Consider the following 72089-nt stretch of genomic DNA (forward strand, 5'->3'; position numbering starts at 1 on the left):
CTGTCCCAAGGGTCGTGCCTAATGAAATATTTGACTTACATTACTGAAGATGAACAGAAAACTGAAGAGTCAAACGTACCCAAGAGAGAATGTTTCCATTAGAAAAAGAAACATTTATACAACTTTTGGACCCATTCACACCCCTTCTCATATGGGATAACTCACACACTACAACCTGTTTTCACACAACCAACTTCATTACAATGGGCATCCCACCCCTCTACACTCCACAACTCCACCCTCCATCTCTGGCACGAATGAACTATCTCCTCATCACGTGAAATAGATGATGAAGGATCCAATGGTCGAAGTCTGGATGTCCCAAATGTATGCGCAAAGTCAGCAAAAGTGATGTATAATTTGATCATGTCCGGTAACCCATGATACTATGTACGAAGCATCCTGACTAAGAATCTAGCATCACCCTACGTCCCCAATCATCAAGAGTCACAAGATGATGTCGTCGCCAAAGAAAATAAGGACCATGTCGAGTAGCAGAAGGGTAATAGTAATAAACCATGGCTACGTGTGAACACTACCCAATGCTCGAATGGCCAAAAATGTAAGTTGGAACGTGCAAAAATAAACCAAATGGCCAAAAGTGTGTACGTAAACACCCAAAATACCACACGACACACAAACCACCTCGACGAAACTCAAACCATGTGAACAAGCCCCCCAAAAATATGAAGCGTGTGAATAACACTCACAATATGCTAATGCACGTGACCACGCCCCATAAAGGCCCAAAGCATGTGAACACCTCCCAAATGCACCAAATCTATACCACAACACATGAACAACCTCCTCGTGGCTCAAAGCGTATAAACAAGCCCCCAAGGAAATACCCAAAATGTAGGTGTCTAGGTGTCCAATATGGATGGACAAGGAAGTGGAGATTGTGTATGAATACAAAGGCTGCCCCTTGTTTGAAACTAGAAAGTGTGGGTCAAAAAAACGTGAATATAAAAGGGCAAAATGGGAAAAGGGTTTCGAACCCTAGATCAAAATCTCAAAGAACTCTTAAGGCTCCCTTCAACAAATGACGTTTACTAAAGCTTCTCTTCAGCTGTGCTGTCGACCACCCAAATGCTGAAAGCTCTCTCTGAGCTTAGTGATGCTAGCGACCACAAGAAGCTCTCTAATTCTGCATGCAGCTTCCTGCTATGTCTCTCTCTCTCTCTCTCTCTCTCTCTCTCTCTCTCTCTCTCTCTATTTTGTCTCTACTAAATTTTATCTTTACTGCGTTTTCTTCTCTCTCTGCTACGCTTCCAAATGGTGTGTTGTAGAAGACTAGACTAGATTTGTTGTAGAGAACAAAACGGTATGTGCTGTAGATGATTCTGTGCTTGTGAAGACCTGCTTATGAGCACGCACTATGATATGCGCTTGTGTGACGACCTGTGATGTGCTCTCTTGTGAGGTATGCGACGGCTGAGGAGTGGTTTGAGTGATCATTTGTGCAGATCGGTCCTTGAGTAAAGGCTGTGTTAGGAGCTTGATGTAGAAGACAATTCAGCTCTTAGGCTTGCTTGTTTGAGCCTATAAGCATCTCCTATAGCATTATATGGTAGTGATGTGTGTGAACACACTTGGGACTGCGGAGGTACTTTTTCCCCTCACTAGAAGGTTTTTTTCCCCCGTGCATATGTACACCGTCTTATCTACTCATTTTGGGGTGTCTTATCTTTTGTATCTCACACACATTTGATTATTCTAATCTAGTGAGTTTGTGTTCTCTCAAGCTTCTCTATCTTGTGTGTGTGCATTGTTGAAACCCTAACCCTAATTTCAACAATTGGTATCAGAGCTAGCTTCTTTGATACTTGATCTAGTAGTCTGCATCCCTCCTCTCATGACCCTGTTTTTCTGTCTCCGATTGAGATACCCTCTTATTAGGAGAAGAAGGTATATACTGTAGTGTGATGTATCAGAGCTAGCTTCTTTGACACTTGATCTAGTAGTCTGCATCCCTCCTCTCATGACCCTATTTTTCTGTCTCCGATTGAGATACCCTCTTATTAGGAGAAGAAGGTATATACTGTAGTGTGATGTATACAAAGTTTTTAGGGTCTACGATGCGATTCGGGCGCATTTTGGGCATCGCAATGTTTCTAGAGACGTTTTGGAGAGGCACCATTTTGGATTGGTTTTGCTCGATTTTGGGTGTTTGGGCTATGTAGCGGCAAAGATTTGGTGTGCAGTAGCATCTACAATGTCTTCAATAACATCGACTATCATAATTTCACCAATAACACTCTATTCTCTAGTCTGTGTTATTTTTCATACACTTTGCAAGTGATTCAGTCAGTTGCTGGCAGCCATCCAGCCAAGGTTGTATTCAGTGAATACTGAGTACTTGCAATGTGTTGAAAGATTTTGCATTTGGTAGAAAGTCATGGCTGCCAGTAGTGGTGTATTCAACATGTTGTCTGCTGAGGACAAATTTGAGGGGACTAACTACCCATTGTGGTCTTATATGATGAGGCATATATTGGTTGCTAAAGTCCTTTGGAATGTGGTCAGTGGTAGTGAAACTCGTCTTGTTTCACAAATACCAATGCAATCAGGTGCTGCAGGTACATTTGAAGTAGAATATGATACAGATGTGGCTCCTCCACATGCACCACCAATACCTCCCACTGCTGCTCAAATGAGATGGGATGGAAGAGATGCACATACACATACATTGCTTGCACTTTCTATGAAGCGAAGCATTATTCCTCATATTCGGTCATGTAAGACATCAAAATAGACATGGGATAGACTTGCTGCATTATACCAGGTGCGCAATGAAGCACGTGTTGCATATCTACGCAAACAGTTGGAGTCTGAGCACATGAATGAGGGAGACTCAATGGAAAGCTTCTTGACCAATATCAAAGATTTTAAGGAGCAACTTGCTAGTGTGGATGAGATATATCGGAAGGGAAATCCAAATGCCCTTACATTTGATGAGTTGGTTTCAGTACTCTTGTAAGAAGAGCAGTCTAGGCAAAACAGATCTGTTATACGAGTTGGTGACCAAGCTTTTATTGCCAATTAGAAAGGCAAAGATAAAGCTTCTTCGCATGGTGGCTATAAGCCAAAATCAAAATCCTCAGGTAAGAATGCAGAGAAAGAAGGTGATAAGCCTAAAAAGAAGGTCAAGTGTCACCATTGCAGGAAACCAGGGCACTACATAAATGAGTGCAAGAAAGGGCTAGAGAAGGGGAAAAAGAAAGAATCGGGCATGGCTATGGTGGCTACTGCATCTTCACCAAGTGCAGAGAAGAAAAAATCTGCAAGTTTCTCTCAAGATGATTGGGCATGGACTGTACATTGCAGTTATGACCCTTTTGTTCATGTGATGTATGCATGTTAGTGGCAAAATCGGATGCTTGGTACTTTGATAGTGGTGCTAGTAAGCACATTACTTTTTACAAAAAAAAAAGTTCTCATCTCTGGAATCTGTCCCAAGTGCACGAACCATCATATGTGTAAATGGTTCCTTATATCCTATCAAAGGAGTTGGTAGAGTTGTGCTCACTGCTGCAAATGGTGGCGCATTTACTTTTTCTAAAGTTTTATATGTACCACTCATTAAGAAGAACTTGCTACTGTCAGTTTCAACCTTAGCCTTGTGAGGCTTGACGGTGAAATTTATGGATGACAGATGTATAGTTCAGGATAGAAATGATGATTATTCTATCATTGCTTCAAGTACCTTGTTTCATAGTCTATACAAGATAAATGTATTTGAGAAGTTGCAGCATGCTGCTTGCTCAGCCTCTATGACTTGTGCTATGAGTGATGCAAAATTATGGCATGCACGATTCGACCATCTAAATTATGGTAGTTTGTTATGCCTTCAAAGGCATGATATGGTGTCTAAGTTGCCAACTCTTGAAACCCCTACTAGACATGTATGTGAGGGGTGTCTTCTTGGTAAAATGCATCGGGCATCATTTCCAAAGGATGGATCTGTGAGAGCTGTTAAGAAATTATGGCTTATACATAGTGATGTATGTGGTCCTATGAGGACACTATCTATCCAGGGGGATATCTCTACTTCGTCACTTTTATTGATGATTATCCTAGATATAGATGGGTGTATCCATTAAAGTAGAAGTCAGAGGTTTTTATGTGCTTTATGCACTTTGTATCCATGGCTGAAAATGCACGTGAAGGTGAAGTTGGCACCCTTTATTCAAATCGAGGGGGGGAGTATATGTTCAAGGAATTTCATGCATATATGTCTGAAAAATGCATAAGGCATCAATGTACAGTGCCATACACACCTCAACAAAATGGTTTGGCGGCTGAGAGGAAGAATAGGTCTCTCATGGAGATGGCACGATGTATGGTGAAAGCCCAAAATTTACCTCATGGTTTTTGGTTAGAGGCAACTATGTGCGCAAACTATGTGTCGAATAAATGCCCTACCAAGGCTTTGCAATCGAAAACTCCTCATGAAGCTTGGCATGGCAAGAAGCCTTCTATGGCTCATTTGCATTTTTCTGGTTGTCTTGCTTATGCTCTTGTGCCTAAGTAACAACGCAGTAAGCTTGATGATAAGGCATTTAAATGCATAATTGTGGGATACACTTCAGAAAGCAAGGGATATAGACTCTACCATTTGGCTCAAAGCGGATTTTGGTAAGTAGAGATGTTGTTTTTGTCGAAAACTCAATTCAGCCCATGCTTTCATGCAAAAAATAGCATAATGTATGCTCACAGGACATGTTTGATTCACTCCTACCTTTGTTTAATGGAGGGAAACCATATGTAGAGCAATTGAATGCTCAACCAAGTGCTGAAATTCAGCCTTTGCAAGTGCAAAATTAGCCTTTTGATGAGGCAATTATTGAGGATGTAGTGGATGAGGAGAGAGCAGCCATAGAAGAATCTAGGTGTATGCCGAAATAGCTTGTACAAACATTGAGGAATAGGAAGTTGACAGCTCCTTTACTACCTAGTAGAACTCGTGCAAGTATCCATCATGCAGATTATTCTCATGTGGATCATGTTCTCATTTCTACTTTATGTAATGAGGAGGAACCTATTTCCTCTGAGGAAGCACAGGATGATGATCATTAGATGCATGCTATGCAGGATAAGTATAACTCTATACTCAAGAATGACACTTGGTATTTGACAGATCTACCTCGTTGGCAAGAAGGCCATTGGTACTAAGTGGGTTTACAAGTTAAAATGCAAAGAAGATGGTAGCATTGATCGCTACAAGGCCAGACTTGTTGCAAAGGGATATGCCTAGCAAAAGGGCATTGTTACGATGAGACTTTTGCACCCACATCTCGTAGGACTACCATTAGGTGTCTCATTGCTTTGGCAGCACATCATGAGTGGAATGTACATCAGTTGGACATTAAGACTACATTCTTGAATGGTGATTTACATGAGGAGGTGTATGTATCGCAGCCTCCTGGTTTTGTTGTGTGAAAGGAGAAGAGTCTAAAGTATGCAGGTTGAAAAAGGCTCTTTATGGCCTTAAGCAGGCTCCTAGAGCATGCTTTGAGAAGATTCATGCATACTTGGTTGCAAATGATTTTTGCAAACAGTCCAACAGAGAGTACTCTCTATGTGAAGAGGAGTAAGGACACATTTTTGGTCATCGTTCTATACGTTGATGACATGCTGCTCAAATCAATGCTTTGGGCTTACTGCCTTTTCAGGATTGATCGACCATACCATGTACATGTTCACATCATCACTCTAGGGGGGATTTGTAGCATTATATAGTAGTGATGTGTGTGAACACACTTAGGACCGCCGGGGCACTTTTTCCCTCACTAGGACGTTTTTTTCCCCGTACGTATGTACACCCTCTTATCTACTCATTTTGGGATGTGTACTTATCTTTTGTATCTGGCACACATTTAATTATTCTAATCTAGTGAGTTTGTGTACTCTCAAGCTTCTCTATCTTGTGTGTGTGCATTGTTGCAACCCTAGCCCTAATTCCAACATCTCCAATCTAGTTTCTTGCATTGTGGGGTACAAAACTTTCTAAAGATTTGACATTTTGCCATGCCTTCCCCAGAACCTTAACCTCGTACAATTTCTTAAGACCCCCAAATTCCACCTCCACAATCAGATAGTACAGCACCCTAGAGACTACTTGCTTTGTGCAAACACTAATTGGACAAAAGAAAGTTGTGAATTCTGGCGGGTGTTGTGCTGACGACAAAAAACTTAGCGACATCGACGAGCTACGGTGTATGTTTGACTTGTTTTTTTTCCCCTCCCAGAGTAGCCATGGCATCAAGTGGAAAGCAAGATAAAAAACTAAGTAAGAAGTGTCGCTCGTGTGCTGAATCCTGAGCCACTGTGTGCTGTGGATATACTTTTTTGTGTGCTGTGGATAACTGCTTGCATTGATGCACTGAAGAAACCAAAGTTGGCTACACGACGGCTTCTGTGTGAGTGCTAAGCAGCAAAGATTGCCCCAAGCTTCACAACGAGCCCATGGAAATGATTCTGTGAGTGCTTTAGAAATGCCTGAGTAGTGTGCATTGTAGATGAAGCACTCCTTTGAACACTAGATGGCGGAGTCCCATCAAGCAGAAGCCTAGGAGGCCGGATATAACCATGCATCAACGGCAGGACTTGAACACTCCTGCCCCCAATACATCATCACTTGAAATGGGCATGATCTCCATATGTGCTTTCATAGAGATGTAGATTCGGTGTTACAATGCAGATTTGCCCTGCTTTGCTACTAGCCACTTATGTTTGTTTTGAGTAATCTGTGCACTCTTTCTTGAAGGTTTTCACACTCAAGAATCCTTGTATGCAAGTTAGGCAAACCCTGTGGTGTATGGGGCACACTGGTTCACACGAGTGGACTGGGTTCACACCAGAGTGGACTGGGTTCAATTCCCAACATGACCATACTTGTAAACACAATGTTATCCAGCATTGTTTTTTAATTTTTGCACTCGAAATTGTAAAGCTTGTACACTTTTGTATCAACTATTCATCAATATCCTCTCTGCATAATACCAATGCTCAGATGTGTAATAGCATAACATGCTATACATTTCTTGATGAAAATGTGTTAAAATGTTGTAATCCAGGTTATGTGCTTGTAAACATTGTTTTCTCAACACTTTTCTTGCTTCCTTTACTTCTAATACATCAAGATTTATACTAATCTATGTAGATTTGTACTACTCTAATAGATTTGTAATCTTTGTCCAACTTCTTTGCAAGAAAGTATCAAGATTAGAAAGATTTGATCAAGAATCACTTATTGTTCAATTTTGTATCAAGGTTTGATTTCAGCACAAATAACTTTGCATAGTCTATAAACTGCTATGTTTTGTACTGTAGATCTGCAACATAATTGTACTCTGCACTGTTATCTTGAGCACTGTTTTTAAATCTGCACAGTAAACTTTGTTTTGTATACTTCTTGAAACTGCACCAGGCTTTTGCACCAATTCTTGAAAATTTGCTCAAAATTGCAATGAATTTGCACTCAACACAGCTCTCTACAACTCTACAACAGAAATCTAAGAACTATGCACACATAAATCTATAATACTTTGCATAGAAACCTTAATTTTCTACACAGCAAACTCTATTCTGCATAAACTCTGCAATTTGAATACTTTGCACAATAATATAAAAATCTGCAATAATAATCTACACAATTTGCACTAGTGTTTGAAAATTGCAATAATGAAATTTTTGCAAAACTGCTTCAACAACCAAACTTCTTGTAAATCTTCTCTAAGAACTCCAAGATTTGGGAAAATAGGACAGAGATAGAGGCTTAATGGATTAATAGTTGGAAATATTGGCTCTCTAATCAAGATATTGCAAGAAATTCACTAAAAACTAGTTGCTAAAATCTCTGCAGACCCTAATTTCAAAAATCAAGAAAATTTTCAAAAAAACAAAGATCAAGAAGTTCAAGAAATCAAAATAGTGAAGTGGATTAGGGTTCTAAAAATAATGATTAATATAATTTTAAAAATGATTAACACAAATTTCATTGGTAATCTTGTAAAAATAAGAAATTAGTAAATGTGAAAACTATGTAAAAGTCAATTTCAAAAATGATTAATACTAATCAAGATTAAGAAAATGCATTTCAAAAAACTAGATTAATAGTAATTCAAAAATGATTATCATTAATCAATATTAAGAAAAAGCATATTGAAAATTAGATTAAGCATAATTTAAAAATGATTATCACTAATCACTACCTAATCAAGGATCTAAGCCAAGAGCTCTGATACCAATGAGAAAGAAAGGTGTAGCTAGATTAGCCTAGGATTATTCTAATTAGCCTTAATTAGAAAAAATAAGAAAGATTAACACTAAGAAGCATGGAAAGTAAAGTGTAATGAATATCATAAGATGTCAAAAGGTATCAAGGTATAAAGAGGCATCAAAAGGTACAATACTCCTAGAGCACATGCCTTTTATAGTCCCCAAGGGCCATGTGTCCTAATCCCACATGTAAATGACCCTAAGCCCATGTGCCTAGGCCCATCCCATGTGCATGTGCATCCTAATAACACTTTGTTACATAAGGCATGAAGTATAGTAACTAGGGGGGGAGAGAGAGAGAGAGAGAGAGAGAGAGAGAGAGAGGGGGAGGTAGCACTAGGTATTTAGCTATTTAATGAGGTAATACTAAGGTTAGACAAAATTATTTTTTTATAACCAATTAAAATAAGGCATACTTTAAAAATGAACCATTAGTTGTAATGTAAAATGCCAGTAGATTTTCTATTTTTTTGTGAAAGCACGATCAATTTTGAGAGAGAGAGAGAGAGAGAGAGAGAGAGAGAGAGAGAGAGAGAGAGAGAGAGAGAGAGAGAGAGAGAGAGAGATAGAGGCAAGTTTTTAAAGGTGCGATAAAGAGAGTGTGAGAGAGAAAGGCTGGGAGAGAACCATTATATTGTAGAATATAGATAATTTTGAGTAAAATAATCATAACCAAAAATTTAAATCTCATAACAAAAGAGTATAAATAATTTTTGTATTAAAAATAGTAGTTGAGTATAAAATATAATAATAAAAGAATTTTGTATTAAAACATAGTAGGTTAGTATTAAAACATAGCAAATAAAATAGCAAGTGAAGGCATTGCTCGAAAAAAACCTAGGTTTAGTGTAATCCCACCTTTGAATTTTGAAAATTACTTTTTCGAAAGAAGAAAATACAAAAACCTATGTTTAGTGTAATCCCACCTTCTAATTTTGAAATTTATCTTTCCAAAAAAAAAGAGTTAAGAAAGCCTTCACAAAATTGGGGGATTGCAGAATAAAAATGTTCAAATTTGGCCATTTTACCTTGCAAATTTTTTATGGGAAAGTTTTGAAACTTCTGGAAAATACCATCTTTTAAAGCATTATAGGCAGGGATTCATTGCAAATATATGCAACTTGTTTTGAAAGGGCAAGGACGCACATTAAAAATCATCCTTGGTCCTCCCTATGAGCTGGCCAAAAATAAGACCAACAAAGGTAAACATCCAAGTGAGAGAAAACTTTGTCTACCAAGAGCTGAACAAGCCATGCGGCCACCAGCAACAAGGAGAAGAAAGTGTATGCACAAACACGCACACATCACACACACGTACACACAAGCACACACTTGTGCTCATCCCACACTTCATACATGCACGCGCTAATCTCACACTTCATACACTTGCGCTAATCATCACCACTTAGCACACGTACACTTATCATGCATCAATTTTATTTTATTAAAATACCACAGTTCTTGACATGGACACTTATAATCTATATTGTATAGAATTTTTGAAATGGCGACCACTAGCATGACAAGTTCAAACATTCTTTTAAACCCTTTACATTTGGCTAAAAGCATAACCATTTGAGGCTTTTTTTTCAAAAGGTCCCTAAAAGCATGCCTTCAATCTATGTGGAGAGAGAGAAAGATAAAATAGTGAGGGAGATTCCCTCGCCTAGAAAGCACGGGCGATTCTGCCAGGGAAATCATCTAAGGGAATATTTATCTAATGGGTCAAGGCCTTAACTATCCTTTCTAATTCGATCAAACCCGTAGGTCACATGGACAGATCAAGGAAGAGACTTGCACTTGGTTTATAGAAATCATCGCTTTTTCCCCCCTTAAGTAAGGCACAGCCCACCACTGATTCTTTCTCGCAGAACAAAAATCTTTCTGGGACTTATTCTAACCAGCGCAACTTGAACGTATCTAAACTATATCGTAGGAATCCACCAATCCAGCCTACCCCAACCGGCCCATGGGTTAGCCAACCGCCCAACCACTGTATTGGTGGGATCCCTTTATATAAAAATTTGGTTGAGTATTGTCCCACGTACCAGGAAAAGAGTTCCCATGCCCCCTCTCCGACACTCATGTAAAATACAATTTAGACACACCACTTACGCACCCAATATGAAATTGCCTTTTCTAGATTCAGCTGTCTTTAAAGGAGACTTAAAATGAAACCATAGTATTTGGAATCATAATCCTCCAAAATATCTAGTCCATTGTTTTACAATCAAAATATCATCCGGACTCTCCGTTGAAGACTAGCTAGTCAACCAATGAGATCCAATTTCAAGTTCTAACTCACATAGATAATTCCTTAACAGTCCATCCATATCTTCCTCGACATACGCATGGGTGTCCTAGCAACCGTGAGCCCATGCATCACCTGGTTAGAACCCTCTAGGATCCTTCTTAGGTGTCCTAGCACTTCACTCAGGGACCGCTTTGTCGATCCTCGCCCATCGTACACTGGAAGCGTACCATTTTAACCATACCGAGGCTGGTCAAGACCTTGGTAGGCTTTGCCGCCCGCCGCCGCCGCAAGCGACATCCTTTGATGACTCCCCGCGAGCTGTTACAACTACTTAGTTTAAACCATAGGCCAAACGCTTCCTCTAGCATTCTGGCGTAAGACAGTCCTTTTCAAAAAACAGAGTTTCTATGCAAGTGAGAATTTCCCTTTGAATTTGATTCCACAAGACCCTTTTTCTCAAGTCTATACTTTCTTAGTAAAAATCACGGATCTCTTAACAAGGTAATCCACCCATTAGTTCCAATGAATTTCTGACAATGATTTCAGATCTAAGGACAACTTTTCTAAATCGGCCGGTAGTCCATTCTTCTGAGAATGGTCACAAGGTTTTACTTAATTTTTGGTTCGAGAGATGGGCAAGGATCTTACTGACCCACCATTCTCACGTGGTCGTGGTCTAACCACTACTTGGATTTGATTCCTAAGGATTTTTCTTCTATTTATCTGATAAATTAACTATGATTTTCAATTGTAAGGAAAAAATCCAAAATTATGAAAATTTATTCTTTCTTGGTATCAAAATTATAAATAGTTCTATTCGAGAATAATGGAATTTTATAAAGATAACTCTCCTTCCAATTTTCCATTTGTGAATATGCATACATCATTTTAGTGATTTATTCACATAAAAATACCTTAAAATATTCTTTTCTTCATTTTGATCCTCAATATTAATATACCATAACTTTCTACATGAAATAATGGTGAAAACTTCTCTTTTAATACCGAATTTAATTATGCATTTCCTTAAAGTACGATGAAAATTACTCTTTTAAATAAATAAAAATATCCATATTTTGAAATATGCCAAAATTTCTTCTTTTAATCTTTAAAATATTTGTATCTAGAATATCGTGGGAATTCCTCTTTTTGCATCAAATTTTATGCATGAAAAAATAAATACAACAAAAATTTCTCTTTTCTCTATTTAAATAATTATGTATAAATATCATAAAAAATATTTTTCATAAATATGACAACAATCATTCTTTTTTCATAAAAATATCTATGCCTAGAATATGATGGAAATTCCTCTTTTTTGTATTATTAATTTGATGCATAAAAATAGATTTTTCTTTTTTCTAGAAAATTTTGCCATAGCTTCACGAATGGTCAATTTTCTAACTTAAATGAATACACATAATTGAAATGTGATAGGAACTCCTCTTTTAAGCTAAAATTTTATTTATGCATTCATAACATAATTATAAACAAAATTATGATTAATCCATTCATCATTTCTATATGAGAATTCCTATAAAATGTTAGCATAACACTCTTTCAACTTTAAAATGAGTTTATAGGATTTTTCTAAATCATAAACAAGCTTAAAGAATTAATCATCATTTTTACCATATTAAAATAATAAAAATAACTAATTTTTTTCTCTAGCTTGAAGCTTAAAGTTTTGATTAAGATAATGAGTTTATCATTAAGAACCATCTTTCTAACAAGGATCTAACCATAAATATGATTAATCTTTCCAAGAAAGAGAGATTTACTAATAAAAACACTATAATTAAGCATAAAGATTAGTATTAAACCATTTAAGCATTATGAATCATTAAGAAAACTTGATTTCAAGAAAAAACATTTAATTGAAAGCTTCCCAAGCATTAGAGGGGTTGGGAAGAAGAAAGTCATTGAGAAAGATAGAAAAAGCATTTAATTAGGCCTTACCTTTGATTTTGGCTTGATTCTTTTGGAGAGAAGTGAAGCCCACAAATCAAGGTTTGGCCACCACATTGGGGAGGGTAATCTCCAAGAGAGGATGGAGAATTGAGAAGCTCCAAAGCTCCCAAAAGTAGAGGCAAAATAGAGGGATAGTAGAATTACACTAAAATGAATATAATACTGGCATGTATTTACTCAAAGATGAAAATACAAAGGAATGAGAGTCTATTTATAGGTGAGGGAGGCCACTAACCAAGTCCCACTGAGTTCTAGAGGCTTCTAACTTCAGTTTGATCCATTTTGGACCAGTTTGGCTCCCTTTTTGATCCAATTTGCATGAGGAGAGATAAAAATATCTCATTTTTTTGAATTAAAAATGCCAAGTTATGATGCGAAAAAGGTGCCTACTTCATGGGGCCTCTCCCTCCTTATTGAGGTGTCAAAAATTAATTTTTTTAGTAATTAACCTTAATTTTTAACTAATAAACCCAATACTCAGTCAACTCTTCATCTTATGTGAGCATTTACTCATTTTTGGAGTATTTTCTTTTATTCTTTGCATTTTTGTCATCTCAACACTTGGATTAATCCTATTGGCCCTTTAGAATCTTATTTGGACCTTAGTCAAAAATTTATGAAAATGTAGACCCGTAGGCTGTCTTAAATACACATATTCAATTAATTTCTAATGCGCATTAGAAAATTCTTTTTGAACTTTTGTTTCACAGGAATTCATCTTAGATATTAGGAGAAACTTTGTATCGAGAAATATCTCAATTTTGAATTACCTCTCTCTAAGCCAGAACAAGGGAAAATAATATTTTCTTGCATTCTGAAATAGGGGATGATTATAGGGGATTGATGTGAGAGCTTATACATCTTTTAGGGCTGAGGAGGAATCTTACATGGAATAGCTGCATTGTTACTCTCAAATGGTTGTACAACTCTCTCATGATTCAAAATCCCATTAGTACTCAATGCTTCTAGCATATGTGGAATCAAAGCAATAGCCCATTAGCGGAGGTGTTGAAGCTTGCAAGGTTAACCATTTGGGATGAGACTCCAATGAAGCACTGGACAGGACATTAAAGGACAGTATGCAAAGTGATACAGTGTTTGGTGGAAAAGTTATGCTCTTTGGTGGTGACTTCAGGCAAATCTTACCGGTTGTGCCAAAGGGATCGCGCGAGGACATTGTTGATGCAATGTTATGCCAGTCACATATTTGGAGATATGTGAGTGTATTAAAGAACACCTAAAACATGCGGGTTAGATAGAGTGCTTATAATGGTATAGAACATGAATTTGTCAAATGAACATTACAAATCGGGGATGGCACTATAGGTCATGAAAATAAGGATGGCAAAGTGGTAATTCCACCGCAAATGTTGATCCATGGCAACTCTGTTTTGAGTTTGGTAGAATGGGTTTACAAAGATCTTCAATGAGATCAATGAACTAGCCTTGAGTTTGTTGCTGCCTGGTCTTGAAAGAGAATACCTCAATGTGCATATTCCATTGTTTCTTACAAGAATGATGCAATACTATATCCAATTGAGTATTTGAACAGCTTGAACTTAGGTGGTGGTTACCCTCCTCACCTCTTACTTCTAAAGATTAATGCCCCTATCATTCTGCTTCGCAATTTGGACCCTCGTCGGGGACTTTATAATGGTACTAGATTGATATGCAAGTAATTTAACTCAAAGGTGATAGAAGCAGAAATCATTATAGGTACGAATATTGGAGATAGAGTCTTTATTCCCAGGATAACATTTATGCCTACTATGCTTTAATTGCCTTTTAACATGAGAAGGAGGCAATTTCCTATCAGGTTAGCTTTTGGTATGCCAATAAATAAGTCAAGGACAAACATTGAGTGTATTGGGACTTTATTTGGCCACACAAGTATTCACACATGGACAACTATACGTTGCTATGTCATGTGTTAGATCATGCGATGCAGTAAAAGTGTGTGTAAAGCATATTGTGGAATATGAAAGCGGCACAAGAGATTCAAATGCAAATGAAGTCTTCACAACCAATGTTGTCTATAAAGAGGTTTTGCAAATGGCATGCCGAAGAATGTAAATGTAAATGGCAGCTTCCAAATGTTAGAGACTACATTTATACATATGTTTATACAATGAAGTAAGTATTTGAATGGAGAATGTTGCCAAAGATGTGCAAGTGCAGTCTTTGTTTGCTTTTGGATTGCTTTTATATACAGTGCTATTATATTATTCGTTGCTTGGCTCAAGCTACTAAGCGCGCACACACACACACACACACACACACACACACACACACACACACACACACACACATAGTTATGTGTGTGTGTGTGTGTGTATACATAGAGAGAGAGAGAGAGAGAGAGAGAGAGAGAGAGAGAGAGAGAGAGAGAGAGAGAGAGAGAGAGAGAGTTATATTTGATATCAGGGCTATATTGCTTAGGATGGATGTGGCAACAAGGAGATCATTTTCGTTCATTTATGGTGATGTACAAGATATTCAAGGTAAATTTTTTAGACGTTTGCTATAATATAGGTATTATTGTTCTCCAAGATCTATTTAATATTCATGGCTGAATTGTAGACCCTCCATTTTGGGAAGGACAAGCAATAGCATCTCTAATTATCGAACTATTAGAGAGCACTTGTGTTTTACAGTATATATAGAAACTTCCTTTTTATGTAGCTTTTGTGTTTTATTTGATTAATTTATATATTTATTGAAACATTCTTTTTGCCAACAGGGAATATCTTTACTGTTTAGAACCCAAATTATTGTTGGGTTTGTATGGTCGACACAGTTACGGACAAGAGCTTTGGGCTCATAGGAATTTACAATCTAAGATTGCGGAAGGTTGCAGATCAACTTCATGTACGCGTAATGATTGTGGATTATGAAAAGCTTGATAAGTTAGATTTTTGGTGTATAGACACTGGACAATACATAAATTTTTGATTTGCTGTTTACAAACCTGCTCAAACGCCGTTTGCCTCAAATTTGATCCACCAAATGAGTTCTGTAAGCTTTTATCCTTATCCTGCTTTTTTCCAACGAGAATTACACTTCAATGTTAATATTTTTTTTGGCATTCATTTTGCCAGATGGAGACGCGAGCGAGGTATAGGCTACCAAGGAGAGATAATCCAGTTGTCCAAAGATTGATTTAAAGCCGTGTTCAGGTATGTTAAGATTGTCATCATTTTATGGGTTTGTAATTGCTAAATGTATATTTATATGCCAAGTTTGGTGCTTTAGAAGCTTCTATATGGATATATATGGCAATCATGATGTGTTTATATAGAAGGTTGGCAATCATGATGTGTTTATATAGAAATCATGATGTGTTTATATAGAAGGTTGGCAATTTGAGGACGATGTATACATATATGTATGAGTGTGAACAATATCTATGGGTTTGTAATTGCTAAATGTATATTTATATGCCAAGTTTGGTGCTTTAGAAGCTTCTATATGGATATATATGGCAATCATGATGTGTTTATATAGAAATGATGATGTGTTTATATAGAAGGTTGGCAAGTTGAGGACGATGTATACATATACGTATGAGTGTGAACAATATCTATGGATATTATGGGTGCGTGCGCCTAAAATTTCTGAATACCTCAAAAGCTGGGGAGAAATCTTACATTCTACCCCACTTAAAAAAAAGTGCGAGATGTCTTCATCTCGCAAGGTAGAGGACAACTCTTTTTCTTAAGATCCAATTTATTCTGGGGTTCCTTATATTCTGGTCAACCCAACAGAATACGGGGATAAATATCCCTTATATAGAACTCATCATTAAATAACAATTCATTCAGATCATATCATCCATATTTTTAACACGATAATGGTCCATTAGACCGAAAAATTTCTTTCTGAACATTCCTCTACGGGAATTTCAGTCAAGCAAGTTCTCAATTTGTCATCCCTTAACTTGATCTACCGAGTCAAGAGTTAACAGTAGCAATTTGACAGCACAATCCACTAATCTCATAGTGATTTGCTAAAATCATTATCATCATTCTAGTTATGAATATCATCACAGGGGACTCGTCCCATTCATCCTCATTGTGGTTTCACTCAGGTTATTATATTTCAACTAAATTTCAAAAATCATCATTTTTCAATCAGAATCCAAATCAATTCATCAATTCTCAAACAGAATTAAAAATCATATCAACCACATTCGAAATCATCATCTGGATAGCATTAACGCTTATAATTTCAAGTCTTAGATTTACTCGTATATACTATCGGTAAAGAGCTGTAGTTATACCTCGGTATATACGATTAGTCATGATACTTGGAATTATAGGGTAAATACCATCATGTCTAAGCCTCAAGTAAGTCAGGGTTCCATATAATTGCGGTACTTCCATTTGAAGATCCAATTACTAATTTACGAAATTAGTTTGAATATGAATTTGCATGAATTATATCACACAATTACAACCTTTTTGTGCTACTTGATAAATCTTTGACATATTTGGCTTCTCAGTTGATCTTTAATAGCCAATTCGCTCTGATACCAACTGTGAGATCCCTGTTCCCACCGAGCAACAGATTCGGGGTACTAGTAGCAGCGAAAGTAGCACTTCTCGCGTGGGACAGGGGTCCCACATTCGGGGTCTCGTCCACGGATATCCGAACAAGAGACTAATCCGATGGTTTTTCCAAAACCAGACTCGAAAAAACTTCCCTTACCCGGAAAGCACGGGCGATTCCACCAGGATAACTTTTTACTCTAACGTAGTCAAGACCATTACTGATCAAGCTGATCCGATTGCACCTATAAAGATACTCGGTCAGATCAAGGAAGAAACTTGCACTTGGATCATTGGGATCAACGCTTTTTTCCCCATCAAGAGGCACAGCCGTTGATTCCTATCCATAGAACAATTACTATCCGGGATTTACTTTATCTATCATAATAACAAAAATTTGAGTCTCGATTTACGGATCCATCAGTCCAGCCTAACCCCATCCAATCCCATGGGTTAGCCAACCACCCAACCACTGTAATGATGGGATCCAATTTAGAATTTGATTTTTTTGTCCCGGGTACCAGGAAAAAGAGTTCCCAGGCCCCCTAGCCGGAAGTTCATGCAAAAATAAAACTAGTCACACCACTTCCACACCCAATATGAAATTGCCTTTTTCACAGATTCAACCAGTTTTAAAACAATCCTTTAATGAACCATAGTATCACTGATTACAATCTTCCAGTTTATCCGGTTGATTCTTAACTTCCCATCATTCCTTCATCAGAGTATCTATGGCATCATTGGCAACCAGAACGCGCTCACCACCTGTCCACTCAGGGGCCTTTTCAATAGTTCCTAGCCCATAATACTCGGTAATATAATCACTTATCAAGATGGACTCTTCGTTAAGATCAGCAAGATCAACCAACAGATCCATATAAAGAGCCATGGACTCATCCATTGAAGACCAGCAAGGTCAATCAACCAGATCCATGCCCGGTGTCAGAAAACAACTCTTACTCCTTGTTCCAATATCTTCCTCGACGCACGTGTGGGTATCCTAGGCGACCCAGAGCCCGAGCACCGTATGGTCAGCACCCTCTAGGATCCTTCGTAGGTGACCTAGCGCTTCACTCATAGGCCGCTTCCTTGGTCCCTCATCCAGCGTACCGGAAGCTCACCATTTTAATTGAACCGAGGCTGGTCAAGACCTCGGACGACTTTGCTACGCGAGACGTCCTCCATTGACTCTCCATCAACAGTTGCAACTTTATCAGTTAGGTCTCCACGACCTTAATCACAAGACGGTCAAAATGCTTCCCCAGCATTCTTAACATAAAACAACTATTTACAAACAGTTTACAAATACAATTTCTACATTAACTCTCATTTTTTCACATTATCCCTCATCAATCCACTTTACTTATTTCACATTCCTTTTATATGTGTACTCATCCAATCACATCATTTTCCATCTCGTCACTTTAGATTCCTTCACATCACATATCATATATTCACATCCATACATATATCCACATCCACATCCACATTCACATCCATACATCCACATCTACATCCATGCATCCATTTTCACATCCACATACATACATCCACATCCACGCATACACATCCACATCTATATGCATACATTCACATCCAATTTCATACATCCACATCTACATGTACATTCACATCCATACATCCACATTTATATGCATACATTCATATCTACATGCATACATCCACATCCACATTCATACATCCACATCCACATGCATACATCCATACATCCATACATACACATCCACATTCACATCCATACATCCACATCTACATCCACATCCACATTCACATCCGTACATCCACATCCACATTCATACATCCACATCTACATGCATACATTCATACATACACATCCACATCCACATTCACATCCATACATCCACATCCACATTCACATCCATACATCCACATTCATGCATCCACATCTACATTCTTACATCCACACATACACATCCACATTCACATCCATACCTACTCATCCACATACATACATCCACATCCACATTCCCCATTCATATAATCATATATGCCTTCACGTCTATTATTTTATCATCACATCCATTCTCACCCTATTACAACCCATATACATCTATCCCATTACATACATTTCTTACCTCATCCCATACACATCTTATCACATCTTAACTCATCTTATCACATCCTAACTCATCTCATGTGCATCTTATCACATCTTATCACACCTGATATACCTCTTATCACTTCCTATCACATCTCATACCTATTTATAGAATACAAGAGAGTTCTTATATTTGATATAAGATTCCTTTACACATCTATTTATGCATAAATTCCATTTAAGGAGACTAACACTCTCGGATTAAAAATCCATCTTTTATGCATCTTCCTATGCATAAATTCATTTTAAATGAGAATGACACTTTTGCATTAAAATCAATCTTTTATGCATCTTCCTATGCGTAAATTCAATTTAGTAGGAATTACTCTTTTAGAATAAAAGAATTTCTCTTATGCATCTAACTTATGCATAAAATCCATTTATGATAAAAATCACACTTTTAGTATAAAAATATTCTTTTATGCATACCTCTATGCATGAAACTCAAATATGATAAAAGTAACACTTTTATAATAAATAATCAACTTTTATGCATACCTCTATGCATGAATTTCAAATAATGATAAAAGTAACACTTTTTTAATAAAATAATCAACTTTTATGCAGACCTCTGTGCATGAATTTCAAATAATGATAAAAGTAACACATTTACATTAAAATAATAATCTTTTATGCATACCTCTATGCATGAAATCCAATTATGATAAAAGTAACACTTTTACATTAAAGTAATAATCTTTTATATATACCTCTATGCATGAAATCCAAATATGATAAAAGTAACACTTTTATGTTAAAATAATAATCTTTTATGCATACCTCTATGCATGAAATCCAAATATGATAAAAGTAACACTTTTATGTTAAAATAATAATCTTTTATGCATACCTCTATGCATGAAAATCAATTATGTATAATATAAAAATCAATTTCTCTATGATTACAATGAATATATTTCAATTAAACTAGGATGATAATTCCTAGAATATGGTAGGAAGTCCTCTTTTCATGCTTTGAATGAAATTATTTTATGCATAATTTTTATAAAAATTTTGCCATAGCTCCGTTGCTACGACCGATAAATCTCAAATTTTCTAAGGAATAAAGCTTATCATTAAGGAAATAAATAGAATGATCCCTAATTGGATCATTAATCCATAATGGATTGAATCATCAATATTCATGAAATACATAAACTAAAAGCATAGAAAAAAGCCATTAATTTGGCCTCAAGCATAGATTAATCTTGGATTAAGGAAAAGCTTTATGAAAAGCTTCATTTGGATTGAGAATGGGTCATGAGTATGACCATTTCTTGAGTGAGAGAGAGAAATTACATAAAAACCATTAGAATTAAGCATAAATGGAAATTTATGTAATTATTAACTATCATTAATCAATTAACTTCAATAGCATTCATCAAATTATGTAACTCTTCACTACCATTCATTAATTACTTCAATAGCATTCAAAAACCATTCCAATTAAGCTTCTCAAGCTTGAGAGGGGTTGAGAAGAGAGAAACATTGAGAAATTATAGAAAAGAATCAAAATTCACCATTTACCTTACAAATTACTTGATTCTTTGTTCACGGTAGAGGCCCCCAACCAATCAATTGGTTTAGTATGTTGATGGAGCCACCAATGGGGATTGAAGAAAGAGGGAAGTGTCAGAAACTAGTGAATTATTATTGAATTCACAGTTCTTGGCTTAGGTGGAGTAGAGTAACAATGCATTAAACATTGTTGAGTTTCAACAAAGGGGAAGGCCTCTATTTATAGGAAAAAGTGAGCTCCTAGCCAAACAAACTGATTCTAGAATCTTCCAACTCAGTTTGGTCAATTTTTGACCATTTTTAGGTCAGTTGAGCTAACTTTTTGCAACTAGACTTGAATTAGGAGAGAGGAGAGATGAAATATCTCAATTTTTATGAGTTTAAAACTCATTCAAGCATGTGAAATATGCACCTTCTTTAATGGACTCCCCTTTCTTACATAGGTGTCAAAATGGAATCATTATACCCAAAATATCTCATATTTTTAATATTGCTCATAGTTTTTTTCACTAATAAACCTTGTACATTTTCAACTCTTCATCTTATGTGAGCATTTACTCATTTTTGGATACCCAAAATATCTCATATTTTTAATATTGCTCATAGTTTTTTACTAATAAACCTTGTACATTTTCAACTCTTCATCTTATGTGAGCATTTACTCATTTTTGGATACCCAAAATATCTCATATTTTTGATATTACTCATAGTTTCTTACTAATAAACCTTGTACATAGTCAACTCTTCATCTTATGTGAGCATTTACTCATTTTTGGGTATCTTCTTTTACAAAATTGGATTTATCTCCTCCCTACACATGGATTGATCCTATTGGCCCATAAGAACCTTAATTGGACCATAATCTAAAATTTCTGAAAATCTAGGCCCTTAGGCTAAGGTCATTTATACCCATTTCCAATTAATTCCAATTGCGCATTGGAAAGTTCTTTTTGAATTTCTGTTTCAGGGGAACTTATTTTCATAGGATGAGATAATTTTCTATCCAAAATTATTAAAAATCTGAATATTCTCTCTCTAGAATATTTTCTCTCTCTATATTAAAACAGTTAGAAACAAGATCTGTTATATTCCTGAAGAGGAATTTAATTACACGGGAAGATACTAGACATCACAAAGGGGTTGGGGGAGGACTCATTCAAGCATGTGAAATATGCACCTCCTTTAATGGACTCCCCTTCCTTACATAGGTGTCAAAATGGAATCATTATACCCAAAATATCTCATATTTTTAATATTGCTCATAGTTTTTTTTTACTAATAAACCTTGTACATTTTCAACTCTTCATCTTATGTGAGCATTTACTCATTTTTGGATACCCAAAATATCTCATATTTTTAATATTGCTCATAGTTTTTTACTAATAAACCTTGTACATTTTCAACTCTTCATCTTATGTGAGCATTTACTCATTTTTGGATACCCAAAATATCTCATATTTTTGATATTACTCATAGTTTCTTACTAATAAACCTTGTACATAGTCAACTCTTCATCTTATGTGAGCATTTACTCATTTTTGGGTATCTTCTTTTACAAAACTCGATTTATCTCCTCCCTACACATGGATTGATCCTATTGGCCCATAGGAACCTTAATTGGACCATAATCTAAAATTTCTGAAAATCTAGGCCCTTAGGCTAAGGTCATTTATACCCATTTCCAATTAATTCCAATTGCGCATTGGAAAGTTCTTTTTGAATTTCTGTTTCAGGGGAACTTATTTTCATAGGATGAGATAATTTTCTATCCAAAATTATTAAAAATCTGAATATTCTCTCTCTAGAATATTTTCTCTCTCTATGTTAAAACAGTTAGAAACAAGATCTGTTATATTCCTGAAGAGGGATTTAATTACACGGGAAGATACTAGACATCAAAAAGGGGTTGGGGGAGGAATCTTACATTCTACCCCACTTAAAAAACGCGAGAAGTCCTCATCTCGCGGGTGGAGTATGATCTCTTTCATCATCTTCTTCTTCTTCAATCACTTCCAGCGTTACGCCTTGGAAGTGGACAGTCGATTTTTCCCTGGTATTCTGCTGGAGTATGGATGACTTGAGAACTATCGGTTAAGCCCCTGGTTTTCAATTGCAGTATAGATCTGCCCTTTGTTCCTCTTCTACTTCATCTGAAATTGTGACTGCTCTAGCTGCTGCAGTCTGAGGTGGAATTCTTTCTCTTTGGTTGTTCCTGTTCTGGAAAGGATTTCTGAGGTTACTCTAGATAGAGGCAAATGGTTGGGTTGGAGTTCTTCTGGGGTTACCCTAGCTTGGGTGAGACGGACCCTAATTAGACTGGTATGAAGGGATTGGTCTCTGAATTCGGGGCCCTAGACTTCCCTGTCCCCTTGACATGGCAGGCGTTGGGCAGTCTTTTAACTGATGACCAAAACCTTGGCATCCAAAACACCGGTTCTCACTTCTGAGCTCATCGTTCTGAATCCTTAAAATAGGTGGACCTCCTGAGAAAGTATTCTGGGGGAAGGGTCTTACTTCACTTTGGAATCTTCCTGCATCCTGATTCTGAATCGGCCCTTGCTGCCTCTTTGGGGGTGGAAAGTTTGAAGTACTTTCTTGGGCTTGGAATCTTTTAAAGTTAGAGGGTGCAGGCTTTGGCGGGATCTTTACTACAAAGGCTTTGGCAAAATCCTTTGCCATTTTTACTGCTTCAGCCACCATGGACACTGGTTTGGCATTTTTGACTAGTGTGTCCAAGGGTTCGTTCATTGCCCGAATGAACCTGGCCACCATGAGCTTTTCTTCATCTAGAGGTGGTGAGTATTTGAGCAGAAGAGCAAAGGCCTGGTGATATTCTTCAATGGTTTTGTTCTCCTGCTTTAGTTCTAAAAATTCGTTCATTTTGGTTTCCAAAAATCCAGGGGGACAAAATCTCTTTCTTAAATAGGTTTTTAGGTCATTCCAGGATTGAGTATTTCTGCTCAGACGATTGGTGTCACAGTGGTTCCTCCATGCTACCTTGACTGTTTCCACTATTTTCAACCGGCCAAGAGCCATTTTGCTCAGCTCATTATAACCTGTGACGTCAAAATACTCTTCCATGGCTTCCACCCATTTCTCCACAGCCTCACCCAAGTTCTTCCCTTCTCCTTTGAAGGGTCCTAAGTCCTAGCTGAGTCCTATGAAGAGCCTTGCGAACATCAGGGTTAAGTTCATCATCTTCACAGACAGGGTCTGGCTGCTAACGGCCACGGTTTCCTCGTCTCATGATTCTGTCAAAAATTTATATATTAGAGAGAGAATAGTTATAAGATTAGAAGGGAGGTTCTTATTTCTGAATACCTCAAAAGCTGGGGAGAAATCTTACATTTTGGAGGGATTCTTGATTTAGGAGAGTATTTTTGGAGAGATGCCAACACTTGACGGTATACTCTCCCAAGGTTGACATACTCAAAATGTGTATTGAGAAAAAATGGTAGATATATGATGAGAGGTAGATATTAAGTGTGTACTGACAGCTATAGACAATAAGTATGGTTAGTTTACGTGCAATATAGCATAATAAATGTGTTCTAAAATGAATATGGCAATAGCAGATGTTTTTTGCTATATAACACACGAACTACCTCACATTGCTACGCCAGGATACCACATATCTATAGGTGCTACATAGTATAAGAAGTAACTAACATTATTTTGTGGGTTACCATGTGCTTAGAATCGATTTCTTATGCTATATGCACATGCAATAACAAATGTTAGTAGCTGTACAATATAGCATCCATGTTATCCTATGAAGCATGTGCAATAACTCACACATTGATGTGAGTTAGTACCCTACGATATAGCTAGCTATGTAGTGGTGCAGGCATGTACAATTACACTATTTTCTAGATTTGCTAACCCACATAGTAATGTCCCTGTGCGATGTAGCACATGTTGTAACTAAACAAATAAATCTATGTCGGTACATGTGCAATATATATAATGTATATCCCATGTTTCTCTGAAAAGGAATGGGAGTAAGTAGGTTATATGAAAAATGACTCAATTTTGTTTCCATGCAGAGAGTTTTTTCTTAGGTTTAGAGCCAAACATTCGAAAGCGCTCATTGGGAAACACTCCATCGCTCAAGCCTCTTCTGTACGCAAATTAGAGCACTAGAACATATGTAGTTGTATCTACCACATAAAATTGATATACTTGAAGGATTCTTTCAATACTATGTGCAGGGATTCTTTTGGTTTACATGGATCTCCATGCCATTGTGCTCTAATGTCTATAAGGCTTCAATAGCAGTACAAAATTGTCTTGCATATGAACATGTATTTTTTGGGGTACCACAACTGTGGGGGTCATGTTTATGTGCCAAACAACAAGACTCAGCATACCATGAGCACAAGTGTCTTATGGGGGAGTGCTGCAATTGTGGTGTGCAAAATCTTGTTGTCTTCCCATACGAAAAATCCCAAGATACAAGGATGGTAAGTGTTTAGGTATTTAAAGACATAGAGGTTGGGATAAACAAAAATGGAGAGAAGAAAAAGTGCAAACTTCTTTCCCTCGAGAAGTTGCCTCTTAATCAGTTCATGGTAATGCTGTAGGATCACACATTAAAGTTTTTCATTCATAATTTTCCGTACATATCGCAAGCCCAATAGTTTAGGGAGGGTTTGAGATATTTTGTATGACACAATTGTGTTAGTTGTTGAATTTTTCATTTAAGGAAAAAACAATGATGTAGAGCATGCACATGGCACTCTTTTTGTTCAACATTGTTTTTTGCTACATAATCAATGGTCTGAAGACCAAGGAGTACAATTGAAGAAGCACCGGCGGGTGTGTTCTAATGGTGCAATATCCTAGTTCAAGGCTGCAAGGACATTTTATTTGATTGCCAGTTATTTTAGTTGATAGATGTTGAGATATAGTGGACTGATGGGTTAATGTTGAGCAAGTTAGCAGATATAATGCACTATTTGCCTGAGTGTTAACCCATGACGGACATTGAGACGTACTATGTTTTACATCATTTATTTAAATATTCTGAGTCATGGGCCGGGCTTGTCGGCACCATATGTTAAGGATAAAGGGATTGGGTGATCGCTGATGAGAGGCGCACCTTGAATGTCAGTAGGATAAGGGTTAGGATCGGCCGGCCATGTATGGGCGCCCAAGTGTGAACGGCCAAGTCACCTATAAGAGTCAAATGTAACCCTAAAATCCGCATTCTCATGTGTTGTGAATACAAGAGTGCTCTTGCCTTATCTCTTTGGTTTCCTTCTCCTGCGTGTGTGTGTGTGAGAGAGAGAGAGAGAGAGAGAGAGAGAGTGAGAGAGCGATCGAGCGCACTGTGTAGCGGCACGGCGGCGGCGGCGGTGAGGCGGTAGAGCGGCGACGGCGGCTCCTCCTTCATGGCTGCGACGCGGGAATCCTTCAAGGCGGCGGTTGAGCGGTGAGTGACACACCCTTTGGCATTCTGTTTGAGCTTCCTTCCCTGGTTGTATGCTTGCAGCCATTCGTGGCTCGCATACGGTGTTCGGCAAGTCCCCAGCTACGACCTGTGCGGCAAAAGCGCACATTTTTGGCGCCGCTACCGGGGAGTTGCCCTGCACCAAGCTCCAGTTTGCAGCTCGGCTGTGCTGCGTGAAGTTTAATATACACTGTAGGAAAGCGACTGTGTGTTTGTTGTTGAGTTGTTTCCGTTTTTTGCAATCTGTTTCTGTAATTTGTCTTCTGCATTTCTGTTATTTTTTCGCTCTGCGTGTGGGCGTGTGATCTGTTATCTGGTTTTCTGCGTGGGAGGGGGGATTTCTGAATCCCCAAACCTGTGCTGTGTGCGAACTGCGCCGCGGCCAAGGCTGAACCCAAAGAAACCACAGAAAACTTATCTCCAAAAAAAAAAAGAAAACATAAAAATTAAAAAAACTATAAAAAATAAAAAATAAAAAATTAAATTTTATTTTTAAAGAAAGAACCAAACGTGTGAGAGGAAAGATTTTCTAATTGGAGAAAATTTTTTTGAAAAGAAAGAACCCCAATTGACCCACGACCCACGGCCCCGGGGGTCTCGGTCTCGGTCTCGGTCTTTTGATATATATATATAGGAGAGTGAGCCTCCATAGCTTTCTTTCAAGTGAGAGCTTATGGGAAGTCGTGCCCTATATGTAGCCCACTCCCCAAGGAGTAAAGTGACCATGTGGGATAAAGCCCTCACCCTTTCCTCCACAAGCAAATAGGCTTTTGCCCCTTCCCCCCAAAGGAAACGGACTATTTTGAGGACTACAGGAGCTCTAGATAGGCGAACACGGTGCTGTAAAGCACACTAGGACCCTTAAAACGATACGCTCATTTCGAGCTATCACACGCCCTAGTCCAAGTTCGTAAGTAAGGGGGTCAAAAACGAGTTAAAAACAATCTAAAAACAAGTAAAAACGAGGTGCAAAATACCCAAGAAACCACTTGTGTGGGCTTCAAGGGTAGTTACCAACGCACGTAGGGTACCCACGTCACATGCATCTACGTTTTGGTTGGGTGCTAGAGCCTGAACCACTAGAAAGCGTTTCAGTCTGCGCAGGCTCACACCATCCCTCCACGTTAGCATCTTGGCTTCGGCTGGAACCCAAGGGAGTGCCACCCAAGATCCACGAATAGTGGATAGTGACTCATCTTCTGACTCAGAAGCCATGGAAGGACACCCTACCAAGAACCCTGAGGAGACAAGCCAAAACGTGCCAGTGTGGGTCCCACAACCTGGATCTAGCATGTTTAGTCATCTAATAGAGACCTTTAGTAGAGCTACACGCTCTGAGCATGCGACAAGCGAAGTAAATGAAGAAGGAGGGGTAGTAGATTCACCATTCACATCTTATGTAGACCCTACCCTCCCAAAGAGTGTCCATGTGGATATTCTACCCACTTCGTTTAATGAGGGCCCTACTGAGCTACCAACTTCCGATGCTCTTCCTAAAGTAGAGGTCCCTAGAAGCCAATCCATAAGAAGTGACATTGCGTCCACTTCAAGAGAACCGTTTGGCACACCAAGTCTAGATGGGATATTTCTCAATGAAAATTGGGAATATGATCTACACACAGAGACTCTAACGGACCTATACACGGGTTACACATACCATGTGGGTTGGTTAGAAGTCCTACGGTCTACATCTAGCGCCACTAATCTAGAAGAGCAACAGCAAATGATATGTGAGATTATTCATAGAATTATCCAAATTGAGAGGCAAAATAGGGGAGTGAACCTAGTTTCCACTGGCCCTATGAGGTTTTTGGATACGAGCAAGGCCAAACAACCAACCCTATCACAATTGGAGACTCCCTCGGTGAGTCCCATAGACCCTTCGTATGTTGTTTCGCCTGGAGTCTCAATGCAGGTTGAGCCCACGAGCAGTAACTTTAGTTTTCCAACCTTGGCTCAACTTTCCATTAAGGAATCCACAATGCCTACCCCAATGATGAGCATGACAGGAAGCGCACCTGTTACCACTGTAGTTAGTACAACACCACTACCTAGTGGAACAGTACCTACAACAGTGCGTGCCAGTGCCTATCGACCCTATGTACCTATCGCTACTCATGCTCATGTAGCTCCTACGCCTCTTAGTATGCCAACGGCGTATGCTCCACGACCACCTTATCATAACCATTATCCAAGGGGAGCTAGGCCTAGTCACATATCATATCCTACGTCGTTTGCCAACATACTCAGACCAACGCCAACTCCTATCAGCCAGGCTATCCTAGAAGTGCCTCCACCAACTATGCCTGCTCACTTAGGTGATCTCGCAGCATTTGCTCAGACGATCGGACGATCCATTGCGGAAAACATGCGGGGCATGCCTGAGAGAGAACCTAGAAGCAAGGCAGTACAAGTGGCTAAGCTCACTCAAAACTTCAGTGGTAACGAGGATGTTAGGAAGCACATTGAAGTCTTTGAACACGTGTGTGATTCCTTGGAAGAGCACAATGAGTTGCATAAGTCTAAAGCCTTAGGCTTAACCTTGAGTGGGAAGGCCGGAGATTGGTATCGAACCTTAAGGGTTGAAGAGCGCACTCACTACCCCACTCTCAAGAGATTGTTCTTGAAAGAATACATACGTGAGGGTGTGCTTTGGGGAGTAGCATCTCAATTCCAAAAAGCTGAATGCGAGGAAGGGGAGTCAGTGAGAGACTTTATAAGTCGATTGAAGCATCTAAATTCTCGTTGCACTCCCGATGAACGCTTCAATAACAACCAACTCCTCGATAGATTCATCCGAGGATTGCGCCACGAGGACATTTACAATGGCCTAGTCATTAGAGGTCTTACAACATGGGAAGCAGTCACTGCCAATGCAATCCAGTTAGAAGACAACTTGATGATTACAGGTAAAAAGGTGTCTTCGGAGACAAAATCCGTTAGTTCGCAAGTATCTGGGCACGAGCCAATGACGGTAAAACCTATTGCCAAGGAGCCCAAGATATCTGAAATGTCTGTGACCGACCTTACTAAGGCTCTCCAAGAATACTTCAGGGGTAATCGAGCTCCTCAGAATAGCCATATGTACCCAAGGAGAGAGCAACAATGGTGTTCGGTGTACTTAGGACCACATAGCACGAGTGAATGTCCCACATTCAGAGTCAAATTCAATGGGAATTGCAATGCATGTGGTAAGTATGGCCATCAATCTAAAGATTGCCTAGTACTTAAGCGAATGTTGGCAAACCAGGCACCACTAGCTTGGTTAAACACACCTCAAGTACCCGCGCTAATGCCTGCACAACCTATCGAGCAACCATCACAGCACATAGTTCCAAGGAATCCGAATGTAGTCCAGTCTGTGCCGTTACCACCGCCAGTGCTAGGACCACAACCTCCACATCCAAGGATTACCCCAATAAACCAGATGGGTTGTGAGTCACATAGTGCATGTGGGGATTATGAAGAGGAGATAGACCCCACTGCTCCATACGGGATTGATACGTTTGAAATGATTCCCCAGTACTACATGGAGGATCATTTCGGGCAAGTCAAGCCTGTATATCAAGCGGCTGCTCTCGCCACAAGAGGGCAAAACCTTAACACCTTGGCGAGGAGACCACCTCTTCAATGCTATGAGTGTGGTGGACCGCATCGTGTAGCGGAGTGCCCTAATAGGCTACAGAAGATCGCTACTCAAATGCAACCAAATCAAGGGAGCACATCGGGAATGCCGGTACTTACATGTAATCGTTGTGGCATAGATCATTTGATCGCTCAATGTCCACATAATCCTAATGCACCCAAGATTACGCCATTGAATTTGGTTGAGGTCACCAACCAAGCACGAGGAACCACACCCGTTGTACCCGCGAATGTAGTTACACGGTCAATGCTTCAAAATCAAAACTACATTCTTGAAGAGAGGGATACTGCATCAATCGCTTAGGCAAAGAAAAAGAAAACACGGCGGAAGAGATCGCTTAATGCCACGAGCTCCAAGCCTAGTTCAAAGACTAACACAGGGACAGGAGACGACCCCGTGTATATGAATGATCCTGAAGATGATTCTGATTCAATAGAAACCATGGGGACCAAAGCCACTACCTTAAGGGAGGAACCCACTCGGGAGCTCAATGAAGGAGAATCAAGTGAGTACATAAATAAGGGGAAACAGAAGGAAACTTCCTCGGCCCCACAACCAAGTCAGTTTATGCCCTCTCGACCACCCAAACTGACTGAGACTCCCCAAGACAAGCCACGTGGGCCAAAAACCCTCAAGAAAAAGATTGGAACTTACCCAAACCCGGTTGAGGAGATTGAACAAGTGCAACACTTAAGGGGTTTGGTGGAAGAAACACAAAGAGAACTGGAGCCAAACCCGAGAAAAGTCAAAATTCCAGACACAGTGTTTCCTACGCAAGTTCAGCCTCACAGGAACCATAAACCGTTAGCTATACCTAGCATCATTCGGGAAGAAAGTGAGGATAGGACATCAGGAAGTGGGCAAACACCCTTCCTGCTGGAAAGAATGTTTAGTGAGGGAATGCTTGACCCCGTCGAAGAGGAAGTGATTCCATCTTCACCAGTCCCTAGTCAAGGGGCGATATCTCAAAAAGTACCATTGAATGTGTCCAAGCTAATGGATTTTATGTCCTCCGAGATCAGAACAACGATCATATCCAAATTATACGGAGATCCTAAGCTATTCTTAGCTCTTCGGGCATTTCTCAATGGAGAACTAAAGGCGGGGCTACCACAATTTGCAAATATGGATAGACCCGACACGCTTCAAGATGAAGGGAAACATTGGGATCTACAACCCAACCTAGATGAAAACTCGGTCGTTGAAATACCTGTGAACAAGTTGGGACAGTACTTTGAAGGTGACGAATCTAATGCCACCCTCCCCATTACTACCAAGGGATTAACTCTAAAGGGAATCCTTGATGGTGGTGCTGGAGTGAGCATTGTGACTAAAAACTGTTGGGAATCTATGGGAAGGCCTCACCTCGAAGTCACAAACATAGTGGTTAAGATGGCAAACGGAACCATAGCTAAACCTATTGGAATGTTAAGGGACCTTAAGATCAAGGTCCTGGGATACAAGGTAAAACATACCTTCATTGTAATGGATTTCTCCAAGCATCCTATGTCATATCAAATGATCTTAGGACGTCCTTTCATGAGGGAAGCACAAATGGTGCATGACTGGTCGAAAAACCATGTCTATCTACAATTCCAAGACTCTGTCATTCGAGTTGATCTTGAGAATGGTCGTGCACATCCTTTAGGAAGCAAGGTTATCATTGATAATCGATCGGATACCACTATTCACTCCGCCCCATTAAGGTATTGCTATACATGCAAAAAAGAGACTGATGATGGGAAGGATTCTCCTTACATGGATGTCCTACCGGGTATGACTGAGTCGGATAACGTGGATTGGGTACACCTAGCGGCAACCATAGACACATGGGGAAATAGAGGCACAAGTTGGGTAACACCTGAGGGGCAAGATATGCCACCGTTAGTGCCAATAAACATGATAGGTGTTATGCACTTGACTCCTGATGGCGAGAACGTGGCAAACTCCACCGACACTGAAAGTAGCGAAGACTCTGACCAATGCAACTCTGAGTATGAATCTCAAGAAGAAACTGACCCTGAGCCTGATGGGAAAAATGAATCAAATATTCACCCAAATGTGGAAGCAAGGTGCTCAAGGCCTAGGACAGTGACCTCCTGCAGTTCATCCGAAAGTGAAGATCGACCAAGTGAGTTCGAATCTGATAGAAACAAAAATCAAAAACTTGGTAAGAAGAAAACGAGACATAAGCGCCAACGCTATCGAGCTAATGTACGCACTGCAATAAACAAGGAAAGATCCACTGCAGAATGGCTCAGTTATGTAGGAGCCATTGATGCTCATCGAAAGATAGCTAATAATTGGGGACAATATCTCCAAAGTGTCATGTGGTGTATTCCGCAACCTCATGACGTCGCCCAATTAGAAATCAAAGAGAAGCCAAAACTAAGTCGTACTGCAAGAAGGCGGCAAAACCAAGAGTTGGCTCAACAACAAAAGGAGGCGGAATTAAAAGAAAAAAACCGGGCACAACAAGAACCAGTAGACTTACACCCCGCACCCGAGCATTTCAAATCATTCACTACAGGGGAACGTAAAGTGGTCTACACAAAAGCCCAACGAACACCTACCAATGGGAGTAGCGGTGTCTACGATGGCCCTGCGGTAGTTAAGGAGATAGACTTAGCAGATCCGGGTGAGGAGTCTAAACCAGTTTTTATTGCTCAAGACCTCACCAAGGTGGAAGAAGCTGCACTTACGAAGCTTCTTAAAGAATTCAAGGACATATTTGCTTGGACATATCATGATATGAAGGGTGTTCCACCCTCGGTGGTGCAACACACGATTCCAATGATTAGCACTGCTAAACCAGTCCAGCAACGTCCCTACCCAATGAATCCTAAGTACGCAAAGATTGTACAAGAGAAAATTGAAAAGCTGGTAAAATGTGGATTCATATACCCAATTGAGCACTCAGAATGGGTTTCTCCGATAGTCATCGTGCCAAAGAAGAATGGGAAACTCAGAGTGGTTAATGCAGCCACCAGAAGGGATCATTACCCCTTGCCATATTCTGAACATGTGCTTGAAAGAGTGGCAGGCGAGGAGGCATATAGCTTTTTAGATGGGTACTCAGGTTACAATCAGATCACAATTGCAGTCGAGGACCAAGCTAAAACAGCATTTATCACGGAGTTTGGAGTGTTTGCCTTTCGCGTCATGGCCTTTGGCTTGACCAATGCACCTGCAACATTCCAACGATTGATAAACACGGCCTTTAAAGAATATCTAAGAGACTTCTGTGAAGCTTTCTTAGACGATCTTTGTGTTCATTCCTCTTGGGATGAGCACTTGATGTGTTTACAAAAAATATTTGAAAGGTGTAGATTATATCGCATCTCCTTGAATCCTTTCAAATGCCAATTCTGGGTTAAACACGGAGTTATCTTAGGGCATATAGTGTCCAAAAATGGGATTTCCACTGACGAGAGTAAAATCAAGGTCATTCTGGAATTACCCCCACCCACCAACTACAAGGGAGTCCAACGGTTTATGGGCCATGTTGGTTATTATCGAAGGTTTATTCTATTCTTCGCTGAGATAGCTCGACCATTGTATAAGCTTCTCATCGAGTTTATTTGGACCGAAGAATGTGACCGTGCCTATGAGCTATTAAAGAAGGCCTTGGCGAGTGCTCCAATCTTGAGAATGCCTAACTGGGATTTACTCTTCCATGTGCATATTGATGCATCAAACTTTGCTATTGGGTGTGTGTTGACTCAACCTGGAGAACACAAGCTAGACTACCCCATTAGCTTTGCCAGTCGTCGCCAGTTGAACGATGCTGAGATGAACTACACCACTACGGAGCGAGAAGGGTTGGCAATGATATATGCAGTAAGGAAATTTCGTTATTACCTCCTTGCCACCAAGTTTGTTTTCTATGTGGATCATCAAGCATTGTTGTATCTGGTAAACAAACCATGCTCCACAAGAAGAATCACACGATGGCTATTGATTCTGCTTGAGTTTGATTTCACTGTTGTTGTGAGACCTGGCAAAAAACATGTTATGGCTGATCATTTGTCTCGCATACCTAATGGTGAGGCTCCTACGGGGGTTGATGATGACTTACCGGACACTTCCCTGTTCATGGTGGAGACAATGCCTGAATGGAGTGAGAAGATTGTTAACTTTTTGGTTAATGGCTTTCCACCCAAGGAGCTTCGTAAAGATCTAGCTCGAAAGCTAATCAAAGAATGCGAACCCTATTGCCTGATAGCCGGGACTCTTTATAAAAGAGGAAAGGATGACGTTCTTAGGCGTTGTGCCCGAGAGGATGAGTATCTATACATTTTGCAAGAGGCACATATGGGCGTAGCCGGTGGTCACTTCTCAGGAGACTTAACTGCGCGAAAGATCTTACAATCAGGGTATTGGTGGCCCACTATGTTCCAAGATGCATCACTCTTTGTGAAGGGTTGCGATGAATGCCAACGATACAAGAAACCCCAGAGGAAAGATCAGATGCCCCTACATCCGATCAAAGTAAACCAACCATTTGAAAAGTGGGGTTTAGACTTTGTAGGTCCAATTAGCCCAGCGGCCCGAAACACACAATCTCGCTTTATTATTGTGGCCACTGACTATATGACCAAATGGGCTGAAGCGAAGGCGACACGTAAGGCAGATGCGAGGACAACAGCCAAGTTCATCTTTGAAAATATAATCACACGCTTCGGTTGTCCTTTTGAACTTGTGAGCGACAATGGGACGCATTTTATAAATGACGTGATTAAGGAGCTCACAACAAATTTCATGATATCCCATCATAAATCTACTCCTTACTATCCGCAAGAGAATGGCCAAGCCGAGAGTACCAACAAGACTTTAATCTCTATTTTTACAAAGACAGTTGAAGCTCATCGCACGGATTGGGATCTAAAGCTTACGACAGCTTTATGGGCCTATCGTACTGCGTACAAAGTGGCTATTAATTGCACACCATTCAAAATGGTATATGGCCAAGAAGCAGTCATGCCGTGGAAATTTGTCATTCCAAGTCTTCGTGTTGCTACTCAAGAGGGTTGGGATGGTAATCCCTTAGCAGAGCGTCTGTATATCCTTGAGCGGCTAAATGAAGAAAGACAATTGGCTGTGTACAATGCCCTTGTGGAGAAGGATAGAAGGAAAAAATGGTTTGATCGCCATCTAAAGGACAAGGACATCAAGGTTGGGGATAAAGTCCTGATGTATGGAGTGCGAAACGAAAAGAAAAAGCTCAAATATGCTGGTAAGGGACCGTATAGAGTATGTGAAATCACCCCACAAGGTACCATCAGAGTGGAGACTCTCGACGGAGTTGAAACCATTGGATTCCTTAATGGGAGTAAATTCAAAAGATACTACGACCCCCTGAGCCAAGAGGAGTTACATGCAATCCATCAAAAGAAGGCAGCTAAAGAACAAGCTAAGCTTAAAAAGATACAAGCGAGAGTCGAAGCCAAAGAACGTCAACAGCGTGCTAGGCGACAACGAGAAGCCAACTTGGGAATTACGCAAGTATTTTTCGAGGAAGCAGAGGAGGATGCACTGGAATCTGACCCACCTCTAAGATACCCAATTGAGTTACAGAGTCCTTACGGGGAAGTGCTGTATAATGCATTATTGGATACAGGAGCTCAACACAATTTGCTATCATATGGCATGTGGTGTCAACTGGGAAAACCACCTTTATCCAAGAGTCCTATCCAAGTTCAAGGAATCAACAAGAAGAAAACCCCTGTCTCAGGAATTCTGCACACTCTGGTTGCTTATGACAAGGGAACCATAATTCAAAGCTTTTTGGTTATGCCTGCTGGTACCATGGAAGGGACTGTAATCTTAGGGCGCAAATGGATGATGGCCACCAAGTGCAATATCGATTGGGCAACCAGACAAGTCACAATGCAAGAACCAACACTAGGTCAGACCGCTCAAAATCCCGCTCCTAAGCCATCGACTCTGGACAAAATGCTGGATAACGAAAAATCACAAAGTCCAGTGGTGGCAAAACCATCTTCGATTGTTGGCCACCCCTCTAAAGCTTCAACGCTAAGAGTGGAAACAGGCAAGGTGGTCCCTAAAGCTTCGCTTACTATGCCAAAGAGTACATACAAATGGGTCCCCAAAGCTTCGTTAACAGCTACTTCCCCTGCTCAATCTCGCTCAGCCACCAAGAAGCCTCGTAAAAGGAAAGCAGCTACCCACCCGAGAAAGGGCAATGTAACATCGCGATGGATCCCTAAAAAATTATTAGTAGCCCAAGGGTACTACGAGGGGAATGACCAGATTTGGGTCCCTAAACATAAGTTGAATCCCTCTACATCAGCTGTAAAACCTTGCAAACTAATTGTTGCCACCCCAATGACAATTCAAGACCGTGGTAAGGGAAAGGTAATAGAGTGCTCCGCACCACTTCTTCCAGAGTTAGTTTGGATTCCCAAACGATATCGATCATTACCACCTAGCTCAGGAAGGGGTATGCATAAAAGATTAGGATTTCATCCATAGAGGTATGCATAAAAGATTATTATTTTAATATAAAAGTGTTACTTTTATCAAATTTGGATTTCATGCATAGAGGTATGCATAAAAGATTATTATTTTAATGTAAAAGTGTTACTTTTATCATATTTGGATTTCATGCATAGAGGTATGCATAAAAGATTATTATTTTAATGTAAAAGTGTTACTATCATATTTGGATTTCATGCATAGAGGTATGCATAAAAGATTAATATTTTAATGTAAAAGTGTTACTTTTATCATATTTGGATTTCATGCATAGAGGTATGCATAAAAGATTATTATTTTAATGTGAAAGTGTTACTTTTATCATATAATTTGGATTTCATGCATAGAGGTATGCATAAAAGATTATTATTTTAATATAAAAGTGTTACTTTTATCATATTTGGATTTCATGCATAGAGGTATGCATAAAAGATTAATATTTTAATGTAAAAGTGTTACTTTTATCATATTTAGATTTCATGCATAGAGGTATGCATAAAAGATTATTATTTTAATGTAAAAGTGTTACTTTTATCATATAATTTAGATTTCATGCATAGAGGTATGCATAAAAGATTATTATTTTAATATAAAAGTGTTACTTTTATCATATTTGGATTTCATGCATAGAGGTATGCATAAAAGATTAATATTTTAATGTAAAAGTGTTACTTTTATCATATTTGGATTTCATGCATAGAGGTATGCATAAAAGATTATTATTTTAATGTAAAAGTGTTACTTTTATCATATAATTTGGATTTCATGCATAGAGGTATGCATAAAAGATTATTATTTTAATGTAAAAGTGTTACTTTTATCATATTTGGATTTCATGCATAGAGGTATGCATAAAAGATTATTATTTTAATGTAAAAGCGTTACTTTTATCATATTTGGATTTCATGCATAGAGGTATGCATAAAAGATTATTATTTTAATGTTAAAGTGTTACTTTTATCATATTTGGATTTCATGCATAGAGGTATGCATAAAAGATTATTATTTTGATGTAAAAGCGTTACTTTTATCATATTTGGATTTCATGCATAGAGGTATGCATAAAAGATATTTTTTTAATACTAAAAGTGTGATTTTCATCATAAATGGATTTTATGCATAAATTAGATGCATAAGAGAAATTCTTTTATTCTAAAAGTGTAATTTCTACTAAATTCGATTTATGCATGGAAAGATGCATAAAGAATTTATTTTAATCCAAAAGTGTCATTCTCATTTAAAATAAATTTATGCATAGGAAGATGCATAAAAAGATTGATTTTTATTTCGAAAGTGTTAGTCTCCTTAAATGGAATTTATGCATAAATAAATGCGTAAAGAAATCTTATATCAAATATAAGAATTCTTTTGTATTCTCTATAAATAGATATTAGGATGTGATAAGAGGTGTATGAGATATGATAAGATGTGATAAGATGCGTATGGGAAGTGATAGGATGTGATAAGAGGTGTATGAGATGTGATAGGATGTGATAAGATGTGTATGAGATGTGATAGGATATGATAAGAGGTGTATGAGATGTGATAGGATGTGCTAAGATGAGTTAGGATGTGATAAGATGTGTATGGGATGAGATAAAAAGTATATCTGATGGGATAAGATGTTTATGGGTTGTGATAGGGCGAGAATGGATGTGATGTGGATGTATGAGTGTAGATATGGATGTGAATATGAATGTGGATGTGTATGTATGGATGTGGATGTGGATGTGTATGTATGGATGTGGATGTATGTATGTGTGTGGATGTGGATGTATGAATGAGGATATGAAAATGGATGTATGCATGTAGATGTGGATGTATGGATGTGGATGTGAATGTGAATGTGGATGTGGATGTGGATGTATGGATGTAGATACGGATGTGGATGTATGTATGTGAATGCATATGTATGAAAGAGGATGTGAAAATGGATGTATGCATGTAGATGTGGATGTATGGATGTAAATGTGGATGTGGATGTGGATGTATGGATGTGGATATGGATGTGTATGTATGAATGCGGATATGGGATTAGATGTATGATGTGGATGTACGAACATGGATATGTATGTAGAATAATGAATGTGAATGTGTATGTGAAATAATGTGTCCTTCGATATGAGTAAATAGATAAGAATGAGTACACATTGAATGAAATGTGGAATAAGTAATGTGGATTGAGGAGGAATAATGTGGAAAGATGAGAAGTTTGATATAGAAACTGTATTTTGTGACTATTTGTAAATGACTGTTTTATGTCAAGAATGCTGGGGAAGCATTTTGACCGTCTTATGGATTAAGGTCATGGAGACCTAACTGATAAAGTTGCAATGGCTGACGGAGAGTCAATGGAGGACGTCTCGCGTAGCAAGGTCGACCGAGGTCTTGACCAGCCTCGGTTCGATTTAAATGGTGAGCTTCCGGTACGGTGGATGAGGGACCAAGGAAGCGGCCTATGAGTGAAGCGCTAGGTCACCTACGAAGGATCCTAGAGGGTGCTGACCATACGGTGCTCGGGCTCTGGGTCGCCGACGATACCCACACGTGCATCGTGGAAGATATTGGAACAAGGAGTAAGAGTTGTTTTCTGAAACTGGGCATGGATCTGGTTGATTGACCTTGCTGGTCCTCAACGGATGAGTCCATGGCTCTCTTATATGGATCTGTTGATTGATCTTGCTGATCTTCAACGAGAATTCCATCTTGATTTTTTTATGTGGAAATATTGTCGAGTACTATGAGCTAGGAACTATCGAAAAGGCCCCTGAGTGAACAGGTGGTGAGCGTTCTGGTTGCCAATGATGCCATAAGTACATCGATGAATGAATGATTAGAAATATGGATTCAACCAGAGATTTTGAGGATACTGATCAATGAGATAATGGTTTCCTTAAAGGATTGTTTAAAGTTAGCTGATGTTGAGAAAAAGGCAATTTCATATTGAGTGCGTAAGTGGTGTGACTAGTTTTAAGTTTGCATGAACTTCCGGCTAGGGTGCCTGGGAACTCTTTTCCCTAGTACCCGGGACCAAACCTTACCAAATTCCTAATTGGATCCCATCACTACAGTGGTTGGGCGGTTGGCTAACCCATGGGACTGGATGGGGTTAGGCTGGACTGATAGATCCGTAAATCGAGACTCAATTTGTGTTATTATGATAGATGAAGTAAATCTCGGATAGTGATTGTTCTATGGATAGGAATCAACGGCTGTGCCTCTTGATGGGAAAAAAAGCGTTGATCCCAATGATCCAAGTGCAAGTTTCTTCCTTGATCTGACCGAGTACCTTTATAGGTGCAGTCGGATCAGTTTGATCAATAATGGTCTTGACTACATTAGAGTAAAGAGTTATCCTGGTGGAATCGCCTGTGCTTTCCGGGTAAAGGAAGTTTTTTCGGGTTCGGTTTTGGAAAAACTGACGGATTAGTCTCTTGTCTGGATATCCGTGGGCGAGGCCCCGACTGTGGACCCTACCCCACGCAAGAAGTGCTACTTCTGCTGCTAGCACCCCGAATCCATTGCGTGGTAGGGACAGGGATCTTACAGTTGGTATCAGAGTGAATTGGCTAATAAAGATCAAGTGAGAAGCCAAATATGTCAAAAATTTATCAAGGAGCACAAAAAGGTTGTAATTGTGTGATATAATTCATACAATTTGATAATCAAACTGAAAATTTGTAAATTAGTAATTGGGTCTTCAAATGCAAGTACCGCAATTGTATGGAACCCTGACTTGCTTGAGACCTAGACATGATGGTATTTACCTTATAGTTCCAAGTATCATGACTACCCGTAAATACCGAGGGTATAACTGCAGCTCTTTATCGGTAGTATATATGAGTAAATCTAAGACTTGAAATTATAAGCATTAATGCTATCCAGTTGATGAATTCGGATGTGGTTGATATGAATTTTTAATTCTGTTTGAGAACTGATGAATTAATTTGGATTCTGATTGAAAAAAATGATGATCCTTGAAAATTGGTTGAAATATAATAACTTGAGCAAAACCACAATGAGGATGAATGGGACGAGACCCTGTGATGATATTCATAAATAGAATGATGATAATGATTTTAGCAAATCACAATGAGATTAGTGGATTGTGCTGTCGAATTGCTACTTTTAACACTTGACTCGGTAGATCAAGTTAAGGAATGACAAATTGAGAACTTGCTTGACTGAAATTCCCGTGGAGGAATGTTCAGAAAGAAAATTTTTCGGTCTAATGGACCATTATCGTATTAAAGATATGAATGATATGATCTGAATGAATTGTCATTTAATGATGAGTTCTATATAAGGGATATCTATCCCAATATTCTGTTGGGTTGACCATAATATAAGGAACCCCAAAATAAATTGGATCTTATGAAAAAAGAGTTGTCCTCTACCTTGCGAGATGAGGACATCTCACTTTTTTTAAAGTGGGGTAGAATGTAAGATTCCTCCCCAGCCTTCGAGGTATACAGGAATAAGAACCTCCCTTTCTGATCTTATAATTGTTCCCTCTCTAAGATAAAAGAAAGAGTCTATTTAAAAAAGGAAGACCCTTTCCCCAGAATACTTTCTCAGGAGGCCCACTTGTTTTAATGATTCAAAACGATGAGTTCAGAAGTGAGAACCGGTGTTTTGGGTGCCAAGGTTTTGGTCATTAGTTAAAAGACTGCCCGACTGCTGTCATGTCAAGAGCACAGGGAAGTCAAGAACCCCGAATTCAAAGACCAATTCTTTCATACAATCTAATCAGGGTCCGTCTCGGACAAGATTGCTTAACTCCATTAACTAGGTCTGACCCATTGATTAGGGTCGAGATGTCCAGACAAATGCTTGATGACATGGAGCAGCAGATGCAGGCAATTCATAAAGATATAAAACCTATCAGGATCGACAGAAAAAGTATACAGATAAGAAGAGGACAGTCAGAGAATTCAAAGAAGCAGATATGGTCTTCATTTGAGTACGGCCTAAATGAAGTTCCTATCCCTTAGGAAGTATAAGAAGTTTTCTCCCAGATATTGTGGGCCAATCGGATTTCAATGAAAGTAGGTGACTTAGCCTACGAGCTTCTTTTATCTCCTCATCTCAAAGTTCATAATGTATTTCATGTAAGCCTTCTATAGAAATATGTGCCAAACCCAAATCATGGAAAGACGGTAAAACTTCAGTGGTAAGATACCCCATTGGCTTTTAGGTTACGCTAGTTCCTTCTTTTATATAAGTTGTGACTCTTACTTGTCGCTCGCAGTAATCTTACTTCCATCAATCTCCTTTCTTTCTTAATCTCTTTCATGGCTTGGCAGCAAGACTTAGTTTTATCCATGATGATTTCTCACCTTCAAGACGCAAGCAAGTCTGTGAAGAAGGATTTTATAGAACTGTATGAGCGCTCACTTTTCCCTCACTTGGGAACTTCTGTAGCTCAGACCAAATGGCGGACCTATCGAGACATAACTAGGGTAACATCGTGGGGTGAGCAGCACTTTCGTAACAATGTCTGCTTGGCTATGGTTATTGAAGCTTTGGGTTTGGGTCCCCGATTCTATTGCGTGATGAGTTCAAGGCATGGTGGATTTTCTGAGCGGGTCTTCTTACTTGCATGTTTTCTTCCTCACCAGAAGATATGCCTTTATCCCAATTTCAGCTTGCCTCTTGGAGGTCCTTTTATTAGGTCACCTCATACCAATGAGATAGGTACTGCAATAACCGACCAAATTATTCCCAGAGATGAGTTACCTTATATGTGTGCTGCTTGAAGAGTGCTACTTTTGTGACCATATGATGGACAGGCTTATGGAATTGTAAAAAATTCTTCTATCTTTACTGTATATGTTCCAAGATTGAATAAAGTTGAAATCTTTGTTCTTGTCTTGAGTCTTGCTCTCTTTGAGACTTTTCTTGGTGGTTACTTTTAATTAAATTTTCTCTTAGTCTCATATTTGTGCATCTTGCGAAATTACCCCCAAATTGCGAGATGAGGGCATCTCGCGTTTTTCAAGTAGGAGAGAATGTAAGATTCGTCCCCAGCCTCTCAAGATGTCCAGCATCTTCTCCTGTAATCAATCCCCTCTTCATAAATATAAAAGATCTTGTCTCTGCCTGTTTTGACAGAGAGAGAAAATATTCTAGAGAGAGAATATTCAGATTTTGAATATTTTTAGATAAAAAAATTTCTCATAATATTAAAATGAATTCCCCTGAAACAGAAATTCAAAAAGAACTTTCCAATGTGCAATTGGAATTAATTGGAAATGGGTATAAAGGACCTTAGCCTAAGGGTCTAGATTTTTAGAAATTTTTGGATTATGGTCCAATTAAGGTTCCTGTGGGCCAATAGGATCAATCCATGTGTGGGGAGGAGATAAATCCAATTTGTAAAAGAAGATACCCAAAAATGAGTAAATGCTCACATAAGATGAAGAGTTGACTATGTACAAGGTTTATTTAGTAAGAAACTATGAGTAATATAAAAAATATGAGATATTTTGGGTATAATGATTCCATTTTAACACATATGTAAGGAAGGGGAGTCCCTTTAATGAGGTGCATACTTCACATGCTTGAATGAGTTTTAAACTCAAAAATAATGTGATATTTTTATCTCTCCTCTCTCTTGAACCAAACCAAATCAAAATGGAACCAAACCGAATCAAAAAGTAACCAAACTAGGTCCAAATCTAGTCCAAATTCAACCAAACTGAAATCTAGAAAATTCTAGACATCAGTTAGCTTTGGTTAGAGCTTCCCTCTCCTATAAATAGAACATGAATCCTTTGAAAAAAATAGAAGAATTTTACTATATTAGAATTATGCTGAAATAATGCTAATTTTTACTATTCTCTAAAATTCTCTCCAAATTGGAGAAATTGGAGCTTCCTTCTTTCTTCAATCCCCATTGGTGGATCCATCAACATACTAAACCAATTGATTGGTTGGGGGCCTCTACTGTGAACAAAGAATCAAGTAATTTGTAAGGTAAATGGTGAATTTTGATCTTTTCTATAATTTCTCAATGTTTCTCTCTTCTCAACCCCTCTCAAGATTGAGAAGCTTAATTGGAATGGTTTTTGAATTCTATTGAAGTTAATTGATGAATGGTAGTAAAGAATTACATAAATTGATGAATGCTATTGAAGTTAATTGATGAATGACAGTAAAGAATTACATAAATTTTTATTTATGCTTAATTCTAATGGTTTTTATGTAATTTCTCTCTCTCACTCAAGAAATGATCATACTCTTGGCCCATTCTCAATCCAAATGAAGCTTTTCATAAAGCTTTTCCTTAATCCAAAATTCATCTATGCTTGAGGCCAAATTAATGGCTTTTTTCTATGCTCTTAGTTTATGTATTTTATGAATATTAGTGATTCATTCCAATGGGTTAATGATCCAATTAGGGATCATTCTAATCATTCCTTTAATGATAAGCTTTACCTTAAAAAAATGAGATTTATCAGTCATAGTAGTGGAGCTATGGTAAAATTTTTACAAAAATTACACATAAAATAATTTTATTCAAAGCATGAAAAGAGGACTTCCTATCATATTCTAGGAATTATCATCCTAGATTAATTGAAAGAATTTCATTGTAATCATAAAGAAATTGATTTTCATATTATGCATAATTGATTTTCATGCATAGAGGTATGCATAAAAGATTATTATTTTAATGTAAAAGTGTTACTTTTATCATATTTGGATTTCATGCATAGAGGTATGCATAAAAGATTAGGATTTCATGCATAGAGGTATGCATAAAAGATTATTATTTTAATATAAGAGTGTTACTTTTATCATATTTGGATTTCATGCATAGAGGTATGCATAAAAGTTTATTATTTTAATGTAAAAATGTTACTTTTATCATATTTGGATTTCATGCATAGAGGTATGCATAAAAGATTATTATTTTAATGTAAAAGTGTTACTTTTATCATATTTGGATTTCATGCATAGAGATATGTATAAAAGATTATTATTTTAATGTGAAAGTGTTACTTTTATCATATAATTTGGATTTCATGCATAAAGGTATGCATAAAAGATTATTATTTTAATATAAAAGTGTTACTTTTATCATATTTGCATTTCATGCATAGAGGTATGCATAAAAGATTAATATTTTAATGTAAAAGTGTTACTTTTATCATATTTGGATTTCATGCATAGAGGTATGCATAAAAGATTATTATTTTAATGTAAAAGTGTTACTTTTATCATGTAATTTGGATTTCATGCATAGAGGTATGCATAAAAGATTATTATTTTAATATAAAAGTGTTACTTTTATCATATTTGGATTTCATGCATAGAGGTATGCATAAAAGATTATTATTTTAATATAAAAGTGCTACTTTTATCATATTTGGATTTCATGCATAGAGGTATGCGTAAAAGATTATTATTTTAATGTAAAAGTGTTACTTTTATCATATTTAGATTTCATGCATAGAGGTATGCATAAAAGATTATTATTTTAATGTAAAAGTGTTACTTTTATCATATTTGACTTTCATGCATAGAGTTATGCATAAAAGATATTTTTTTAATACTAAAAGTGTGATTTTCATCATAAATGGAATTTATGCATAAATTAGATGCATAAGAGAAATTCTTTTATTCTAAAAGTGTAATTCCTACTAAATTGGATTTATGCATGGAAAGATGCATAAAGAATTTATTTTAATCCAAAAGTGTCCTTCTCATTTAAAATGAATTTATGCATAGGAAGATTCATAAAAAGATTGATTTTTATTTCGAAAGTGTTAGTCTCCTTAAATGGAATTTATGCATAAATAGATGCGCAAAGATATCTTATATCAAATATAAGAATTCTCTTGTATTCTATAAATAGATATTAGGATGTGATAAGAGGTGTATGAGATGTGATAAGATGCGTATGGAAAGTGATAGGATGTGATAAGAGGTGTATGAGATGTGATAAGATGTGTATGAGATGTGATAGGATATGATAAGAGGTGTATGAGATGTGATAGGATGTGCTAAGATGAGTTAGGATGTGATAAGATGTCTATGGGATGAGGTAAAAAGTGTATCTGATGGGATAAGATGTTTATGGGTTGTGATAGGGCAAGAATGGATGTGATGTGGATGTATGAATGTAGATATGGATGTGAATGTGAATGTGGATGTGAATGTATGGATGTGGATGTATGTATGTATGTATGTGGATGTGGATGTATGAATGAGGATGTGAAAATGGATGTATACATGTAGATGTGGATGTATGGATGTGAATGTGAATGTGGATGTGGATGTGGATGTATGGATGTAGGTATGGATGTGGATGTATGTATGTGAATGCGAATGTATGAAAGAGGATGTGAAAATGGATGTATGCATGTAGATGTGGATGTATGGATGTAAATGTGGATGTGGATGTGGATATATGGATGTGGATATGGATGTGTATGTATGAATGCGGATATGGGATTGGATGTATAATGTGGATGTACGAACATGGATATGTATGTAGAATAATGAATGTGAATGTGTATGTGAAATAATGTGTCGTCGATATGAGTAAATAGATAAGAATGAGTACACATTGAATGGAATGTGGAATAAGTAATGTGGACTGAGGAGGAATAATGTGGAAAGACGAGAAGTTCGATATAGAAACTGTATTTTGTGACTATTTGTAAATGAATATTTTATGTCAAGAATGCTAGGGAAGCATTTTAACCGTCTTATGGATTAAGCTCATGGAGACCTAACTGATAAAGTTGCAATGGCTGACGGAGAGTCAATGGAGGACGTCTCGCGTAGCAAAGTCGACCGAGGTCTTGACCAACCTCGGTTCGATTTAAATGGTGAGCTTTCGGTATGGTGGATGAGGGACCAAGGAAGCGGCCTATGAGTGAAGCGCTAGGTCACCTGCGAAGGATCCTAGAGGGTGACCATACGGTGCTCGGGCTCTGGGTCGCCGAAGATACCCACACGTGCGTCGTGGAAGATATTGGAACAAGGAGTAAGAGTTATTTTTTGAAATTGGGCATGGATCTGGTTGATTGACCTTGCTGGTCCTCAACGGATGAGTCCATGGCTCTCTTATATGGATCTGTTGATTGATCTTGCTGATCTTCAACGAGAATTCCATCTTGATTTTTTTATGTGGAAATATTGTTGGGTACTATGAGCTAGGAACTATCGAAAAGGCCCCTGAGTGAACAAGTGGTGAGCGTTCTGGTTGCCAATGATGCCTTATGTACACCGATGAATGAATGATTAGAAATATGGATTCAACCGGAGATTTTGAGGATAGTGATCAATGAGATAATGGTTTCATTAAAGGATTGTTTAAAGTTAGCTGATGTTGAGAAAAAGGCAATTTCATATTGGGTGCGTAAGTGGTGTGACTAGTTTTAAGTTTGCATTGGATCCCATCACTACAGTGGTGGGCGGTTGGCTAACCCATGGGATTGGTAGGCTGGACTAATGGATCCGTAAATCGAGACTCAATTTCTGTTATTACGATAGATGAAGTAAATCCCGGATAGTGATTGTTCTATGGATAGGAATCAACGGCTGTGCCTCTTGATGGGGAAAAAAGCGTTGATCCCAATGATCCAAGTGCAAGTTTCTTCCTTGATCTGACCAAGTACCTTTATAGGTGCAGTCGGATCAGTTTTATCAATAATGGTCTTGACTACGTTAGAGTAAAGAGTTATCCTGGTGGAATCGCCCGTGCTTTCCGGGTAAAGAAAGTTTTTCCGGATTCGGTTTTGGAAAAACTGACGGATTAGTCTCTTGCTCAGATATCCGTGGGCGAGGCCCCGAGTGTGGACCCTGCCCCGCGCAAGAAGTGCTACTTCTGCTGCTAGCATCCCGAATCCATTGCGTGGTAGGGACAGGGATCTTACAGTGACTACTTGTTTGGTTCTACTATTCCAGTGGTTGGGCGGTGGCTAACCCATGGGCCGGATGGGGTTAGGCTGGAATCAGTAGAGTTTTAATAATAAAATTGAATAATAGGAATACGCTTAGAACTCGAGTAGTTAATTAGAATCCTGAAGACTTCTCTAAAGAATAAATCAACGGCTGTGCCTGATTCAATCAGGAAAAAAGCGTTGATTTCTTCAAGTTAAGTCTGTAATAGTTTCCCTTCTATTTGGTTTATTCAGATGAAGGTTCGTTCAATTCCTTGACCTCGTTAGAAAAATTCGTTAATTAAAAAAATGGCAAAATCGTCCCCGCTTCCCGGGCATGGAAAATTTTCTCGATTTTGGTTTTCGGAAGGACCACTAGCTTAGTCTTGTGCCCGGATATTCGAGGGCGAGGCCCTGAGTGAGAAACCCTGCCCCGTGGAAGAGAGATCTACTTCCACTGCTACCATCCGGGAATCCGGTGTGCAAGAGGGGGTAGCAGAATCTCACAGTTGGTAAAATTTATGTAACAGTAATACAGAAACTGATTAAAATTTGAAAGTAAATCTGGGAAATAATTTTTTCACCTGTTAATATTATCTTGAATAAACTTCAAAAAAAATAAATTGAAAACTTATCGACTGGTTGGTATAGAATTTTTATACCAAAGTATGCTCTCATAGCTTCCCCCCTGACTAATCTTCTCAAGAAGAATATTCTATTTCAATGGTCTCCTAGGTGCTAGAGTGCTTTTGATAAGCTGAAGATTGCCTTGGTAACCAATCCCGTTCTGAAGGTGCCAGATTTCTCTCTACCCTTTGAGGTAGTAAACTGATGCCAGTGGTTTTTCCCTCGGAGGTGCACTCATGCAGGAAGGTCATGCAGTGGCCTATGAATCCCGAAAACTCAGAACGCATGAGAGGAATTATGCTGTCCACGACTTGGAACTACTCTCAGTAGTATATGCCCTGAAGTTTTGGAGACATTACTTACTGGGTCAAAGATTCACTTTGATGATAGATCATAAGAGCTCTACTATGCAGGCTATGCATTCCCAATGATGAGGGAACTAAGGGTCAAATTCTGAATGAAGCCCATGACAGCCTTATTGCAGGACATCTAGGTTTCATCAAAACCTACATGTCTGTGAAGAAAAGCTTCTTTTGGCCTAGTCTAAAAAGGGATGTGCTTAATCATGTACGTCAATGTCTGACCTGTCAGAAAGTCAAGGCCGAGATAGTAAAAATTCCTGGGAAGTTACATCCTTTAGACATCCCCCAGATGAAGTGGGAATGTATTAGTATGGATTTTATTACTGGATTACCTCTGTGCAATCAGGTTACAACTCCATCCTCGTGGTAGTTGATAGATTAACCAAAGTTGCCCATATGATTCCAATAAAAGAAATCTATAGTGCAGTGGATGTGGCTAGAGTGTTTCTCAAGGAAATCTTCAGATTGCATGGCCTACCCAGAAGAATAGTAAGTGATCGAGACCCCAAATTCACGTCAAGATTCTGGACTGCATTTTTTGAAGCAGTAGGAACTTTCTTGGATCTCAGCACAGCTTACCACCCTGAGACCGATGGTCAAACAGAAAGGGTAAACCAAGTAATCAAAGATATACTTCGGTCATGCTCTGGCAGGGAACCCAAGAAGTGGCTAAGCTATCTACACCTAGTAGAGTTCGCCTACAATGCTTCTTATCACAGAAGTATTGGGATGAGCCCTTTCAAAGTTTTGTATGGACAAGATTACTTAACTTCATTAACTTGGTCCAACCCATTGATTAGGGTCGAGATGTCTAGACAGATGCTTGATAACATGGAGCAGTAGTAGCAGATGCAGGCAATTTGTAAAGATATAAAAGCTGCCCAAGATAGACAGAAGCAGTATGTAGATAAGAAGAGGACAGACAGAGAATTCAAAGAAGCAGATATGGTCTTCATTTGAGTACGCCCCAAAAGAAGTTCTCTATCTCTTGGGAAGTACAAGAAGTTATCCCCCAGATATTGTGGGCCATATCTGATTACAAAGAAAGTAGGTGACTTAGCCTACGAGCTTCTTTTGCCTCCTCATCTCAAAGTACATAATGTATTTCATGTCATCCTTCTTAAAAAGTATATACCAAGCCCGAATCATGTGCGTGATGATGAAATCTTAACTTCTTCAACCCAAGGGAAGATGGAACTCCAACTTGAAGAAATCCTTGATATTCGAGAAAAGATTCTCAGGAACAGAATTCTGAGAGAATTATTGGTTAAATGGAAGTTCTATCCTTTTGAAGATGCCACCTAGAAGAAAGAAGCCGATCTATTGCGAGACTACCCCCAGTTTGCGAGATGAGGACATCTCGTGTTTTTCAAGTGGGACAGAATGTAAGATTCCTCCCCAGCCTGTCAAGATGTCCAACATCTTCCGCTGTAATCAATTCCCTCTTCAAAAATATAAAAGATCTTGTTTCTACCTGTTTTGGTCTAGAGAGAGAATATTCAGATTTTGAATATTTTTGGATGAAAAAATATCTATTCTTATTAAAATAAGTTCCCTCGAAATAGAAGTTCAAAAAGATTTTCAGAAGGTGCATTAGAAATTAAGTATAATTTATTCAAGAGGCCTTATCCTAGGGGTCCAGATTTTTAAAAAATTTTAAATTAAGGTTTTGAAGGGCCAATCAAATTCATCCAAATGTATGAAGAAGATAAATAGAAGAAATAAAGAAAATCACCCCCAAAAATGAGTAAATACTCACATAAGATGAAGAGTGGACTAAGGACCAAAGGAAAAGCTAAAAAAATGGATTTTTGACACCTCACAATGGGGATTCCCCCTCATGAATGAGGCGCCTACTTCACATGTGCAATTGAGTTTTAAATCTTCAAAAATTGAGATATTTCATCTCTCCTCTCTCCTAATTCAAAAATTGAGATATTTCATCTCTCCTAATTTAAGTCTAGTTCCAAAAAGTTAGCTCAACTGACCTAAAAATGGTCAAAAATTGACCAAACCGATTTGAAAAATTCTAGAATCAGTTTGTTTGGTTAGGAGCTCAATTTTTTCTATAAATAGAAGCCTCCCCCTTTGTTGAAAAATAATAGTGTTTATGCACTATTACTCTACTCCTCCTCCCAAGCCAAGAACTGTGAATTTATTAATAATTCACTAGTTTTTGACGTTTCCCTCTTCCAAAGATTGGTGGCCACTCTTGTTACAAACAAGAGTAGAACCCTCAACCCATCAAGCCAAAGGAAAGCTCCCAGAATTTATGTAAGTAGAGATCTTGTAATTTTCTTTATTGATTTTTATGCTTTTCTAATTTTTATGATTGTTTGAAGTGATAAATGGATGCTATGCCTTGATCGAAAGGCTTTTCTCCTTTCTCTTCTTAGAATCAACCCTTCTTTATCCTAGTTAAGTGATAATTATTGGAATTAAACTTTTTATAATGTTTTCTCTTTTATAAGTGAATTTTGATTAGTCTAGATTACTTTAAATCAACCCTTCTTTATCCTAGTTAAGTGATAATTATTGGAATTAAACTTTTTATAATGTTTTCTCTTTTATAAGTGAATTTTGATTAGTCTAGATTACTTCAATTAGAGTTAATTTTTAAGACAAATTAAGTAGGAAAATTTGAAAAATGGTCAGCCATACAAAGGAGGTTATGGCAATATTTTTGGAAATAAGTATTATCTTTTATTATGCTAAAAGAGTAATCCCTATCATTTCTATACTCTAAAAGTGTCATTTTCATGCATAGAAGATGAATATTGATAATTTTTTTATATGCATAAAAGAATAAATTTTTATTATGAAAGTGTTACTTTCATCAAAATAGATTTTTATGCATAAAAGAATAATTTTTTTATTATGAAAGTGTTACTTTCATCAAAATGGATTTTTATGCATAAAAGAATAATTTTTTTAATTATGAAAGTGTTACTTTCATCAAAATAGTTTTTTATGCATAAAAGAATAAAAATTTTTAATTATAAAAGTTACTTTCATCAAAATGGATTTTTATGCATAAAAGAATATTTTTTTTATGAAAGTGTTACTTTCATCAAAATGGATTTTTATGCATAAAAGAATATTTTTGTTTATTATAAAAGTTTTACTTTCATCAAAATGGATTTTTATGCATAAAAGAATAACTTTTTTATTATGAAAATGTTACTTTCATCAAAATGGATTTTTATGCATAAAAGAATTTTTTTTAAATTATAAAAGTGTTACTTTCATCAAAATGGATTTTTATGCATAAAAGATTAAAATTTTTTATTATAAAAGTGTTACTTTCATCAAAATGGATTTTTTATGCATAAAGGAATAATTTTTTTATTATGAAAGTGTAACTTTCATCAAAATGGATTTTTATGCATAAAGAATAATTTTTTATTAATATAAAAGTGTTACTTTTATCAAAATGGATTTTTATGCATAAAAGAAGATTTTTTTAAATAAAAGTGTTACTTTCATCAAAATGGTTTTTTATGCATAAAAGAATAATTTTTTTAAATAAAAGTGTTACTTTCATCAAAATGGATTTTATGCATAAAAGAATATTTCTTTTTAATTATAAAAGTGTTACTTTTATCATTATTGATTTTTATGCATAAAAGGATGCATAAAAGAAATTTTTATTTTAAAAGTGTTACTTTCATCATTATTGATTTTTATGCATAAAAGGATGCATAAAAGAAATTCTTTTATTGTAAAAGTGTTACTTTCACTAATATTGATTTTTATGCATAAAATGATGCATAAAAGAATTTTTATATCAAGATAAGAGTTCTCTTTAATCCTATGTCTGATTCTCATGAATATTATTGGTAAATGAATAAGAAAAATTCTACCGTTTTATATTCTCTAGGATGATAATGAGAAGATTTCAAAAAAACTATTGAAATCGAAAATTTAGATAAATGATTCCTCATAGGAACTTGTGATTAGTTTTAAATTCAGTAAAATAGTAATTGAAATATTAACCTTTGATAAAGATAGTTCAAGAAGAACCTTTTCAGACTCAAAACTTGAATCAGACTATGACCAAGACCTAACTCCTTCGTCAGTTTCAAGAAATGACGATGTGACCAGTTCCGTAATCTACACTCAAATCACCCATCGAATCTGAAACTAAGTTGAGATCTTTGACTTTGATCTGAGGATCAAGAATTTAGAATTCGAGGAATTCTGCTTGTGTCATCTAGAAGTCTTGGGATACGGAATTAAGATATACTCATTGTATTCAAAAGAAAATCAAAACTAAAAACTTGCATAGAAACCGTTTTCTTAAAGGACTGTCTTACGCCAGAATGCTGGAGGGAGCATTTGGTATATGTGTTTTCTAAGGGAAGTTTAGTTGCAACATCTGGTGGGGAGGAGTGTTCAAAGGACAGCTCACGCGGCAAGGCCTGCCCAGGTCTTGACCAGCCTCGGTATGGTTAAAATGGTGCGCTTCCGGTACGATGGACGAGGGCCCACGAAGCGGTCCCTGAGTGAAGTGCCAGGACACTTAAGGAGGATCTTAGAGGATTCTGACTAGGAGATGCACGGGCTTGCGGTGCCGAGGACACCCATGCGTATGTCAAGGAAGATATTATATGATGGACCAATGTTTATTGTAATCTTGTTACTGGATCTCGTTGTTGATCCGCTGATCTCAACGGAGAGTCCACAGTGATACTGTTTTCTGAGAAACAAAGACTCAATGGAAATTTTGAGTTATGACATGTGTAACCTGTAATTGTTTGTCAATGGATTGTTTTATAAGTTAAAGTTTAAAGAGGAGTGTGTGCGTATCTGTTTTCTAAAGCAAAAGTTAAGAAAGGCATTCAATTATGGGTGGGTGAGTACTTGTTTGGTTCTACTATTCCAGTGGTTGGGGCCCATGGGCCGGATAGGTTGGAATCATTAGAGTTTCAATAATATAATTGAATAATAGGAATACGCTTAGAACTCGAGTAGTTAATTAGAATCCTGAAGACTTCTCTAAAGAATAAATCGATGTGGTTGACTGATTCAATCAGGAAAAAAGCATTGATTCCTTCAAGCTAAGTTTGTAATAGTTCCCCTCTATCTGGTTTATTCAGATGAAGGTTAGTTCAATACCTTGATCTCGTTAGAAAAATTCATTAATAAAATAAAAATGGTGGAATCGTCCCGCTTCCCGGGCATGGGAAATTTTCCCGGTTTCAGTTTTTAGAAGGACCACCAGCTCAGTCTCGTGCCCGGACATTCGAGGGCAAGGCCCCGAGTGAGAAACCCTACCCCGCGCAAGAGAGATCTACTTCCGCTGCTCGGGAATCCCCGGTGTGCAGAGGGGGCAGCGGGATCTCATACCTTGGAAGGGAGCAACCAAAAGAACATGAACATGCTTTTCTCATGGGAAAAACTACCTAGATATCTTACCAACCAATAGTTGATCCCTTATAGATACCCTACCTTGACTCTTTATTTAATTCAATTTAATATATTTTTATCTAATCCTTTATCAATCCCCACCTTCCACACCATCTTAGCCTACATATCAACATAACCAACACCACCCTCTTCTTCTTTGAATAAGCTATTGAATAGGCTATCTCCTTAAAAAAGAATAGATTTGACTTGAGGAGACACACACAAACCCTCATTACTCTTATATTAATCTATCTCACACAACGTAGAGAATCTCCATGGTTAGCTTCTTTCTCCTTCACCACAACCAGCACATTTTACAAGTGATAAGTTTACACACATAACATAACCTAGTACTAATGTCCACACACACTTCGCCAGTTGGGCACGGCCATTATTATCCACACACCCCTAGACCGCCACTATCCACACATCTAACACTATCCACCACCAGTTGTTGTCGATGAGCTTGCATTATCAACATTCCTCCTCTAGCTCACCATATCCATCTCATGTACTCTAAGCTTGTCTCTGAACTACTCATAATTCTCTTAACCAAGTGATTTGGTAAAGATACCTGTAACTTGTTCTTCTATCGTCACATATGTCAAGTCAAACTTTCTATCCAACACCTTCTCCTTGATGAAATGATAATGGACCTTTACGTGTTTAATGGTCCTCACATGATAAACCAGATTACTGCTCATGTTGTCACAATGCATGATAACTCCTCCATCATGGTGCTGTCCCAAATCATCAAGTAACTTTGCCATACCACTTCACATGTAGCCATAGTTGTTCCTTTATAATTTTTCCTTGGTGTGCTAGATAAAGAAGTTTTGTGTTTCCTCTTGTTGCTCTCACTCGTTGTAGCACTTCCCATGCTAAACGCATACCCACTAGTAGATCTCCTATCAGAAGCACTTCCTGTCCAATCTGCATAAGTGTAACCATACACCATCACATCCTTTCCATGCTCATAAAATAAACCATAATGGGTAAATGGTCTTCACATATCTTATGATCCTCCTGCCACCACATAACATAAATTTGGTATAGTGATAGTTAAGTAAATCAAGCTACTAACCATCTTCCTCTGTACATAGTAACATCATCCAATTCATCATTTAATTCATTACCAAGATCAGCCCATAGCTTTATGTTTTTCTCCAATGGTGTTACCATAGGCTTGCATCCATTCATGCCATACTTTTCCAACATATCCAAGACATATTGCCTTTGCATTAACCATATACCATGTGATGTCTCCTGATAACCTCAATGCTAAGAAATAATCTTAGATATCCCAAATATTTCATGTCAAAATGGTTTCTCAATAATACCTTCACATTGCCAATGTATTCCCTAATCATGTGTGACTATCTAGTCATCCACATAAATCACAATCAAAACCAAACCATTCCATATATTCTTTACATATAGTGAAGAATATAAATTTTGCACATGAAATCCAATGCTTGAGAAGAGACGATAGTAGAACTTCTCCTTGAGGTTCATTTTGTGAACCTATTAAAATCCTCTCTCACTAAACCCAACACCATGTAGCACATATGACCCACATCACAATGAGCCAGGGAATGATTGCTGGAATTGGGTTAGGGTTGCAACAATGCACACACATAACATAGAGAAGCTTGAGAGCACACAAACTCACTAGAATAGAATGAACAAATGTGTGACAGATATAAAAGATAAGTACACACCCCAAAATGAGTAGATAAGAGGGTGTACATATGCGGTGTACATATGCACGGGGGGAAAAACCTCCTAGTGAGGGAAAAAGTGCTGCGGCGGTCCTAAGTGTGTTCACACACATCACTACCATATAATGCTACAAATCCCCCTTGGAGTGATGATGTGAACATGTACAAGGTATGGCCGATCAATCCTGAAAAGGCAGTAAGTCCAAAGTTTTATGAAAAGCTTCAAAGCCTTTGTGAATAAATCTGCCATGTTGTCATGTGTAGGCACATAGATCAAGCTAATCTCTGCTATAGAGAGTCTTTCCCTGACATAGTGGTAATGCACCTCAATGTGCATAGTGAGAGCATGAAACATTGGGTTCCTCACAATTGCTAATGCACTTTGGCTATCAGTGAAAATGGTAGTGCTAGATGACTGTCCAACACTCAAATTAGCCATAAGACATCCGAGCAACACATACTCAACTATAACTGTAAAAGTTGCCCTGCACTCAGCTTCACAGCTAGAAGTGGCCACTGTAGGTTGCTTCTTGTTGGCTGAGCCATGATATACATGAATCACCAAGGTGAAAGCAAAAACCACTAGTGGACACTCGTGTGTCATAACATCCAACCCAATCTGAATCACTAAAAGCATGCAGCTGTGACTCACCCCCGTTGGATATGCATAAATCTTCTCAATTGTGAGATCGCATACTGTATATCTGGCCTCGTGTTGCATACATAAAGAAGAGATCCAACATCTTGCTGATACAAACTAGCATCAAAGGAGTCCACTGTATCTTGAAGACTAAGTCGAGTACCTATCTCCATAGGTGTAGCCACAAGTTTATAGTCTTCAAGATTAAACCTCCTCAATAGCTTATGTATATATTTGGACTGCAACATAACAATGCCATCATTGCACTGCATAAACTGAATCCCCAAATAATAATGTAAGGGCCCCAAATGTGACATCTCAAACGATGACTACAAATCAGCCTTAAAAGCTGAAATCTGATCTATATTGGGTCCATGAGCAGCATGTCATCAACGTATAGAACGATGACCAAAATTGTGTCCTTACTTCTCTTCACATAGAGGGTACTCTGTGTTGGACTGTTGTAAAAATCATTTGCAACCAAGTATGCATGAATCTTCTCATACCATGCTCTAGGAGCCTGCTTAAGGCCATAAAGAGCCTTTTTCAACCTGCATACTTTAGACTCTTCCCCTTTCACATCAAAACTAGGAGGCTGCGATACATACACCTCCTCATGTAAATCACCATTCAAGAATGTAGTCTTAATGTCCAACTGATGTACATTCCACCCATGATGTGCTGCCCCCAAAGCAATGAGACACCTAATGATGGTAGTCATACAAGATGTGGGTGCAAAGGTCTCATCATAATCAATGCCCTTTTTCTAGGCATACCCCTTTGTAACAAGTCTTAATGTCCAACTGATGTACATTCCACCCATGATGTGCTACCCCCAAAGCAATGAGACACCTAATGATGGTATAGTCATACAAGATGTGTGTAAGATTCTCCCCCAGCCTTCGAGGTATACAGGAGTAAGAATCTCCCTTTCTGATCTTATAATTATTCTCTCTAAAATAAAAGAAAGATTCTGTTTAAAAAAGGAAGAACCTTTCCCCTGAATACTTCTCAAGAGTCCCACCTATTTTAAGGATTCAGAACAATGAGTTCAGAAGTGAGAATCGATGTTGTGGATATCAAGGTTTTGGTCATTCGAGTACGGCCGAAAAGAAGTTCTTTATCTCTTTGCCTTCTATAGAAAAATGTGCCAAACCCAAATCATGGAAAGATGGTAAAACTTCAGTGGCAAGTTACCGTTGGCTTCTAAGTTACGCTAGCTCCTTCCTTTATGTAAGTCGTAACTTTTACTTGTCATTCACAGTAATCTTACTCCCATCGATCTCCTTTCTTTCTTAATCTCCTTCATGGCTTAGCAACAAGAATTAGTTTTATCCATAATGATTCCTCACCTTCAAGATGCAAGTGAGTCTGTGAAGAAGGATTTTATAGAACAGTATGAGCGCTCACTTTTTCCTCACTTGGGAACTTCTGTAGCTCAGACCAAATGGCGGACCTATCAAGACATAACGAGGGTAACACCCTGGGGTCAACAGCACTTTCGTAACAATGTCCGCTTGGCCATGGTTATCGAAGCCTTGGGTTTGGGTCCCCGATACTACTGCGTCATGAGATCAAGACATCTTGGATTTTCTGAGCGGGTCTTCTTACTGGCGTGTTTTCTTCCTCATGAGAAGATATGCCTTTACCCCGTTTTTGGTTTGCCTCTCAGAGGTCCTTTTGTTAGAACACCTCATACCACTGAGATAGGCGCGGCAATAACCAACAGAATCATTCCCATAGATGAGTTACCTTATACGTGCGCAACTTGTGAGTGCTGCTTTTGTGATCATATGATGGACGGGCTTATGGAAGTGTAAAGAGTTCTTCTATCTTTACTGTATATGTTCCAAGAATGAATAAAGTTTAAATCTTGTTCTTGTCTTGACCCTTACTCTCTTTGAGACTTTTTTAATTGGTGATTAATCTTAATTAAAAAATTTCTCTCAGTCTCATATTTGTGCATCTTGCGAAATTACACCAGTTTGCGAGATGAGGACATCTCGCGTTTTTTAAGTGGGGTAGAATGTAAGATTCCTCCCCCACCCCCTTTTTGATGTCTAGTATCTTCCAGTGTAATCAATCCCTCTTCAGAAATATAAAGACCTTGTTTCTAACTATGTTAACCTAGAGAGAGAAAATATTCTAGAGAGAGAATATTCAGATTTTGAATATTTTTGGATAGAAAAATATCTCTTATAATTAAGATGAATTCCCTTGAAACAGAAATTCAAAAAGAATTTTCCAATGTGCAATTGGAATTAATTGGAAATGTGTATAAAGGACCTTAGCCTAAGGGTCTAGAATTTTCAGAAATTTTGGATTATGGTCCAATTAAGGTTCCTATAGGCCAGTAGCATCAATCCATGTGTAGGGAGGAGATAAATCCAATTTGTAAAAGAAGATACCCAAAAATGAGTAAATGCTCACATAAGATGAAGAGTTGAAAATGTACAAGGTTTATTAGTAAAAAACTATGAGCAATATTAAAATGATTCCATTATGAAACATATATAAGGAAGGGGAGTTCTTTAAAGGAGGTGCATATTTCACATAAGATGAAGAGTTGAAAATGTACAAGGTTTATTAGTAAAAAACTATGAGCAATATTAAAATGATTCCATTATGACACATATGTAAGGAAGGGGAGTTCTTTAAAGGAGGTGCATATTTCACATGCTTGAATGAGTTTTAAACTCATAAAAATTGAGATATTTCATCTCTCCTCTCTCCTCATTCAAGTCTAGTTCCAAAAACTTAGCTTAACTGACCTAAAAATGGTCAAATATTGACCAAACTGATTTAGAAAATTCTAGAATCAGTTTGTTTGGTTAGGAGCTCAATTTTTCCTATAAATAGAAGCCTCCCCCTTGTTGAAAAAAATATAGTGTTTATGCATCGTTACTCTACTCCACCTAAGCCAAGAAGTGTGAATTCATTTAATAATTCACTAGTTTTTGGAGCTTCCCTCTTTCTTCAATCCCAATTAGTGGCTCCATCAACATACTTAACCAATTGATGGGTTGGGGGCCTCTACCGTGAACAAAGAATCAAGCAATTTGTAAGGTAATTAGTGAATATTGATCTTTTCTATAATTTCTCAATGTTTCTCTCTTCTCAACCCCTATCAAGCTTGAGAAGCTTATTTGGTATGGTTTTTTAAATGCTATTGAAGTTAATTGGTGAATAGTAGTGAAGAGTTACATAATTTAATAAATGCTATTGAAATTAATTTCCATTTATGTTTAAATTCTAATGGTTTTTATGTAATTTCTCTCTCACTCAAGAAATGGTCATACTTATGACCCATTCTCAATCCAAATCAAGCTTTTCATAAAGCTTTTCCTTAACCTAAGACTAAGCTATGCTTGAGACCAAATTAATGGCTTTTTTCTATGCTTTTAGTTTATGTATATTAATGATTCAATCCATTATGGATTAATGATCCAATTAGAGATCATTTTAATTATTTCCTTAATGATAAGCTTTATCCCTTAGAAAAATTGAGATTTATCAATCATAGCAGCGGAGCTATGGCAAAGTTTTTATAAAAATTATGCATAAAATAATTTCATTTAAAGCATAAAAAGAGGACTTCCTACCATATTCTAGGAATTATCATCCTAGATTAATTGAAAGATATTCATTGTCATCATAGAGAAATTGATATTATGCATAATTGATTTTCATGCATAGAGGTATGCATAAAAGATTATTATTTTAACATAAAAGTGTTACTTTTATCAATTTTCATTTTCATGCATAGAAGTATGCATAAAGTATATTTTTTTAATATTAAAAGTGTTACTTTTATCATTTTTAATTTTCATGCATAGAAGTATGCATAAAAGAAAATTTGTATATCAAAAGTGTTACTTTTATCATTTTTAATTTTCATGCATAGAAGTATGCATAAAAGAAAATTTTTATATCAAAAGTGTTACTTTTATCATTTTTAATTTTCATGCATAGAAGTATGCATAAAGGATAATTTTTTTAATATCAAAAGTGTTACTTTTATCATTTTTAATTTTCATGCATAGAAGTATACATAAAGGATATTTTTTTTATATTAAAAGTGTTACTTTTATCATTTTTCATTTTCATGCATAGAAGTATGCATAAAGGATATTTTTTTATAGTAAAAGCGTTGCTTTTATCACATTTGAAATTATTGCATAGAGGTATGCATAAAAGATGATTATTATATTATAAAAATGTTACTTTTGTCATAATTGGTTTTGATGCATAGGGTTATGCATAAAAGATATTTTTATACTAAAAGTGTGATTTTCATCATAAATAGATTTTATGCATAAATTAGATGCATAAGAGAAATTCTTTTATTCTAAAAGTGTAATTCCTACTAAATTGAATTTATGCATAAGAAGATGCATAAAAGATTGATTTTAATTCAAAAGTGTCTTTCTCATCTAAATTGAATTTATGCATAAGAAGATGCATAAAAGATTGATTTTAATTCAAAAGTGTCATTCTCATCTAAAATGAATTTATGCATAGGAAGATGCATAAAAGATTGAATTTTAATTCAAAGTGTCATTCTCATTTAAAATGAATTTATGCATAGGAAGATATATAAAAGATTGATTTTTATTTCGAAAGTGTTAGTATCCTTAAATGGAATTTATGCTTAATTAGATGCGTAAAGAAATTTTATATAAAATATAAGAATTCTCTTATATTCTATAAATAAATATGGGAAGGGATAGGATGTGATAAGACGTATATGAGAAGAGTTATGATGTGATAAGATGAGTTAGGATGTGATAAGATGAGTTAAGATGTGATAAGAGACCTATGGGATGAGTTAGGATGTGATAAGATGAGTTAAGATGTGATAAGAGACCTATGGGATGAGTTAGGATGTGATAAGATGAGTTAAGATGTGTATGGGATGAGATAAGAAGTGTATGAGATGAGATAAGATATATATGGGTTGTGATAGGGCGAGAATGGATGTGATGTAAAAGAATAGATGTGAAGGCGTATGAGGCCATATGAATGGAAATGTAGAAATAGATGAATGTAGATGTATGCATGAGGATGTATATGCATAGATGTGAAAATGGAGGTAAGCATGTAGATGTAGATGTAGATGTATAGATGTGAATGGGAATGTGGATGTGGATGTATGTGAATGTGGATGTAGATGTGAATGTGGAATGTGGATGTAGATGTGAATGTATAGATGTGAATGTGGAATGTGGATGTGGATGGATGTATGTATGTGGATGTAGATGTGGATGTATAGATGTGAATGGAAATGTGGATGTGGATGTATGTATGTATCTGGATGTGGATGTATGAATGAGGACGTGATAGTGGATGTATGCATGTGGGTGTGGATGTATGGATGTGGATATGGATGTGTATGTATGAATGTGGATACGGGATGTGGATGTATAAATGAGGATGTACAAATGGAGGTAAGCATGTAGATGTGGATGTATGGATGTGAATGTGTATATGGATGTGGATGTATGGATGTGGATATGGATGTGAATATATGATATGTGATGTGAAGGAATTTGAAGTGAAGAGATGGAAAATGATGTGATTGGATGAGTACATATATAAATGGAATGTGGAATAAGTAATGTGGATTAATGAAGGATAATGTGGAAAAATGAGAGTTAATATAGAAACTGTATTTGTAAACTATTGTAAATGCTGTTTGTAAATGGCTGTTTTATGTCAAGAATGCTGGGGAAGCATTTTGACCGTCTTGTGATTAAGGTCGTGGAGACCTAACTGTTAAAGTTGCAACTGCTGACGGAGAGTCAAGGGAGGATGTCTCGCGTAGCAAGGTCGACCGAGGTCTTGACCAGCCTCGGTTCGATTAAAAATGGTGAGCTTCCGGTACGGTGGATGAGGGACCAAGGAAGCGGCCTATGAGTGAAGCGCTAGGTCACCTGCGAAGGATCCTAGAGGGTGCTGACCATACGGTGCTCGGGATCTGGGTCGCCTAGGATACCCACGCGTGCGTCGAGGAAGATATTGGAACAAGGAGTAAGAGTTGTTTTGTGAAACCGGGCATGGATCTGGTTGATTGACCTTGCTGGTTTTCAATGGATGAGTCCATGGCTCTTTATATGGATCTGTTGGTTGATCTTGCTGATCTTCAACGAGAGTCCATCTTGATTTTTATAAGTGATTATATTGCCGAGTATTATGGGCTAGGAACTATTGAAAAGGCCCCTGTGTGGACAGGTGGTGAGCGTTCTAGTTGCCAATGATGCCATAGATACTCTGATGAAGGAATGATGGGAAATTATGAATCAACCGGATAAATTGGAAGATTGTGATCAGTGGTACTATGGTTTCATTAAAGGATTGTTTTAAAATTAGCTGATGCTAAGAAAAAGGCAATTTCATATTGGGTGTGTAAGTGGTGTGGCTAGTTTTATGTTTGCATGAACTTCCGGCTAGGGGGCCTTGGAACTCTTTTCCTTGGTACCCGGGACAAAACCTAACCAAATTCCAAATTGGATCCCATCACTACAGTGGTTGGGCGGTTGGCTAACCCATGGGATCGGATGGGGTTAGGGTGGACTGATGGATCCGTAAATCGAGACTCAATTTCTGTTACTACGATAGATAAAGCAAAATCCCGGATAGTAATTGTTCTATGGATAGGAATCAACGGCTGTGCCTCTTGACGGGAAAAAAAGCGTTGATCCCAATGATCCAAGTGCAAGTTTCTTCCATGATCCGACCGAGTATCTTTATAGGTGCAGTCGGATCAGCGTGATCAGTAATGATCTTGACTACGTTAGAGTACAAAGTTATCTTGGTGGAATCGCCCGTGCTTTCCGGGTAAGGGAAGTTTTTCCGGGTTCGGTTTTGGAAAAACCGACGGATTAGTCTCTTGTCCGGATATCCGTGGACGAGGCCTCGAATGTGGGACCCCTGTCCCGTGCGAGAAGTGCTACTTCCGCTGCCAGTATCCTGAATCCGTTGCTCGGTGGGAACAGGGATCTCACAGTTGGTATCAGAGCATTTGGTTAATAAAGATCAACTGAGAAGACAAATATATCAGAGCATTTGGTTAATAAAGATCAACTGAGAAGACAAATATATCAAAAATTTATCAAGAAACACAAAAAGGTTATAATTGTGTGATATAATTCATACAATTTGATATTCAAACTAAAATTCGTAATTTGGTAATTGGGTCTTCAGATGGAAGTACCACAATTATATAGAATCCCTGACTTGCTTGAGGCCTAGACATGATAGTATTTACCTTATAATTCCAAGGGCTGTGACTACCCGTATATACCGAGAGTATACTGCAGCTCTTTACTGACAGTATATACGAGTAAATCTAAGACTTGAAATTATAAGTGTTAATGCTATCCAGATGATGATTTCGAATGTGATTGATATGATTTTTAATTCTGTTTGAGAATTGATGAATTGATTTGGATTCTGATTGAAAAATGATGATTCCTGAAAATTGGTTGAAATGTAATAAGCTGAGCGAAACCTCAATGAGGATGAATGGGATGAGTCCCTGTGATGATATTCATAACTGGAATGATAATAATGATTTCAGCAAATCACTATGAGATTAGTGGATTGTGCTGTCAGATTGCTATTGTTAACACTTGACCCGTAGATCAAGTTAAGGGATGGCAAATGGAGAACTTGCTTAACTGAAATTTCCGTGGAGGAATCTTCAGAAGGAAAATTTTTGGTCTAATGGACCATTATCATGTTAAAGATATGAATGATATGATTTGAATGAATTGTCATTTAATGATGAGTTCCATTTAAGGGATAATTATCCCAGTATTCTGTTGGGTTGACCAGAATATAAGGAACCCAGGAAAAAAATTGGATCTTAAGAAAAAGAGTTGTCCTCTACCTTGCGAGATGAGGACATCTCGCACTTTTCAAGTGGGATAGAATGTAAGATTCTCCCCCAGCCTTCGAGGTATACAGGAGTAAGAATCTCCCTTTCTGATCTTATAGTTATTCTCTCTCTAAAATAAAAGAAAGATTCTGTTTAAAAAAGGAAGAACCTTTCCCCTGAATACTTCTCAAGAGTCCCACCTATTTTAAGGATTCAGAACAATGAGTTCAGAAGTGAGAATCGATGTTGTGGATATCAAGGTTTTGGTCTTCATTTGAGTACGGCCCAAAAGAAGTTCTTTATCTCTTGGGAAGTATAAGAAGTTATCTCCCAGATATTGTGGACTAAAGAAAGTAGGTGATTTAGCTTACGAACTTCTTTTATCTCCTCATCTCAAAGTTCTGAATGCCTTCTATAGAAAAATGTGCCAAACCCAAATCATGGAAAGATGGTAAAACTTCAGTGGCAAGTTACCGTTGGCTTCTAAGTTACGCTAGCTCCTTCCTTTATATAAGTCGTAACTTTTACTTGTCATTCACAGTAATCTTACTCCTATCGATCTCCTTTCTTTCTTAATCTCCTTCATGGCTTGGCAACAAGAATTAGTTTTATCCATAATGATTCCTCACCTTCAAGACGCAAGTGAGTCTGTGAAGAAGGATTTTATAGAATAGTATGAGCGCTCACTTTTCCCTCACTTGGGAACTTCTGTAGCTCAGACCAAATGGCGGACCTATCAAGACATAACGAGGGTAACACCCTGGGGTCAACAGCACTTTCGTAACAATGTCCGCTTGGCCATGGTTATCGAAGCCTTGGGTTTGGGTCCCCGATACTACTGCGTCATGAGATCAAGACATCTTGGGTTTTCTGAGCGGGTCTTCTTACTGGCGTGTTTTCTTCCTCATGAGAAGATATGCCTTTACCCCGTTTTTGGTTTGCCTCTCAGAGGTCCTTTTGTTAGAACACCTCATACCACTGAGATAGGCGCAACAATAACCAACAGAATCATTCCCATAGATGAGTTACCTTATACGTGCGCAACTTGTGAGTGTTGCTTTTGTGATCATATGATGGACGGGCTTATGGAAGTGTAAAGAGTTCTTCTATCTTTACTGTATATGTTCCAAGAATGAATAAAGTTTAAATCTTGTTCTTGTCTTGACCCTTACTCTCTTTGAGACTTTTTTAATTGGTGATTAATCTTAATTAAAAAATTTCTCTCAGTCTCATATTCGTGCATCTTGCGAAATTACCCCAGTTTGCGAGATGAGGACATCTCGCGTTTTTTAAGTTGGGTAGAATGTAAGATTCCTCCCCCACCCCCTTTTTGATGTCTAGTATCTTCCAGTGTAATCAATCCCTCTTCAGAAATATAAAGACCTTGTTTCTAACTATTTTAACCTAGAGAGAGAAAATATTCTAGAGAGAGAATATTCAGATTTTGAATATTTTTGGGTAGAAAAATATCTCTTATAATTAAGATGAATTCCCCTGAAACAGAAATTCAAAAAGAATTTTCCAATGTGCAATTGGAATTAATTGGAAATGTGTATAAAGGACCTTAGCCTAAGGGTCTAGAATTTTAAAAAATTTTGGATTATGGTCCAATTAAGGTTCCTATGGGCCAATAGCATCAATCCATGTGTAGGGAGGAGATAAATCCAATTTGTAAAAGAAGATACCCAAAAATGAGTAAATGCTCACATAAGATGAAGAGTTGAAAATGTACAAGGTTTATTAGTAAAAAACTATGAGCAATATTAAAATGATTCCATTATGACACATATGTAAGGAAGGGGAGTTCTTTAAAGGAGGTGCATATTTCACATAAGATGAAGAGTTGAAAATGTACAAGGTTTATTAGTAAAAAACTATGAGCAATATTAAAATGATTCCATTATGACACATATGTAAGGAAGGGGAGTTCTTTAAAGGAGGTGCATATTTCACATAAGATGAAGAGTTGAAAATGTACAAGGTTTATTGGTAAAAAACTATGAGCAATATTAAAATGATTCCATTATGACACATATGTAAGGAAGGGGAGTTCTTTAAAGGAGGTGCATATTTCACATAAGATGAAGAGTTGAAAATGTACAAGGTTTATTAGTAAAAAACTATGAGCAATATTAAAATGATTCCATTATGACACATATGTAAGGAAGGGGAGTTCTTTAAAGGAGGTGCATATTTCACATGCTTGAATGAGTTTTAAACTCATAAAAATTGAGATATTTCATCTCTCCTCTCTCCTCATTCAAGTCTAGTTCCAAAAAGTTAGCTTAACTGACCTAAAAATGGTCAAATATTGACCAAACTGATTTAGAAAATTCTAGAATCAGTTTGTTTGGTTAGGAGCTCAATTTTTCCTATAAATAGAAGCCTCCCCCTTGTTGAAAAAAATATAGTGTTTATGCATCGTTACTCTACTCCACCTAAGCCAAGAACTGTGAATTCATTTAATAATTCACTAGTTTTTGGAGCTTCCCTCTTTCTTCAATCCCCATTAGTGGCTCCATCAACATACTTAACCAATTGATTGGTTGGGGGCCTCTACCGTGAACAAAGAATCAAGCAATTTGTAAGGTAATTAGTGAATATTGATCTTTTCTATAATTTCTCAATGTTTCTCTCTTCTCAACCCCTCTCAAGTTTGAGAAGCTTAATTGGTATGGTTTTTTAAATGCTATTGAAGTTAATTGGTGAATAGTAGTGAAGAGTTACATAATTTAATAAATGCTATTGAAGTTAATTTCCATTTATGTTTAAATTCTAATGGTTTTTATGTAATTTCTCTCTCTCACTCAAGAAATGGTCATACTCATGACCCATTCTGTAAGATTCCTCTCCCAACCCCTTTTTGATGTCTAGTATCTTCCCCTGTAATCAACCCCTCTTCAGAAATATAAAGGCCTTGTTTCTAACTAGAGAGAGAAAATATTCTAGAGAGAGAATATTCAGATTTTGAATATTTTTGGATAGAAAAATATCTCTTATAATTCAGATGAGTTCCCCTGAAACAGAAATTCAAAAAGAATTTTCCAATGTGCAATTGGAATTAATTGGAAATAGGTATAAAGAACCTTAGTCTAAGGGTCTAGATTTTCAGAAATCTTTAGACTATGGTCCAATTAAGGTTCCTATGGGCCAATAGCATCAATCCATGTGTAGGGAGTAGATAAATCCAATTTGTAAAAAAGAAGATACCCAAAAATGAGTAAATGCTCACATAAGGTGAAGAGTTGAAAATGTACAAGGTTTATTAGTAAAAAACTATGAGCAATATTAAAAATATGAGATATTTTGGGAATAATGATTTTATTATGACACATATGTAAGGAAGGGGAGTCCCTTAAATGCTCACATAAGATGAAGAGTTGAAAATGTACAAGGTTTATTAGTAAAAAACTATGAGCAATATTAAAATGATTCCATTATGACACATATGTAAGGAAGGGGAGTTCTTTAAAGGATGTGCATATTTCACATAAGATGAAGAGTTGAAAATGTACAAGATTTATTAGTAAAAAACTATGAGCAATATTAAAATGATTCCATTATGACACATATGTAAGGAAAGAGAGTTCTTTAAAGGAGGTGCATATTTCACATGCTTGAATGAGTTTTAAACTCATAAAAATTGAGATATTTCATCTCTCCTCTCTCCTCATTTAAGTCTAGTTCCAAAAAGTTAGCTTAACTGACCTAAAAATGGTCAAATATTGACCAAACTGATTTAGAAAATTCTAGAATCAGTTTGTTTGGTTAGGAGCTCAATTTCTCCTATAAATAGAAGCCTCCCCCTTGTTGAAAAATATATAGTGTTTATGCATCGTTACTCTACTCCACCTAAGCCAAGAACTGTGAATTCATTTAATAATTCACTAGTTTTTGGAGCTTCCCTCTTTCTTCAATCCCCATTAGTGGCTCCATCAACATACTTAACCAATTGATTGGTTGGGGGCCTCTACCGTGAACAAAGAATCAAGCAATTTGTAAGGTAATTAGTGAATATTGATCTTTCTATAATTTCTCAATGTTTCTCTCTTCTCAACCCCTCTCAAGCTTGAGAAGTTTAATTGGTATGGTTTTTTTTAAAATGCTAATGAAGTTTGAATAGTAGTGAAGAGTTACATAATGCTATTGAAGTTAATTTTCATTTATGTTTAAATTCTAATGATTTTTATGTAAATTCCCTCTCTCACTCAAGAAATGGTCATACTCATGACCCATTCTCAATCCAAATCAAGCTTTTCATAAAGCTTTTCCTTAACCCAAGATTAAGCTATGCTTGAGGCCAAATTATTGGCTTTTTTCTATGCTTTTAGTTTATGTATATTAATGATTCAATCCATTATGGATTAATAATCCAATTAGAGATTATTTTATCCCTTAGAAAAATTGAGATTTATCAGTCATAGCAGCGGAGCTATGGCAAAATTTTTATAAAAATTATGCATAAAATAATCTCATTCAAAGCATAAAAAGAGGACTTCCTACCATATTCTAGGAATTATCATCCTAGATTAATTGAAAAAATTTCATTACAATCATGGAGAAATTGAATTTTAATATCATGCATAAAGGATAAGTTTTTATATCAAAAGTGTTATTTTTACCATTTTTATTTCATGCATAGAAGTATGCATAATGGATAAATTTTTATATCAAAAGTGTTATTTTTATCATTTTTAATTTTCATGCATAGAAGTATGCATAAAAGAAATTTTTATATCAAAAGTGTTATTTTTACCATTTTTATTTCATGCATAGAAGTATGCATAATGGATAAATTTTTATATCAAATGTGTTACTTTTATCATTTTTAATTTTCATGCATAGAAGTATGCATAAAGGAAAAAAATTTTATATCAAAAGTGTTACTTTTATCATATTGGATTTCATGCATATAGGTATGCATAAAAGATATTCTTTTTATACTAAAAGTGTGATTTTCCTCATAAATGGATTTTATGCTTAACTTAGATACATAAGAGAAATTCTTTTATTCTAAAAGTGTAATTTCCTACCAAACTGAATTTATGCATAAGAAGATGCATAAAAGATTGATTTTAATTTCGAAAGTGTTAGTCTCCTTAAATGGAATTTATGTATAAATAAATGTGTAGAGAAATCTTATATTAAATATAAGAATTCTCTTTAAAAAAAAAAAAAAAGATATGAAATGTGATAAGATGTGATAAGAGGTGTATGAGATGTGATAAGAATTGATAAGATGCGTATGGAAAGTGATAGGATGTGATAAGATGTGTATGGGATGAGGTAAGAAGTGTATGTGATAGAATAGGATGTATATGGGTTGTGATAGGGCGAGAAATGATGTGATGTAAAAGATTAGATGTGAAGACATATGGGGTTACATGAATGGGAATGTGGAAATGGATGTATGTATATGGATGTGTGGATGTGGAGATAGGAGTATGGATGTATGAATGTGAAAGTGGATGTATGAATGTGAAAATGGATGTATGCATGAAGATGTATATGCATAGATGTGAATGTGGATGTGTGGATGTGGAGATAGGAGTATGGATGTATGAATGTGAAAGTGGATGTATGAATGTGAAAATGGATGTATGCATGAAGATGTATATGCATAGATGTGAATGTGGATGTGTGGATGTGGAGATAGGAGTATGGATGTATGAATGTGAAAATGGATGTATGCATGAAGATGTATATGCAATGTCGAGTTTATAAACTCCTTAGTCGATTTATCCCTAAGGAGAAAATAATAGCTCCCTTCGCAGTTAGAGAACTCATGTAACAGGGCATGACTATGGCCCAGTACCGTCATCTTATGCATCTCTCGAAGAGATTTTGAATTTTGGAGCCGAGCCACTCTATGTAATTATTGCAACTTGTATATAAATATACAAATGTTTTTTTTTTACGGACGATCGGATAAAGAAAAATCTATTTATCAGACTTAAGTCATAGATCTCCAATAAGATCAACTGAGGAGCAAATTATGTCAAAAGTTTATCAAGACGCACAAAAAGGTTGTAATTGTTTGATATAATTCATACAAATTGTTAATTCAAATTGAAATTCGTAAATTAGTAATTGGGTCTTCAATTGGAAGTACCGCAATTGTATGGAACCCTGACTTGCTTGAGACCTAGACATGATGGTATTTACCTTATAGTTTCGAGTATCATGACTATCCGTATATACCGAGGGTATAACTGCAGCTCTTTACCAACAGTATATACGAGTAAATCTAAGACTTGAAATTATAAGCGTTAATGCTATCCAGATGATGATTTTGAATGTGGTTGATATGATTTTTAATTCTGTTTGGGAACTGATGAATTGATTTGGATTCTGATTGAAAAATGATGATCCTTGAAAATGGGTTGAAATGTAATAAGCTGAGCAAAACCACAATGTGGATGATTGGGACGAGTCCCTGTAATGATCAATGATAAAAATGATTCAGCAAATCACTATGAGATTAGTGGATTATGTTGTCAAATTGCTACTGTTAATACTTGAGACGGTAGATCAAGTTAAGGGATGACAAATTGAGAACTTGCTTAACTTAAATTCCATGGAGGAATGTTCAGAAGGAAATTTTCGGTCTAATGGACCAATATCGTGTTAAAGATATGAATGATATGATTTGAATGAATTCTTATTTAATGATGAATTCTATATAAGGGATATTTATCCCCATATTCTGTTGGGTTGACCGGAATATAAGGAACCCCAGAATAAATTGGATTTTAAGCAAAAAAGTTGTCCTCTACTTGCGAGATGAGGACATCTTGCACCTTTTAAGTGGGGTAGAATGTAAGATTCCTCCCCCAGCCTTAGAGGTATACAGGAGTAAGAATCTCCCTTTCTGATCTTATAATTATTCTCTCTCTAAAATAAAAGAAAGATTCTGTTTAAAAAAGGAAGAACCTTTTTCCTGAATACTTCTCAAGAGTCCCACCTGTTTTAAGGATTCAGAACAACGAGTTCAGAAGTGAGAATCGATGTTTTGGATATCAAGGTTTTGGTCTCGAGTACGGCCCAAAAGAAGTTCTTTATCTCTTGGGAAGTATAAGAAGTTATCTCCCAGATATTGTGGACCAAAGAAAGTAGGTGATTTAGCTTACGAACTTCTTTTATCTCCTCATCTCAAAGTTCTGAATGCCTTCTATAGAAAAATGTGCCAAACCCAAATCATGGAAAGACGGTAAAACTTCAGTGGTAAGTTACCGTTGGCTTCTAAGTTACGCTAGCTCCTTCCTTTATATAAGTCGCAACTTTTACTTGTCGTTCACAGTAATCTTACTTCCATCGATCTTCTTTCTTTCTTAATCTCCTTCATGGCTTGGCAACAAGAATTAGTTTTATCCATGATGATTTCTCACCTTCAAGACGCAAGGGAGTCTGTGAAGAAAGATTTTATAGAACAGTATGAGCGCTCACTTTTCCCTCACTTGGGAACTTCTGTAGCGCAGACAAAATGGCGGACCTATCAAGACATAACTAGGATAACACCCTAGGGTCAGCAGCACTTTCGTAACAATGTCCGCTTGGCCATGGTTATTGAAGCTTTGGGTTTGGGACCCCGATACTACTGCGTCATGAGATCAAGGCATCCTGGGTTTTCTGAGCGGGTCTTCTTACTGGCGTGTTTTCTTCCTCATGAGAAGATATGCCTTTACCCCGTTTTTGGCTTGCCTCTCAGAGGTCCTTTTGTTAGAACACTTCATACCACTGAGATAGGCGCAGCAATAACCCACAGAATCATTCCCATAGATGAGTTACCTTATACTTGTGCAGCTTGTGAGGACTGCTTTTGTGATCATATGATGGACGGACTTATGGAAGTGTGAAGAGTTCTTCTATCTTTACTGTATAAGTTCCGAGAATGAATAAAGTTTAAATCTTGTTCTTATCTTGAATCTTGCTCTCTTGAGACTTTTTTTTTAATTGGTGGTTAATCTTAATTTAAAAAAAAAATTTCTCTCAGTCTCATACTTGTGCATCTTGCGAAATTACCCCCAGTTTGCGAGATGAGGGCATCTCGCGTTTTTTAAGTGGGGTAGAATGTAAGATTCCTCTCCCAACCCCTTTTTGATGTCTAGTATCTTCCCCTGTAATCAACCCCTCTTCAGAAATATAAAGGCCTTGTTTCTAACTAGAGAGAGAAAATATTCTAGAGAGAGAATATTCAGATTTTGAATATTTTTGGATAGAAAAATATCTCTTATAATTCAGATGAGT

This window comes from Cibotium barometz, chromosome 45, assembly GCF_041138505.1.
Source record: "Cibotium barometz isolate CiBa-2024 chromosome 45, ASM4113850v1, whole genome shotgun sequence".
Lineage (NCBI taxonomy): Eukaryota > Viridiplantae > Streptophyta > Polypodiopsida > Cyatheales > Cibotiaceae > Cibotium > Cibotium barometz.